At 46.3% G+C, this 71,383-nt stretch overlaps 2 protein-coding genes across 2 annotated transcripts in view; one reads left to right on the top strand and one right to left on the bottom strand.

The window, feature by feature from the left end:
- Positions 1 to 32,285: 32,285 nt before the first annotated feature.
- On the top strand, positions 32,286 to 51,166 carry LOC129329076 (C-type lectin domain family 2 member B-like). Its single transcript, XM_054978489.1, has 7 exons — positions 32,286 to 32,492; positions 35,274 to 35,715; positions 39,213 to 39,311; positions 41,283 to 41,467; positions 43,859 to 43,962; positions 47,395 to 47,564; positions 49,269 to 51,166. The coding sequence occupies exons 2-6, from the start codon at positions 35,574 to 35,576 to the stop codon at positions 47,504 to 47,506; spliced, it is 642 nt and encodes a 213-aa protein (XP_054834464.1). The 5' UTR covers positions 32,286 to 32,492; positions 35,274 to 35,573; the 3' UTR covers positions 47,507 to 47,564; positions 49,269 to 51,166.
- Positions 51,167 to 55,475: 4,309 nt separating this feature from the next.
- Positions 55,476 to 71,383, bottom strand: part of LOC129327721 (CD209 antigen-like) — a 20,374-nt gene continuing 4,466 nt past the window's right edge. Inside the window, exons 3-7 of the mRNA XM_054976476.1 lie at positions 62,737 to 62,915; positions 62,423 to 62,606; positions 61,359 to 61,552; positions 56,213 to 56,325; positions 55,476 to 55,602 (exon numbers count right to left, since the gene is read on the bottom strand). Of these exons, the coding sequence (XP_054832451.1) occupies positions 55,476 to 55,602; positions 56,213 to 56,325; positions 61,359 to 61,552; positions 62,423 to 62,606; positions 62,737 to 62,915 (797 nt within the window). The remainder of the gene's footprint in view (positions 55,603 to 56,212; positions 56,326 to 61,358; positions 61,553 to 62,422; positions 62,607 to 62,736; positions 62,916 to 71,383) is intronic.

The raw sequence follows: 71,383 nt of genomic DNA, 5'->3' as shown, positions 1-71,383 counted from the left end.
TAGAGCTGTCTTGTAAGATTTCCTGGTATTAAGCTGTATAATGATGATTAGAATTACAGAAGGCTGAATCATGGTCTGTAGTGTATCATTTCCCTATTCTCCAGAATTAAAGTTCCTCCTATCTGTTTCCTCCTTTTGTCTTCCCACAGATTCTCAAGAATAGGGCTATTTCCACACATGTCTAAAGGGACGGCCCACTCACCAAACACTGGTGCCTTTTACCCTTTTTTCAAAATGTCTTTGATTTCAAAGCGGTAGAGGGCTGTTTGGCTTCTGGGTTTTTTGGCGCCTTTTATGAGAATGCAATTTCCCACACCGAGAAAAGAGAAAAGAGAAGCAGAGGGAAGGGCAGAAACACAATGGCTAATCCCTGGCAGGCAGGATCAGTGGGACACAGCACATCGAAGGCATTTGCTGATGGGCAGCGGGGAAGTGGGATGAGGAGAAATGGCAAGTGTCCAAGATTACCACTAACATGCTAAAAGGTCACAGTATGATAATCTCTGCCATGGGTTCCCCAAGTCCTCAAAGAGCCTGTGGGGGGTGGGTCAAGAAACAAAACAAGCTTCTAGGGGGCAAGAACCCTTGCCACCAAGGATAACAAGCTGCCACCAGTTCGCTCTTACCAACCCTAAGTGTAGAGACCAAAGAAAGAAAGTCTGCAGCCTTTTGGGGTATTAATCATGTCAGTCTTGAAAGGTAGGATGCCTACGGACTGAGTTCCACACAGTTCTTTGGACGCTGAGGCCAACTGGGCCAAGATACTGGATTCAGACTGAAGCTCCAAAACCCAATAATACCACAGAGAAGTATAATCGATAACATTTATTAAGATTGTGCAAAAGATTATAAATATAGGAATTGCGCAAGATGGGAAAGAAAACATTCTCTAAATATGTGCATGTGTATGTGCCATCAAGTAGCAGTGGACTTACGGTGACCCCAGCAAGCAGCTGTCAAAGCAAGTGAGAAGCAGAGGTGGTTTACCAGAGCCTTCCTCTGCAGAGTCTTCCTTGGTGGTCACCCATCCAAGCACCCACCCCTGCTTAGAATCATAGAATCATAGAGTTGGAAGGGGCCATACAGACCATCTAGTCCAACCCCCTGCCCAGTGCAGGATCAGCCTAAAGCATCTCTGACAAGTATTCATCCAGCCTCTTCTTGAAAACTGCCAGTGAGGGGGAGCTCACCACCTCCCTAGGCAGCTGATTCCACTTTTGAACTACTCTGATCGTGAAAAAGTTTTTCCTAATATCCAGCCGGTACCTTTGTGCATGTAATTTAAGCCCATTGCTTCGCGTCCTACCCTCTGCTGCCAACTGGAACAGCTCCTTGCCCTCCTCCAAATGACAGCCTTTCAAATATTTAAAGAGAGCAATCATGTCCCCCCTCAACCTCCTCCAAACTAAACATTCCCAAGGCCCTCAGCCTTTCGTCATAGGGCTCAGTCTCCAGACCTCTGATCATTCTCGTCACTCTCCTCTGCACCCTCTCGATTTTGTCCACATCCTTTTTGAAGTGAGGCATCCAGAACTGCACACAATACTCCAGGTGTGGCCTGACAAAGGCAGTATAGAGAGGGGCTATGACCTCCTGTGATTTCGACGCTATGGCCCCTTTGATACAACCCAAGATTGAATTAGCCTTTTTTGCCACTTCATCACACTGACTGCTCATATTTAGTTTACAGTCCACTCTTACCCCAAGATCCCTTTCACATATACTACTGCCCAGAAGTGTAGCTTTCATGATCTGATGAGATCGGGCTATACTATGCCACTTTCCCTCCTAAAGTCTAAATAGCTAACCTAAAAAACTGAGCATTTGGGTTTCCTAACCCAAATGTTACCTTGTTAGGTCAAACCACAGAAGTCCAAACAGAATTCCAAAGTCTTAAGTCCTTCTTTCTGAAGGTCCAAAAGGTCAAAGAACAAAGTGGCTTAGAGCTGACTCCTAACCCAGATGCTAGACCACAAACAAAATGGCTTGGAATCAAAGAACAAACTAAAGACCCTTTCTTTAGGCCTTGTCGCCTGCAACATGGTCTCATCTTGATGGTCCAATTAGGGTGTAGCTAAGACACATGACAACAACAACAACATTGATTTATATACCGCCCTTTAGGACAACTTAATGCCCACTCAGAGCGGTTTACAAAGGATGTCATTATTATCCCCACAACAAAATGCCCTGTGAGGCAGGTGGGGCTGAGAGAGCTCCAGAGAGTGACTAGCCCAAGGTCACCCAGCTGGCTTCAAGCGGAGGAGTGGGGAATCAAACCTGGCTCTCCAGATTAGAGTCCCACGCTCTTAACCACTACACTAAACTGGCTCCCCCCACACCCCCTGCAGTTGAGACGTGTTTGCAGTCAGAGCAACTAGCCCCATCTGGTGCCTAAGTGCTAAGAAGATGGAATGCAGGGATGAGCCCCCCCCCCACTTTGTTACTGGCCCTGAAGGTCTCTGATCTAAACCATCTCAACTACATCTGGGTTCGGTTAGTACCATCTCCAAGCTTATCTTCTCTGAGAACAGCTAGTTCAGATTTCCAGAAATTTCCAGAGGTTTCTTTTGTTAGCTCGACTAGGTCCAAAAGCCTGAGTCAAAGTTTTGAAAGCCAAGAAACGGACTAGAACAGACCAGTTTCTCGACCCTGCCATTAATATTGTTTCCAGCTCTCACAAGCTGTCAGTCCATGTATTAAGATTTCTCAGGCTTGAATGATGGGAAATGCAAAGTATAGATATTTGAATAGGCAAAGTCAGATGCCGTGCACCTGTTTTGGTTGTTATCTAAAATAGACAGGTAACCAAATATTCAAAACAAATTTTAAAAGAGTCCCCTCATAACCATCACTTCCACAAGAAAGTTCAGTATCAGATAATGGAAAATCTGTAATTGGATAAGATGCAGTAGATTTCCTGGTTACTTTTATTTACAAGCAACGAGGAGATGGGGATATTGGATTGGAACTGTAGTGATGAAAGAGGTTTAACCCATTCCCCTACACAATTCTTCTTTAGTTACGAACTGGATATTATACATAGGACCTCCAGCAGGGGGCCTCCATGTGGGGACTGAAGGTCACCTGGAGTTACAACTTGTCTAGACTACAAAGATCAGTTCCCCTGGAGGAAAAGACAGATTTGGAGGGTAGAGTTCCTGGCATCACATCACAGCTGAGCTCCCCTCCCCAAACTCCACCCTCTACTGGCACAGTCCCCCAAACTCCAGGAATTTCCCAGCTCAGAGGCGGCAACCTTATGATTCACTTGCTCCCTAAAATCAAAACTAGACATGGTGACGGAGGCATGTGAGTGTTTTATCTCCAGGATAATCCCACATTTAAGTGACTCAAATATACCATTTGTGGTGGTGAATTAAACTGGTGAGTGAGTCATAAAGGATTAATGGAACCGAAAATGACCTGTTTTCTGGTTTAGATCCAAAATCTTTTAAATCACTATTTTACTGCATAGTATAATTTCAGTATACCCTAATGACACTAATCTGTCATTAGGACAGACAGCTTTGTTATTTGGGTTGTATCATGTCTATTTGAGTCTGATCATGCCAGTATTCTTCAGTCCACTAAACAGCAATATGAATTGTGGCAGGGAGGGCACTCCAAGTTCTTGAAAAAAAAGACTTACTCAAACCAGCTGCTTAGGGCTTCATATAAGCCTCAGCCCTAGAAGTTACAAAACTTGGACATGCAGATAAAAATGTCCTTACGCTTTTGCAGAGTATATTTGTGCCCCCCCGCCCCCGCCGCCACCAGTAACTACAGAATGCACTGAAACATCTGAAATTGGGGTGGGGTTGGAGGAATTTTCTTGGTAATATATGTGCTAATCTTTTTGAAACCTTTCAGAAAAATGTCCTTGGATTAGTTCTACAACTTCTGTGACTTAGGTCAAACTGGGCAGAAAAAAATTACAGTACTTTTAAGTTAATTTTTTTTAACCTTCTTTACTTCTATACCTATTTTTAAAAAAATGTTGCGTTGATCTTACAGAAGAAAACGTCTACATTTCCTGTGAAAGTCATGTAAGTTGCTCTCATAAATATTTTCAGGATGAACAGGAACCTTTTAAAACCATCAAAATTTAGCTGAAATTAGAAATCCAACTGCACTAGGTATTGAGTCAATACTATCCATATAAAAACTGCCAGCCATAAGGACTGCTCAAAATCCTATCACTTCTGACGTTGGTAATTGGTAAACTTAATATCCATGAAATTATTCAGTTATTTTCTTAGTGTAAAATATTCACAGAGCTCTCCTTTAAGCAAGTGATGGGCTTCAGACACCTGCATTTATACTGTTCTGCCTGTTCCCTTGTATCTGCTTTGACATGCCAGATTCCTCTAATTCCCTCACAGTACCATCATGCTGAAGCTTGCTTTGGTGACCTTGGGCCACTTATTCACTATCTCAACCTAATCTGATGTGAGGGTTAAATAAAGTACAAGAGACGATTTTACACTGCCCTGAGCTCCTTGGAGGAAGGATGGCATAAAAACGTAGCAAATAAATAAATGGATGTATTGTCGAAGGCTTTCACGGCCGGAGAACGATGGTTGTTGTGGGTTTTCCGGGCTGTATTGCCGTGGTCTTGGCATTGTAGTTCCTGACGTTTCGCCAGCAGCTGTGGCTGGCATCTTCAGAGGTGTAGCACCAAAAGACAGAGATCTCTCAGTGTCACAGTGTGGAAAAGATGTTGGCAGGTCATTTGTATCTACTCAGGAGGGGTGCGGTTGAGCTGAGTCATCCTGTAAGAGTTTCCCAGGGTGTGGAATGCTAATGGCGGAAGGCTTCACTGTATCCTCAGGAGTGCAGTGCGGCTCCGGTGTGGCTGAGGGGGTGGCACTCACCACTTTAAAAGAAGTAGCGGCTTGCCAGTCTTCCCTGGGGTGGGGATCCCCCACTCCCACTCTCCACCCCCCCACCCCTGCGTACCTGGCCAGCAGGGGGAAAAGGCAGGGGGAATGCATCTCCTGGGGTGTACGCGCGGGTGATGCGGCGTGCTCCTGTGTGCCACAGTGAGCTGGATCAGGCCCCTTTCGGGCTAGTTTCAGCCCAAATCAGCCAGATTCAGCCTGAATCCGGCCTGATTCTGCCCCAAATTGGCTGGATTTGGCTTGAATTGGGTCGGATTTGGGCTGGATTGAGCCACTGAGGTGCTCAACAGTGCTCCCACACTCCGCAGTGGCCTGATTCGGCCATAATACAGCCCAATTCAGCCTGAATCTAGCCCGAATAGGGCTACTGCAGAGCACAGGAGCACCCCAAGGCTCATTGCACTGCCCTGGCAGCACTGCCACGTTTTGCAGTGGCCCAATTCAGGTCAAATTGGGCCTGATTCGTCCCCCTGCAGAGCACGGGAGTGCTCCCAGATGCAGCAGTTTTAAATGGGATAAAGCTTTTCATTTCCTATGTTTTTTAATTTGGTGGCACCACACTGGACACCATCTGAAGAAGCTTTTTGTAGTCCTTAAAATAGCAGTTTAAATCATTCCAAATGTATTATTGATGACTAACCATGCCAAACAATGAGCCCTAGAAAACTGCCTCCAGAGGGCCATGCTGCCATGTGGAGCTTTCCCACCACTGTTCCAGGTCTTCCTGGGCCTCCAGAGGGCTGCGCTTGTGTGCTGTGCCTTTTTGCCACTGAGCTGGGCCTTCCTGGGCCTCTGGAGGGCCACACCACCATACCAAGCGTTCCTGCCGCTGCACCAGCCTTCCTGGGCCTCCGGAGGGTCTGAGGAGGCCATGGCAGCAGTGGGAAATCCTGGCGCAGCCCTCTAGAGGCCTGAGAAGGCTCGGCATGGTGGTGGGAAGGCCTGGCACAACAGCATGGCCCTCTGGAGGCCATTTTCTAGAGTCCATTGTTTACACAATGGACTTGGTTGCTATAATAGTAACATTCGATTTATATACGGCCCTTCAGGACAACTTAATGCCCACTCAGAGCAGTTTACAAAGTATGTCATTATTATCCTCACAACAAACACTCTGTGAGGTGGGTGGGGCTGAGAGAGTCCCAGATAACTGTGACTAGCCCAAGGTCACCCAGCTGGCTTCAAGTGCAGGAGTGGAGAATCAAACCTCCAGATTAGAGTCCTGCGGTCTTAACTACTACACCAAACTGGCTCTACAACAAACTGCTAGTTTATTATACTCCTAGATTGTAATTGATGGGTTTTTTCCTCATCCAGTCTTTTATCTCTTCCTTTGAGCTCTGTCTTGATTCTGAGTGCCAGGCCATCTGTTCCAACTGCCTGACCTCAGTAACAGAAACAGCCTGATGCAGGTGGGGCCTTATCGTTTTTTCCTTCAATTTTTAATACAGAACAAACACACAGGAAATAAAACACATCAAACTCTGTTTCACGGTTATGCCAGCTCACAATGAGCCAGCAAACATATTCTTTGGAGCTTTTCAACAGTTGTATAAATAAAAAATTTATTGGCCATGTGTGAAATCTGCTGTTTGGGTTGGGAGGGGTTGTGGCTGGGTGGATCTTGATGGATCTTGCAGTGCTATGTATAAAGGGATTAAAACAAGTTGTTGTTTATCGCTTTTTGGCTGCCTGACACCAATGTGTTCTCATCCCTGCCCTATCAGTGGCTGCTTGACCTGCTTTGATTATCAGTGTTCTAACTCATCATAAGGAAAGTATCTATAACAGAATGTGGGCAGTGACATTTCTGTGAGGGGTTTTCCCCACAGGGATTCTTCTGCAGTTCTGGCCCCATTCTACTTTGATTTAGCCCCTGATTGCCACAAACATTTTTTGCCTTTAGTTTTCTTCTCAGTTTTGTGTTTGTTTTTCCCTGGTTTTTTTTCTGGTTCTTTAGAGACCATTTCTACAATATTTTTGAAGGAGATTCTGAGTTTTGTTCCTTGTATGTAATGTTTCTTTCTGTTTGGTTTGTCCCACCCACCTTCAACCCACTTTTTGATGATTCGATGTTCATCATCACTGCCTCTCCTCTACCTTCCTCCCCCCTTGCTTTGTTGTCAATCTTATTTTAAATTGTCACTTTCATATTTCTATATTGGCATACCATTGTAATAATAGGTTCTCTAAACCCCCAGCTTTCATTTTTTAAAAAATAAGTCTCCAGCCTCCTCCATTCCAGAGATATGCTTTTTCCCTTACATCTCTGCAGAGAAAGGGACTTGCATTTTTTAAATATGAAAGGTGGGAATTCAGAGAACCTGCTTCATCTGACGGGAACAAAGCCATGGAGACTGGAATGCTGCATATAGGGCTGCTAACTCTGGTTTGGAAACTTCTTGAAAATTTGGGGGTGAAGCCTGCAGACAGTGGAGGGGACGGAGCTCAGAGGGGATGGGATGTCACTCTAGGACTTCCATTTTTCCTAGAGTCTATGGTAGATTCTACCTTCTGAAGCTGCTATTTAATCCAATAGACTTGATATTTGTTGTCTGGAGATCAGTTGTAATTTCAGGAGATTTCTCTAACACTTTACCCAAGTACCTTTCTGAAACATTTTGTTGCCACAAAAACTCTGTGTAATAAAGCTCTCTTAAATAGTTCGGTTTTGCACATTTTATGGAAAGCCAAATGATTGTGAATAGAGATGGGCACGATCCGCATTACGATTGAAAAAAACCCACGATAATGGCGATCGGGTCCCGGCGGATCATGCTCGGCCACAGCCAATGATGCAGTGATTGGGGGGGGGGGCTGGATCGGGGCTTGATCGGGTCAATCGTGCTCGGATTGGGAAGCCAGACACTCAAGCACCAGCAATCTATTCCCCTGTCAACGGAGCCAGGGGAATGCCTGAGCTGTGTTTGCCCTCCTTCTGTCACCCTGGAAACCCGAATGGAAGCCCAGCTTTCCTTGATCAGCAGGGCTTCCTTCCAACCATGGAGCAGCGAAGCAGTCACAAGTGGGGAGAAGACAGCCAGGGGAGGGAGGGGGAAGGGTGTGTTCTGTAGCCATGGGCACTCCAATCTCATCCCTGCAAACCCTGATAGGCAGCTCTGATGGCCAAACACAGGCCAGACCCCCCGCCCCCTGAGGGGAGGTGGCTCGTCGCCATCTCCCTGTGCCCGCTGGGCTCGGCGGCCGCCGCCTTCCCACATAGCTGGGAATAGCAGCATGCCCCGCTTTAGCCTCCACAATCCACGATCCATGGATCGGAAACGGGAGATGATCAGTGTGGATCATTTATTGGGGATTGTCGCCGGCACCGATCCACGATCAGCTGGATCGTTAATTTATTTTGGATCATGCCCATCTCTATTTGTGAATCTTTCCAACCTAATCAGGTAGACCATTCCATAAGGTGAAGGTACAACAGTGAGAAGAAATTGACAGTACATCTTCCATGAGTTCATGAAAGTGTCCCCTAATTTGAATGTGTAGCTGCACCTCCACTTGTCCGCTTGTTCTGCAGCACTGCATGTTTTTTTTAAAAAAATGCAGTTCACATCTCAAAAGTCATGACTGATTGAACTTGTAAAGAGCCAAAAAGGAGGGGGAGAGACCTGGGGAGGAGAGGGAAGAGGAGACATTGAGAGGGGGCTACTTGCCCCATACTCCCAGCCAAAGGAGAAAAAAGTATCCTTCCAAAATATTGCCAACTAGCAACAAAGCCCATTGTGGGAAAAAATATAATGGACTCTAGAAAGCTGGGGCTGGGGAGGGCTGGCAGGTGGGCTGGGCATTCCGGCCACCACTGCCCCCGAATCAGGGCTGAAGAGAACTGGCAGGCAGGCAAGCAGGCTGGGAAAGGGCTGGGAGGTGAGCTGGGCATGACTGCTTCTGTGCCCAGATCGGGGCTGGCGAGGGCCACTTGCTCTTCTCATCCCATCCCCAGCTGATCAGCTGCAGAGGGTAAAGGTGCCCGCCCCCTTCCCCACTGATCATCTGGGCAGGGTGAAGGCAGCAGGCTTGCCTCCCCTTGCCCACTGATCGGCTGGGCTGGGTGAAGGTGGAGGGCTCGCCACCCCCCTTTGCCTGTTGATCAATTGGGCAGGGATAAGGCGGTGGGCTTGTCATCCCCACTTACCTGCTGATCAGCTGGGCAAGGAGAAGGCTGCAGGCTCGCCGCCCCCCTTTACCCATTGATAAGCTGGGTAGAAGAAGGCTGCAGGCTCGCTGCCTCCCCTTGCCCACTGATCAGCAGGGCAGGGTGAAGGCAGAGGGCTCACCGCCCCCTTTACCTGCTGATCAGTAGGGCAGGGAGAAGGCAGCAGGCTTGCCGCCCCCCCCTTGCCCGCTGATCAGCTGGGCAGGGATAAGGTGGTGGGCTTATCATCCCCCCTTGCCCGCTGATCAGCTGGGCAGGGAGAAGGCTGCAGGCTCACTGCCCCCCTTGCCTGCTGATCAGGTGAGCAGGGATAAGGCTGCAGGCTTGCCACCCCCCTTGCCCTCTGATCAGCTGGGCAGGGAGACAGTGGAGGACTTACTGCTGCCCTTTGCCCACTGATCAGCTAAGCAGGGCAAAGATGGTGGGTTCACTACCCCCTTTGCTCACTGATCTGCTGTGCAGGGATAAGGCAGTGGGCTCATCACCCCCCTTGCCTCCTGATTAGTTGGGGAGGGCAGGCAGTGTGCTCAGCAGCCTCACTCCTTCCTGGCTGATCAGCTGGGGAGGGCGCGCCTGCACCTATGCCAAATATGAGTAGTCGGAAACATGCTTAGCCTTTTATGTAGTAAGATGTCCGGGGTCCACAGCCCAGCCCCCAGACTTACCTGGAGAAATGCAGAGATGTCATATATCACACACCTTCAGAGGTGTTTAATAAAGTGGTTTAATAAAGATGGTTTAATAAAGTCATGTGAGGTTAATATAATTGAGCCTAATGCCCCTGAATCTCCCAGATCTAGATTGCAGTGAGACCTGGCCAACAAGCCATTCACGTTGATGACGGATCACGTGTCTCTCCAATGGGTGCATCGGATGAAGGAGCACAACCCCCGCATCCTGAGATGGTACCTTTCCCTACTGCCGTACCGGTTCTCTGTCATGTACCACTGAGGGGCCAACCACCTGGATGCGGATTTCATGTCGAGGCTCTTTGAACCGGACCCCATTGAGCCGACATCCAGGCTAAGAGGGGGTATGTGTCCAGGGTCCACAGCCCAGCCCCCGGACTTACCTGGAGAAAAGGACGGGAAAACCCCGGGAGACAACCACCCAGCTGCCTCAACAGACAGTTGTCCAGGGTGGAACAGTCACAGCACACCAGCAGTAGAGTCAGGGTGCCCTGGAGCTCCAGTGAAGGCAACACAGCCAGCAGCAAGTGCGGGAGAGGAAGAGCCAGAGGGGGAAGCCAGCCAGAGAAGGGCAGCCACGCGCCAGCCCCAGTAGACAGGCAGCCCAGATGCCAGCTGGGGTGGCATCTTGTGAGCAAAGGCAGAGACAGGCAAAGCGCATCACCTGGAAAGGCCCTGCCAGCCCAGTCCTGCAGGAAAGACTGAAGGAGAAGGGGGAGGAAAGAAAGGAGGCACACCTGGAGGAAGCCTCAGCTGGGACACGTTCACATTCAGCCCCACCCTGCTAGAGAGGCAAGGAAGGCCAGGGGGAATTAGTGAAAGGGCAGGAACACCTGAGAGCAGCCACAGCTGATCAGCATCGGGAGAGGGAAGGAGCTTGGAAGGAAGGGCAGAGGCAGCGAAAGGAAACTCTATAAAAGCTGACTCAGAAGAGTGCCCTTGGTGGGTTGTGTAGGAGTGATGGAGTGGGCGAGGTGGTGAGTTGATGAAGGAGGAGATGGTGGAGATCAAGGGGGATGACTGGAGCAGGTTGAGCAGGCCAGCGAGTGGACTGAGAGGGAGTCTGGGTGAGGTATACCACCCCTCCTTCCACAGAGCAGGGTCCTGCAGTATCCCTGCCACCCCTTTGATGTCATAGCTGGGCATGCCAGTGCCCTGCCCAGCGGCATATGCAGCAAACCCTGACAGCAGGATGCCCTTTTCTGAGAGTGAAAGATCTGTCTTTACAAATGATATGGGAAAAGATTTAAATGTGAAAGGAATGGAAGAAGGGGGCAATTTCAGAAACAAGGCACTGTGAATTTTTTTTATGGTTGTTGATTTTTCTGCCAGGCAAGGTGGGTAGGGTTTTTTTGTCCCGAAGGGGGATGGGGGAGGAATTAGAGGGAGGGTAAGACACTCTTGCTGAGTAATCTCAGTCTAGCACCCATTTCTAGGCGTAGAGCTAAAAAGAGACAGAGGCAAGGATGACGGCAGGGAAATTAATTATACATACAGGGGGTGGAATTTTTTATTTGTTGTTTCTCTTACTGTGGTTGTAGATCCACAGTAGATCTCCAGGCCAATTACTCACTTGCAGAATTGAATAAACAGATTTCCTCCCCACCTATATCTCAAAAAAACAACACGAAAGAGACTCGCCTCTTCCTCAGGGAGGAGATGGATAAGCCACTGAAGCTGCAACCCCATGCATGCACAATAGCATGCTGGAGGACGCTGACTCATGTGTGTCCCAGCATGCAGTATAAGGATCCCATTCCCCCAGTGGGGGGGGGCAGGAGACCCCCTGCTCCCAGCTTCCATCCCCCGCCACCACTTACCTGGCCAGTGGGGGGTGGGGAAGTGTGGGCAATGGGCTCTGGAGGATTTCCCTCCCATGTCAGAAATGACATCATTTGTAGCATGACAAGGAAGTAAAGACCCCTGAGTGTGGCCGATTTGGTAAAAATGAGCCCCCAAACTGGGGTTGCCAGGTCCCCTTACCGTTCTGGTGGGAGGGGGGACCTGGCACTCACCTCTTTTGTTTTCTTTGCATGTGCAGTTTGTACAGAGCTGATTTTGGCCCGTTAGGGGCCCAAATTGACCCTGTGGGAAACTCAGTTATGCTCCCGGTGATGACATCACTCTTAGGAGTGACATAATTGCAGCACCCCTGGAGTGTGCCTAGCAGGCCTGTACCCTTGCCTCCCCCACCCCCGCTGGCCAGGTGAGTGATGGCAGAGGGCAGAGGGTGGGAGCAGGGGATCCCCCACCCCCACTAGAGGAACGGCAACCCTATACAGAGTTGCCAGCTGTCTCGTTTTGTCCTCTACAGCCCAGTATTTCCAGAAACTGACAAAATTCCAGACATAAATGTCCAGTATTTTAGCAGTGGCTGGCAGCAGACAGCAAAAGACAGCAAATCTGCTGGGGACCATTAGGCTCACAAAGACTGCTTATGGGCCTGCCCAGCAGAAGCAGGGAGGAGTGTGGCTTGGGCTCCACCTCTGTCCCTCCTGTCTCCCCCTTGTGCTTGCAAAAGCTGCCAGTTGCTGGGGAGCATGTGAAGATGCACACATGTGCCATCGACACCATCACCTCATGCAGTTCAGGTGGCTGCTATGACGCTTGCCTCCCTCCATCATGACCATCATGAGGTAACAGCATGCTTGAGGCAAGTGGAGGCAGGCAGGGAGAATCACCCCTGCCAGGGCCACGAAGAACTGTCCTGTCCCTGTTGCCACTTTGTCGGTGCTCTGGCAGCTTTTGCAGCGCTGCATCCCTGTGAGGGGGATGAGCTGGGCTGAACTGAGGCTGGGCAGCACCATGGCTGCTGCGCTCCCTGGAGTGGCTGATGTAATAGTGGAGGACAAGAGAATCAGCGTGGCCCAGGCAGTGTCCTCGGCAGGCCAGGCAGAAGTGCCCCACCTGGAGCAGCAGGTGAGGCAGGGGGAACCGAGGACTTGCTCCTTGGCCTCCTTCTGCCACCCCCTTTTCTTTGCTTGCTCGCTTGGGGAGCACAGCTCCTGGCTTGTCAATGCATGCTCACACTCTCGCTCACTCTCACTCTCCTATGTTGTAGTCATAGGGGACATTCAGGAGTAACACCCCGCCCCCAACATACCCTGCCCCACCATTTGCGTTATTTTAGCAGCAGCATGTCTGCAGGGGCTCAAAAACTGGGTGGCAGAAGCAGAGGGGAGCAGGGCTCTGGAACCCCTTCCACCCTCCCTTCCCCCTCACTGTACTTGCAAGTGAAAGCAGACAGCCTGGCTGCAGCCTACTCTTCCTTCTGCACTCAGGTTGTCAGGTCCCCCAGGTTGCTCACACAAGGAAATGAAGGTCCCGCACACGGCTGATTTGATAAAAATCAGCCTCCAACATTGCTGCCTGAGCCCTGCCTCCCTTCTGAGGTATGCACTGGCCTTCAAGGCTTTGAGGCTGCTGGTGCACCTCCCAGTGTGGCCTCACCCTTGCTTCTTTCCCCCACACCCCCTGATCGAGCTGCCTGCTTCAGTGGTGCCTTCTGGGCTAGACTGAGTTGGGAGGAAGCATTTTTTGATGCTGCATTAACTTGCTTCTTCGGCAGTAATGTTGGATGCCGTGTAACCCCAAGGCTTTTAACTGATTCAGCAAGGGTCACATGAACCCTATCAAAAGCAGGGAGTGCAATGTCCTGTGATTTCTGGCTTCCCAAAGCACATTACTTCTGCTTTCTATGCAATTTCCTTGTGCAAATCACTATGATTCCCTTGTGCAGGTAGATAGAGACATGGGGCAAATCCACCCATCCCGGCATAGTACTTAAACTTCCTGGTGTGATTTTTGACTCATTGCGCCACAAGAGCGGAATCATGGGAAGATGACATCAGAAATTGCACCAGGAAGATACTATCGTTCCGACAGTTTAGCGCAATGCCGGGACATGTGGATTCAGCCATGATCTCAGAAGCCATCAATAGAATAGGCAAAAATGTATAATCTATTTAGAAACAAATGGTACATTCTAAAACTGAAATATCTGATGAAGTACATAAGCCATCATAAAGCAGCTGTGCAGACAACTAAGATGCATTAGTCTGTAACCTATACATGCACTTGCTGTTTGGAACAGGGCCACACCAGGGGGCGGAGGAATTAACCTTTCAAAACCTGCTCAGTTTTGCTCATAAAAACCAAACTTCTTGCACTGTAATTACCATTTTAAAAAGGGGAAGTGTGTGTGTGGGGGGGGGTCATCAAAACACTACTCAAAGAGTCGGGGGGGCAGTTTCTACTCCCGCTTCCTTTCCTCTGTGGGCCTGTTCTGAAATGTGTGTGCAGTTTATCCTTTTATCTTTCAGCAAAAAGATTCATGATCTTAGTCTCATCTGTCCTTAGACAGTTTTAAGCAGTCAAGATTAGACATGGGCATGAATGAAAACAAATTAACGAATCTGCGGTTCATGGTTTGGTGCCACCGATGAACCTGAAGTCACAAACTTCTCCCGCTGATGAACTGGTTTCAGGTTCGTGGTTCATGGGCATCAGAAAGGCCCCCGTTGGACTTAGAGAGCCCATATTCCCAGGGAGTGTTTAGCAGGCTCTCCTCCAACAAGCATCCAAGTTTGGTCAAGATTGCAAGAGGGATCATGGAGTTATACCCTCTCCAATCCGAGGCCCCCAGGAAACTCCCACTCAATACAATTAGAGCCACCAGTTGACATTGGCTCAGTGTACAAGGGGTGTACTCAAAGGTGGGCTGTCTCCCCTCTAGCGGGTGGGGGGTAGGGACACTCGCTGGTGGCAGGCCCCATTTGCCTGCCCTCCAGGCCTCCGAGGAGCACGTGTTCATTCCCAGTGCAGGCCGGAAGGTGGGTGATGACGGGAACCACCGAGCCTGGCAGGCACAGGGAGGCGGCAGTGTGCCACCTCCCCTCAGGGGGTCTAGCTGCTCGCCAGCAGCACCTCCACATGCCTGCCTGCCAGGCCTCAGTGGAATGCGCACTTAATCCCAGTGCAGGCCAGAAGGAGGGTGATGATGGTGGCCACCGTGCCTGGTGGGCACGGGGAGGCAGTGACGAGCCACCTCCCCTTTATGGGGCAGGGGGTCTGGCAGCTCGCTGGTGGCCCCCCCAATGTGACGGCCCGCCAGGCCTCAGAGGAGTGTGCTCTTATTCCCAGTGCAGGCCGGAAAGTTGGTGATGATGGCAGCCACCGTGCCTGGCGGGCACTGGGAGGCAGTGACATCCTGCCTCCCCTCAGTGCAGAGGGTCTGGTCACTCACTGGCAGTACCCCCCGTGTGCCGGGCCAACAGGCCTCAGAGGAGTGTGCATTTATTCCCGCCGCAGGCCGGAAGGTGGGTGATGATGGTGGCCGCCAGGCCTTATTGGTGCGGGGAGACAGTGCCGTGCCGCCTTCCCTCAGGGGGCAGGGGGTCTGGCTGCTCGCTGACAGCACCCCCCATGTACCTGCCCATCAGGCCTCAGAGGAGCGCACGCTTATTCCCGGTGCAGGCCGGAAGATGGGTGATGACGTCGACCGCCAGGCCTGGCGGGCACAGGGAGGTGGCAGTGTGCCACCTCCCCTCAGGGGGTGGGGGGGTCTAGCTGCTCGCCAGCAGCACCCCCCACATGCCTGCCCGCCAGCCCTCAGTGGAGTGCGTGCTTATTCCGGGTGCAGGCCAGAAGGAGGAGGATGACGGTGGCCGCCGTGCCTGGCAGGCACGGGGAGGAGGCAGTGTGCCGCCTCCCCTCAGGGGGGTCTGGTAGCTCACCAGTGGAACCCCCGGACAGAATATGTTTCTGTTCTGCATTTAGCCCCTGAAATCTCTGGCCTCAGCATGGAGTGAATTAAGTTCACACGCACAAAATCTCAGGAGGTAAAGGATTTATTTTAGAACTATACTTTAAGCATTGACATAAGGAAAAGAGACTCATCATGTCTAATAACACTTGCTGTGGCTTTCATACAGACAGACCTGATTTGTTGGACCAACACAAAGAATACAATTCTGCCAGCTAATCCATATCTGAACACATCTATTAACGTCTTTTTCTGTTTCTATAATAATTCCCTATCTGCCTAAAGACATCCATTATCACCTTTAACATTTGAGCCTGCTTACTGCCATCTCTCCCCTCGGCCCAACTGCACATTTCTAGGTGTCCACTTCCCTCGTAGAATTCTAATCATACTAGTTCTCTGGCATTATGGTTTTAGTAGCAACTAGAAAATGGCCTTGGGACAGTCAGTGTGGCCTTCCTGGGCCTCCGGGGGGCCATGCCAGCACGTTGGACGTGCCAAGGCCCCGCAATGACAGAGAAGCCTGCTACACTAGCGTGACAATTGCGCCACCTTACCAGGACTTCTCGCTAGCACGCCAGGCCTCCCCATCACCTCTCTGGGCACCCCTCCCAAAGCCCTGCAGCGACAGAGAAGGCCACCACGCTGGTGTGGCCCTCACACCACCTTACTGGGCCTATTCACCACCTCTGTCACTCTGGAGGCCTCCTTGGGTTTTCCTGCACACTTGACTTATTGCTGATTTTCTTAGTAGTTGATCTACAACACTGGAATCAGTTTTGGTAGTTTTTTGCACATCTGCCCTCCTGCATTTTTACAGATGTGAAACTGTTTTATTTTATTCCTGACATAATCCAGATTTTCAAGCAAGGGTGCTGTTGTCATTGGTGATGTCATCAGTCGCATCACAACACACACATCCCTTTTTATTTTTTGTGCATGTTTATTGCTACTGGAGTGTTCTGCTTGGGCCAATCCAAAGTGAGGAGGCAGAGGGTGGAACCAGTGGAGCAAACTGACCTCTGGTGGGACAGAGCTTGGTACTGCAGCAACTGTGTCCATTTCAAACTGCTTTTTCTGTTGCCGGAAGTGACCACCACCTCCTCCCCTTGGCTACCAGGGCTCTTGCATTTTTTGAAAATCTTCATTTTCATATTGCTATATTAACCTAGGTAAAAAGGTAAAGGTAGTCAGTCCCCTGTGCAAGCCCTGAGTCATGGGAGATGTCTCATCACAATGTTTTCTTGGCAGACTTTTTACAGGGTGGTTTGCCATTGCCTTCCCCAGTCATCTACACTTTACCCCCAGGAACCTGGGTACTCATTTTATCAACCTTGGAAGGATGGAAGGCTGAGTCAACCTTGAACCAACACAGTGGGCTCTCTGAATTCCCAGCTGTCATCACTCACCATCCAGCCTGTGCCAGGAATAAGTGTGTGCTTCTCTGAGGCCTGGTGGGCAGGCACATGGGGGGTGCCGCTGGCAAGCTGCCAGACCCTCCTGAGGGGAGGCAGCACACCGCCGTCTCCCCGTGCCTGCCAGGCCCAGTGGTTGCCGTCATCACCTTCCTTCTGGCTTGCGCCAGGAATAAGCACGTGCTCCTTTGAGGCCTGACAAGCGGGCACATGGAGGGTGCCGCCAGCAAGTGGCCAGACCCCCCACTCCCTGAAGGATGGTGGCATGCCACCGCCTCCCTGTGCCCGCCAGGCCTGGCGGCCGCTGTCTTCACCCACCTTCTGGCCTGTACCGGGGATAAACGTGTGCTCCTCTGAGGCCTGGCGAGCGGGCACATGGGGGGTGCCACCAGTGAATGGCTAGACTACCCCACCCCCTGGGGGGAGGCAGCATGCTACCATCTCCCCGTGCCTGCCAGGCCCGGCGGCCGTCTTCATCACCTACCTTCCGGCCTGTGCCGGGAATAAGCGCATGTTCCTCTGAGGCCTGGAGGGTGGGCACATGGGGGGTGCTGCTGGCGAGTGGCCAGATCCCCTGACCCCTAAAGGTGAGACAGCCCACCTTCGAGTACACCCCTTGTACACTGGGCCAACATCAACCGATGGCTCTAGTTGTATCGAGTGGGAGTTTCCTGGGGGCCTCGGATTGGAGAGGGTATAACTCCAAGATCCCTATTGCAATCTTGGCTAAACCTGGGTGCTGGCTGGAGGAGAGCTTGCTAAACGCTCCCCAGGAATTTGGGCTCTCTAAGTCCAATGGGGGCCATTCTGACGCCCACGAGCCTCAAACTGGTTCGGCAACAGGAAAAGTTCGTTGCAGTTTGTGACTTCGGGTTCATCGGCAGCACCAAACCACGAACCACTGGTTTGTTAAATTTTTTTGATTCATGCACATGTCTACTGGCAACCCTAGTTTAGGGAGGTATTTGTTATCAATTTCAGTTCTGATAGGGACTCTCACAGAGTAGGTCCCCGCTAGCCCTCTTCATTGTTCTTGGCCTGCTAGAGACATTGACATAACTAAAGAATATGTACTGGCTACTTGAAAGCATTGAAATAGCTGGGGGAGCAATTGATTCCTTTGCACTTCCTTGCTGTTTGTCAACAGGAAAACTTTTTAAAATTATTTTGCGGCTCAAAAATGTGTAAATATTGGGGTGAACATTTCAGTCGAGGGCAATTTTCCACATTTTCCCACAAGGACAATATGGCAATTCTCATTCATGTGCAAGCCAAACCCCTCTTCTAACAGGAAGGGGCGGTGGCACTTGACACCACCAGTGACAATACTGTCACTCAAAAAACATGATTTTCAAGGCATGTCCGTGAGAAAATAAATTGACATAGTAATTGGAAAAATGCAGAGGGAGGGAAGACATGAGGAACCCTTATGCTCAACACAGTTCTGAGGCTAGGGGAATGACTGCTAGAAAAGCAGAAATAAGTCGCATGAAAAAACCCCAAATTTGCTACAGCAAACCTAGTTTAACCTCAAAATGAAACACTTCTCAGGCCATCGTCACACGGGCTTTTATTTAGCGCTAAAATGGTGCTCTTTCCCGGCAAACACCCACCTTATTCCAACACTGTAGCGATCTTCTCTCTTCTGCTTTGTGCTTGATAGTCGCGCTATTTTGTGCCTCAGTGTGAATGCCTCACATCGATGTATTTCGCCTCGCAACGTCCTATGCCCTCCCTTCAATTCCAGAATCCATTTCTTCCTGCGACTCCCCTTTTTTAAATTTTATTATGTCCTTATAACGCCATAACGCCATAAAACAATGCAAACTTTCTGCTGAAATAAAAATGACTCAATCGCCATGGCAGAGTCTTCAGCGATGGGGATCACGTCAGACACGGAGTTTTTGGCGGGTAAAGGACTATTTATATAATTTCAAAGTTGGAAAAACAAAAGGGTCGTAATGTTTTGCTCCAACGGAATGTTTATATGCTGTTATTCCGTTATAGCGGAATTAAATGCCAGAATAATAAAAAAAGAGGGAGGAGCTGCTTCTGCGCGGTTAGAGAGAACAGAACAGAGTGCTTTGGTGTGAACAGCTGGTGGCGTGAAGAGCCGTTAGGTGACCCAAAGAAACGTTACTGTGCCGATAACAGGTAGGACGCTATATGCTGTAAATTTAACGGAAGAGATGCCCGTGTGACGACGGCCTCAGTTGCGCTTTCAAAATGTTCAGTCCTAAATAACACAAATTGAAACCCCAGTTTCATGCTAACCACAATGCTGAGCAGATGTTGTTCTTACTGCAGCACAGCCGGTAGTTCAACCAGTTTGAGGCAGAATTTTTAAAAAAGTAATAAAACAAAGTCTGGGAACCTACCATAGGAGGGCTACTAATAAACAAGTCCCATTCTATTGCCTGCCAGTTGTGCTGGCAGGAGGAAGCATGCCACCTAAAGATTGCCCGCCATTAGCAGGCAGGCCAAGGGGATGGGTGAAACAGCCCACATGATGAAACAGCCAATGATGTCACTTCCAAGTGCAACCCAGAAATGACAGCACTGCAGACCTAGCAAAAATGCTCTTGACCCCAAACATAGCAAAAATGCTTCTGGATCATGCTTGAAGTGATTTCATCAGTTGGCACCACGGATGCTGGCATGTGTGTGCAAACAGAAGAGCAGTATGTTCCCACCCCTGATACCTGCTAATTGGTAGGGGCGACCTGGGAACACTAATGGGGGGGGAGGTGCTGGCCAGTTGGGTAGGCTACTGCCATCTCCTGTCCCTACTTTAGGGAGGGAGTGTGGGGGGCCTTTTTCCAGGGCCATTTTCCCCTTTCATTCAACCTCTGGTATTGGGAGCCTACCACCTGCAGATATCAGAAGCCCAAGTTATCTGCAACTCTCCCAGTGCATATGGTTGCCATGTCTTATGAACAGGCACATACAACCTTGGTTCTCCCCACCACTGCACTTTGTTAATTGGTTTTATTGTTTGTATATTGATTTTAGTTCTTGTTTTTATCGATTTTAACTGTTTACCGCCCAGAGCCCCTGGAGATGGGCGGTATATAAATTGAAATATAAATAAATTAAATAAATACATTGTGGTTCTTACTGCACTGGTTCTTGGTATGCATGAATGTGAACCCTGAAAAATCTACTCACCAGTTTGTAGGTACTGGTGCTTTACATGCGTGTGTGTGTGTTATGTGCTGTCAAGTCACCTCTGACTTATGAGACCCTATGAAGGAAAGGCCTTCAAACCGTCCTACCATTAACAGACTTGCTCAGATCCTGCAAACTGGAGGACGTGGCTTCTTTTATTGAGTCAAGCCACTTCGTTTGGGGTCTTCCTCTTTTCCTACTGCCTTCCTCTTTTCCTAGCACTATTGACTTTCCCAGAGAATCTTGTCTTCTCATAATGTGACCAAAGTACAATAGCTTCAGTTTTGTCATTTTAGCTTCTAGGGGGTATTCAGGCTTGGTTTCAGCCTGTTTGGGGCCCAAATTGGGCCTGAAGTAAAGCCCAGGAGCAATCCTGGGGCCTGCATGATGGCATCACAACCAAAAGTGACATCATCATGTCACCCCAGAAGCTCCAAGGAGTTAAGTGTTGGGTCCCCTCCTCCCATTGGGAGTGTGAGGGGACCTGGCAACCCTACTTCCACCACAAAGTTTCTTCTCCATCTTGGATTCCAAACTAGAATGCTCTTTTTCAGCATCCTTTCATGGATATAGCTAGGACTGTAGGAGAACAGTTGCTGTATATGACCAAGAAAGTTATTCAAAATACCTTTGCATACAGAAATTGGGCTAGCCCAGTCTCATTAGATAGGCCACAAAGGGAGTCTTGACTCGGCCAAAAATAGAACAACCTTGGAAGAGGGGCATGAAACAATAGAGTTACACAGTAGTATTGCCATGTGTAGATTTATGTAACTCATATCAATATTTACCATGTATCAAGGCCCAAGTACAGGGAGTATCTAAGAATGGAAGGAATGTCTAACTTCATAGACGCTGCCAAGATTATTCAAGGATAGATGCAGGGCTTTTTTTCTGGGAAAAGAGGTGGTGGAACTCAGTGGGTTGCCATCGGAGAAAATGGTCACATAGCTGGTGGCCCCGCCCCCTGATCTCCAGACAGAGGGGAGTCTAGATTGCCCTCCGCGCTGCTGAGTGGTATGGAGGGCAATCTAAATTCCCCTCTGTCTGGAGATCAGGGGGCGGGGGCCCCAGCCATGTGACCATTTTCAAGAGGTTCCGGAACTCCGTTCCACTGTGTTCCTGCTGAAAAAAAGCCCTGGATAGATGAATTGGGGGAGGGCCAAAAGATATTCAAATCTATGAGAAACTTGTAATAGCTATTTTTACAAAGACTTTGTTAAGGTAAGTAGCAAGAATGAACTAATATGTTTCAAATATGAATAACTTTGTTTGGTGTATAAAGTCATAGGATAATAAGCTAGCCAAGAATTTGAGTCTTTGAAGCAGGATATTGTTAAGAGAAGATTCCGAAACTGTATAAATATGACATGCTGAACTGACAGAGAGCTTTTTCTTAGAAAGGGCTCATTGCCTGTGACCATCATATCTTTGCGTATGATACTTTTTGGGACTCGTGCAATTGCTCTCCTTGAATGATCTATGTTATAATGGATGGTATGATTTTCTGTTGATTTAGTTGATATTAAGATTGCAAAATAACTATGTTTTGTTAGTAAAGATTTAGAATGGAAGCAGATTTCATAATTGTATTACTTGTGTACAATACCTGGTAACAAACTTAGAATGTTATTTGTGATGTATCTCTTGCCAGGAGTTAAATGATTTGATATAGGAAAGCTAACTAGGTGCTCTGGGCTTCTTAAGTGCATGCCTATATCTGAATCAGTGGCCGTTTCCAGACGGCTTACCTGCAGCCGCTCCATGCCGCAACGTCGCGGATCGTGCCGGGGAAAACGCGAAACATCGCGTTTTCTCGCGCGAGTTTTGCGCGACGTCGCGCAAAACTCGCGCGAGAAAACGCGATATTTCGCGTTTTCCCCGGCACGATCCGCGACGTTGCGGCATGGAGCGGCTGCAGGTAAGCCGTCTGGAAACAGCCAGTGTATGAAGGAAACTCTTGCCCAGGACACAGAAACTACAAGGAACAGGAAAGCCTCCCAGGAACCAAACCAATCATCATCGATACATATATCTCAATTCATCCATGTCAATAAAGTGCTAAAGGGCTCAAAATGAACAATGGCTGGAACTACTCAAATTTCATACATTCAATCTATAAACGCCATAAATATGTCAATAAATAATGCAACAATATAAATATATGCAAAAAGCAGGAATACAATATTTCTCCCTCAAGATACAATACAGAAGTCTTCCAGACCAACTGGTATGTATAAAACAATATGATAATTATCCACCACTTGGAACCTCAATAAATATAGAGTCCAGAGGCTCTATATTTAGTAAGTAAGTATTCATTATGTTTTAAATGTAAACCGTTGTCTTCTTGATGTTATTGCAGGAGAATAAGAGCGGAACTACAAGTGACAAAAGGCACAGGTTGGACACTTGTCAGCTTCCCTCAAGTTTTGATGGGAAATGTAGGCATCCTGGTCTTGCAGCTTGGCTCTCTGTCTGCTGTCCAATGGACTTTTCAACTGTCACTTGTCCAACATTCCGCCAAGCTGCCTACATTTCCCATCAAAACTTGAGAGAAGCTGACAAGTGTCCAACCTGTGCCTTTTATCACTTGTAGTTCCGCTCTTAGTAAGCCTATTATAGTAAGTCTATTGAGTCATATTATATTGATTTAGAACTACACATACCCATGCCCGGCTGCCACATTGGAGAATCACTGATATAATATATTGCCCATCCATCTTGACCGAAGTGATAAACCATCTTTTTTTTGCTCCATGTGGAGCCGCAAAAATAACTCCCCCACCCTGCACAGTTTTCACGAGAGGAGCCCTTTCTCCTCCTGCAGCACCATTCAATATGGCTGTTTCTCTTTTTTTTAGAAGCAGTTCCCTGCTGATGCTTTGTGGCTGCGGGGAAGATATGAAAACACGTGCTTTCATGCAAAGCATGCAAAGCAAACGTACCTTAATGTTTTCAAATGTGCTTTCATGCAAAGCAAAGCAATATCTAGTTTGGCCCTCTGTCAAGAAGAGTGTGTCTACAGATAAGAAGGTAGCAACCATATCCAAGCAGCCATTATGCAGATAGAGGGTGTTTGAAAAAACTAAAAAGGATGGGGGGCGGGAATTGTAAAGACTGTTCTTATTTTCTGTGCCCCACTTTTATTTATTATTTATTTATTTATTGGATTTTTAGCCCGCCATCCCTGCAAGCAGGCTCAGGGCGGGTCACAATCATAAATAGGGGTGTGCAAGCCAAAAATTTTCGGCTATAGCCGAAAGTAGAAAGCCGAAAGAAGATTCTCTATCGTTAAAGCCGAAAGCCGAAACAAGAATCTCTTTCGGCTTTCGACTTTCGGGATTCTTTCGGCATTATTTCGGCATTCTTTCGGCTTTTTTCTATGGGAAAATGCCTCCGTCTTCCAGGACGCCTGGAGGAGGCATTTTCCCACCGAATAAGCCCAAAATTGGTGGGGACCTTCCTCTAACCCTTCTCTAACAACCACCCAAGTTTCAGACAGATTGGACTTTGGGGGGCCATGTTATGGCCCCCCAAAGCAGGTCCCCCATCCTCCCATAAGAAAGCGAAGGAGCAGCATATTGTTAGCATGCTGCTGCTGATCTTTCTTCATTATTTCCTATGGGGGAAAAATGAAGAGGCAGGCTTCCTTTGCCAGGGGTGGCATTTTGCATGCAAAATGCCCCCTCACCCTCAGGGGCCCTTCTCCCACCCCTCCTCCCACCCCCCACCAAGGCTCAGCCTGCTCCCACTTGGGGGGGGGGCATTTCATGGCCTCCCCAAGTAGGTGCTCTAATCTCTACCACTGACAGCTGGGGGAGGCTTGTGTTGCCAGGGGTGGCATTTTGCATGCAAAATGCCCCCCAACCCTCTGGGGCCCTTCTCCCACCCCTCCTCCCACCCCCCACCAAGGCTCAGCCTGCTCCCACTTGGGGGGGCATTTCATGGCCTCCCCAAGTAGGTGCTCTGCTCTCCTCTCTACCACTGACAGCTGGGGGAGGCTTGTGTTGCCAGGGGTGGCATTTTGCATGCAAAATGCCCCCCAGCCCTCTGGGGCCCTTCTCCCACCCTTCCTCCCACCCCCCACCAAGGCTCAGACTGCTCCCACTTGGGGGGGGGCATTTCATGGCCTCCCCAAGTAGGTCCTCTCAGCCCCTAAAGTCCACCCCTTACAGCCCCACACAAACCCAATTCCCCCCCAGCTGCCACACACAGACCCAAATCCCCACATTAGCCCCTCACAGACCCAAATCCACCCCCACCTGCCTCACACCCATAACCCCAGGAACAGGCTGGCAAAGGCCAGCCCTCTCCCTTTGTTCCCTATGCTGGGAACTTCTAAACTCTCTTTCCCTGGGCAATTCTGCACAGCCCAGGGGTGCCACAATGGTGGGCACACTTCTGAGTGCCAGCTGGTCCCTGTGAAAGAGCACCTGAACCACAGACACCCTCCCTCAAATTCCCCCACCACCTACAGAGATGGCTGGCCAGCCAGCCCCATTGTTCCCTATGATGGGAACCAACTGCACAACAAAGAATAAAACAAGAACAACACAAAATAAAGTTTTAAAAAAATTATATTCTCCCTTCCAAAGTACAAGTAGGCAAAGCATTACGACACATTACACCAGCAGTCCCCCACACAGAAAAATAACACAACTCACTTAACATCAGAGAATCACAAAGCACGATTCCTGTCAAAAACACTTTATTTCTTGAACAGCTTTAGGTTACACAGCAGGGGGGAACACCAAAGGGCATGGCAGCACTATCTTACACAAAAATAACACAACTCACTTAACATCAGAGAATCACAAAGCATGATTCCTGTCAAAAACACTTTATTTCTTGAACAGCTTTAGGTTACACAGCAGGGGGGAACACCAAAGGGCATGGCAGCACTATCTTACACAAAAATAACACAACTCACTTAACATCAGAGAATCACAAAAACACAATTCCTGTCAAAAACACTTTATTTCTTGAACAGCTTTAGGTTACACAGCAGGGGGGAACACCAAAGGGCATGGCAGCACTATCTTACACAAAAATAACACAACTCACTTAACATCAGAGAATCACAAAAGCACAATTCCTGTCAAAAACACTTTATTTCTTGAACAGCTTTAGGCTACACAGCAGGGGGGGGGACACCAAAGGGCATGGAAGCAGTATCTTACACAAAAATAACACAACTCACTTCACATTAAAGAATCACCCCAAAAAATAGCTGTCAAAAGCACTTTATTTCTGTAACTGCTTTAGGTTACACAGTAGGAAGGCACCGCAGAGCAGGAAAGCAGTGTACTACGCAAAAATAACACAACTCACTTCACATCAGAGAATCACACAAACACAATTGCTGTCAAAAACGGTGAAGTGGGTTGTATTATTTTTTGTAGTACATTGCTATCATGCCCTGTTGTGCCCTCCTACTGTGTAACCTAACGCTGTTCAAGAAATAAAGTGTTTTTGCCAGGAATTGTGTTTTTGTGATTCTCTGATGTTAAGTGAGTTGTGTTATTTTTGTGTAAGATAGTGCTGCCATGCCCTTTGGTGTTCCCCCCTGCTGTGTAACCTAAAGCTGTTCAAGAAATAAAGTGTTTTTGACAGGAATTGTGTTTTGTGATTCTCTGATGTTAAGTGAGTTGTGTTATTTTTGTGTAAGATAGTGCTGCCATGCCCTTTGGTGTTCCCCCCTGCTGTGTAACCTAAAGCTGTTCAAGAAATAAAGTGTTTTTGACAAGAATCATGCTTTGTGATTCTCTGATGTTAAGTGAGTTGTGTTATTTTTGTGTAAGATAGTGCTGTCATGCCCTTTGGTGTTCCCCCCTGCTGTGTAACCTAAAGCTGTTCAAGAAATAAAGTGTTTTTGACAGGAATCATGCTTTGTGATTCTCTGATGTTAAGTGAGTTTTGTTTTAATTTTTCTGTGTGGGGGACTGCTGGTGTAATGTGTCATAATGCTTTGCCTACTTGTACTTTGGAAGGGAGAAAATAAGTTTTTTAAAACTTTATTTTGTGTTGTTCTTGTTTTATTCTTTGTTGTGCAGTTGGTTCCCATCATAGGGAACAATGGGGCTGGCTGGCCAGCCATCTCTGTAGGTGGTGGGGGAATTTGAGGGAGGGTGTCTGTGGTTCAGGTGCTCTTTCACAGGGACCAGCTGGCACTCAGAAGTGTGCCCACCATTGTGGCACCCCTGGGCTGTGCAGAATTGCCCAGGGAAAGAGAGTTTAGAAGTTCCCAGCATAGGGAACAAAGGGAGAGGGCTGGCCTTTGCCAGCCTGTTCCTGGGGTTATGGGTGTAGGGCAGGTGGGGGTGGATTTGGGTCTGTGAGGGGCTAATGTGGGGATTTGGGTCTGTGTGTGGCAGCTGGGGGGGAATTGGGTTTGTGTGGGGCTGTAAGGGGTGGACTTTAGGGGCTGAGAGGACCTACTTGGGGATGCCATGAAATGGCCCCCCCAAGTGGGAGCAGTCTGAGCCTTGGTGGGGGGTGGGAGGAAGGGTGGGAGAAGGGCCCCAGAGGGCTGGGGGGCATTTTGCATGCAAAATGCCACCCCTGGCAACACAAGCCTCCCCCAGCTGTCAGTGGTAGAGAGGAGAGCAGAGCACCTACTTGGGGAGGCCATGAAATGCCCCCCCAAGTGGGAGCAGGCTGAGCCTTGGTGGGGGGTGGGAGGAGGGGTGGGAGGAGGGCCCCAGAGGGTTGGGGGGCATTTTGCATGCAAAATGCCACCCCTGGCAACACAAGCCTCCCCCAGCTGTCAGTGGTAGAGATTAGAGCACCTACTTGGGGAGGCCATGAAATGGCCCCCCCAAGTGGGAGTAGGCTGAGCCTTGGTGGGGGGTGGGAGGAGGGGTGGGAGAAGGGCCCCTGAGGGCTGGGGGGCATTTTGCATGCAAAATGCCACCCCTGGCAAAGGAAGCCTGCCTCTTCATTTTTCCCCCATAGGAAATAATGAAGAAAGATCAGCAGCAGCATGCTAACAATATGCTGCTCCTTCGCTTTCTTATGGGAGGATGGGGGGACCTGCTTTGGGGGGCCATAACATGGCCCCCCAAAGTCCAATCTGTCTGAAACTTGGGTGGTTGTTAGAGAAGGGTTAGAGGAAGGTCCCCACCAATTTTGGGCTTATTCGGTGGGAAAATGCCTCCTCCAGGCGTCCTGGAAGACGGAGGCATTTTCCCATAGAAAAGCCGAAAGAAAGCCGAAAGAATCCCGAAACGTTTCGGCTTTTTTCTTTCGGCTACCCGAAACGTTTCGGCATTCCCCGAAACGTTTCGGCATTCCCCGAAAGAAGCCGAAACACTTTTGTTTCGGCATTCTTTCGGCATTCTGAATGCCGAAACGCACATCCCTAATCATAAATAAGATACAAGAAGAAAAACCAGTAAAATAACATCTCATGGATATCCGCATTCCAAATAGGACACCCTTCCTGCTTTAAAATTAATAATGGTAAAATAATTTTTACATTTGTTTTGTGAATTCTTAAAATGAGTTTCAGTTAAAAAGAAGCACCTGTACAAGAAACAGTTGCAGCAGAAAGGACCCTCAAGGCATGTCTTTCCGAGACACTGTCAACAGAATGAATCCATAGATAAGAATACAATACGTAGCTATGCAGCCTCTATGTAGATGCACAAAAGATAGTAACAAACTAAGAATTTTCATTCTATATAACAAATTTCATCTTGCATTTATTTGAGTTTTCCTTATCAATTTCCCCCAGTTATCAAGATACTTTATTTTATTTATTAAAATAATTTTATTCTCAGCCTTCTATTTGCCTCATGGAGGCTTCCCAAACATGCCTTGCCAAACACATACATGTCAATAAACTCCATAGAGGCACACATAGAATAACATTAAAACAGAAAACACACATGCATACACACAACTAAAATACAGATAGGGATACCTCTTTCAAGAAAGGAGAGGGAAGAGAAAAGTTGCCCCATATGTCTCTTAAAATCTTGAGTCATTTATTTATACCCAGCTTTCTAATGGGGACCCATGTCAGTTTACAACAGCGTTCTCCCCTCCTCCACTTTATCCTCATAACAACAACCCTGTAAGGTGGGTCAGTAAAAGAGAGAGTGGCTTGACTTAAGTTTTCATTTTCGGTAAATCAGCTCCCTTCTTGAAGCTTTCATGGGTGTAGACCACAAACTTCTCCTGATAAAAAACATGTGGACTCTGCTGATAAATCTTCCACAAGAAAAAGCAGTGTATGTACCACTGGAGAAAGGTACCACTGGAGAAAGACATTGCTGTAAGTAAGAAAGGGTGTTGTTGTTTTTAACTAGCCACGGACATACTGGCCACCAACGTTGGGTCTAGTGAGTGTTTGTCTTTCTTGATAGTTTAACTTGATTTCTTATTTTTCTGTTGTTCTACAAATATTGTTACTTTGGGCTCTGTTTCTCCTGGGATCCAGATCTTTGTAAAACACATGAGCGTATGAGAGCCAAGCCACAAGTGACACCTGACACAGGTTGGACACTTGTCAGCTTCCCTCAAGTTTTGATGGGAAATGTAGGCATCCTGGTCTTGCAGCTGTAATGGAGAGCCAAGCTGCAAAACCAGGACGCCTACATTTCCCATCAAAACTTGAGGTAAGCTGACAAGTGACCAATCTGTGTCAGGCATCACTTGGGGCTTGGCTCTAAGATGTCAAATAGTTTGCCTGTTTTGTGACAATGTGATAAAAATGAATAATTGACATAATGCACTCAAAAATATAGGCTATGCAAGATCAATCCTTCCTAGTAAGACTGTAATATATAGTTGACAACCCCAGCTTGAGAAATTTGTGGACATTTGGGGTATATTGCTTGGGGTACATTGGAGCTGAGATGGAGAAGATGCTGCTGAGCCGTGATGTGATACCATGGAATGTATCCTCTGAAACTGCCATTTTGTCCAAAGGAACTGATCTATGTAATCTGGGGATCAGTTATAATTCTGGGAGAACTCCAGTCTCCACTAAAGGTTGGCAACACTACTGCAATGCCTGTGTTCCCATGGGATGCCAGGATGCCATTAAGCTCTACAGGCACCCTTTTCTGCTATCTTAAATGTATAATTAGTATTTGAATGTATATAAGTTACATTTACTTTGATATATATGATTTATATTTACTTAATTGTTGAGAGTTTGGGAAATGCATTTGCTGGCATATTCAATGGTTTTGCCAACATACTGCAAAGTAAATTTGGGACATCAAGAGGAAATGGTCCTCCTGGCGGATGATGTATCAGAGAGCACCTTATCTACCATGAGGATCTGTAGCTTTTCATCCATGATACTGACCTATGTCGCAGGACTCAAGAAGAATGTTAAGAAGAATGGCATCAACCTTTAAAAAGTTAATGACAAGAGGAGAGAATAGGTCAACTAACTGGGTGAAGAAAGCTTTCTTAGATCTGAAGAACAGGCAGGGAAGAAAACTGCCAACCCAAAGAGAAAGCTTTTAAAAAATTGTAGGATTGGTATATTTATCTGGGGGCAGCTGGAGGAAATGGCAGTATCTGTCAGAATAGGGAAGGAAGAAAAAAGAGCTATTGTTAAGAAAATTGAAGAATTTTGCCAACAAGCAACTTCTTTTGATTTGATGTATTGTCGAAGGCTTTCACGGCCGGAGAACGATGGTTGTTGTGGGTTTTCCGGGCTGTATTGCCGTGGTCTTGGCATTGTAGTTCCTGACGTTTCGCCAGCAGCTGTGGCTGGCATCTTCAGAGGTGTAGCACCAAAAGACAGAGATCTCTCAGTGTCACAGTGTGGAAAAGATGTAGGTCATTTGTATCTACTCAGGAGGGGTGGGGTTGAGCTGAGTCATCCTGTAAGAGTTTCCCAGGGTGTGGAATGCTAATGGCGGGAGGCTTCCCGCCATTAGCATTCCACACCCTGGGAAACTCTTACAGGATGACTCAGCTCAACCCCACCCCTCCTGAGTAGATACAAATGACCTACATCTTTTCCACACTGTGACACTGAGAGATCTCTGTCTTTTGGTGCTACACCTCTGAAGATGCCAGCCACAGCTGCTGGCGAAACGTCAGGAACTACAATGCCAAGACCACGGCAATACAGCCCGGAAAACCCACAACAACCATTCTTTTGATTTCTACAGCAGAGGCATCCTTAGAGCCCCTGCCTTTATACCAAAACCACCCAATGTGGCTAATTGTCAGAAAGAATCAACAGAAGGGTCTAGGGATGTGTGCACTCAAAAAAGATTTGGACCAATCTGGAAAAACCTGAAACAATCCAGAATAACCCAAATTCCAAAGCTTGAAAGCAACACTTTTTCTTGCTCTTTGCAAATGGCAAGAAAAGTGTTGCTTTCAAACTTCCCACCCGCTGCCTTTTTTACCTGATGGGAGGGGAGAGGAAGGGGTTGTAATGAGTCACTATGACCCCTGCTCCGCCTCCCATTGGGTAAAAACAGGTAGGAACTCAAAGCAGCACTTTTCTTGCCATTTGCAAATGGCAAGAAAAGTGCTGCGCCAAAGAAGCGGATGGCTCTTTTTATCATATGTGGTGAACGTACAAAAAAGTAAAAAAATTTGGAAAGACATACATGCTGAGATGCAAAAAATCTTAAAACTAGATTTTGCCTTAAAACCCCAGTTACATCATTCTAAGCCTTTTGACATCTATGAATTTAGAAACTGTTAACTCTGTTTAGGATTGCACTGTCAAATCATTAACTCAGCATGCCATGGTATTGTAAGAGGTAAAGTCCATGTATGGAATTATTAGGGAAAGTATCAAAAACAAATCAGCCATTATATAAATCTATGATGTGACCACATTTTATAAGTGGCCTACTATGAAAAAAACAATGAATTGGAAGGACAGTATGATATCTGAGGATAAGTTTCTTTTTATGATTTCCAGAACCTTGTCCCCAGAGCTTTTTTTCAGCGGGAACACAGAGGAATGGAGTTCTGGCACCTCTTGAAAATACTCAGCAATAGTCTGTGAAAATAATATTATTTCAAAGAATTTTGTGTCTCTTCCTCATTTCCCTCTTGAGAGTTCCACCACCTCTTTTCCCAGGAAAAAAAACCCTGCTTGTTCCTATGCAAAATTACCCCTTTAACTTTAAAACATTATCATTTAAAAATTAGCAAGTTAAAATTAATGCCCTGGGATAGATATCATATATTAGTGGCTTAATGCAGTTACAAATAAACCGTTATGAACTTGATGTCTTTAATTTTAAGAGGCTAATAACCTGCAGTGGGTGATGATAATATAAATACAGGAACTGACACCTCAGCAAAGAAGCTGGTCAAAACAGTATTTTAAACGTAAATGTTGATTTTTTCCCCCTTCTGAAAACCTCACTTTAGTTTTGTTAAATGCAAATTAAAAGCTTTTACTAGTTCTCCTTATTTTTCCAGTCTGAGAAAACAGAATGACATATAGACGGTAGTTGAAGAAAATGAAATCCCATAGCTAGCTAGTTCTTTTTCTGCTTCCTATTTCTCAGAATTCAGAAAGTTCTGACCTGCTTCATAACTGTGAACTATCACTTTCTTTAACATATTCCATTGTTTTTGTTCTATAAAATGAACCTCGTAAGCCTGTCTCATTCTTTTCAGATTTTATACCCTTGCACACCCAACGCATTACCTCATCCTCATTCTTCTATTATTCTCAGATTAGACTTGTTCAGGCAATGCATTAGGAATATAAACACACCCTGTTTATATTATACTATCAATTATTGTGTACTCATTTCTATTTTATCTGTGCATTGCTGAAGGTTGCTATATTGTCTGTAGCAAAAATAAAGATGATCTTAAAGCGTAAAGTATTTCACAAGCATTAGGTGAGGCAGGTCCAATTCTACAAAAGGTTATGTTAAAATAAAAACTTGTTAGTTTTTGAAGTGCCAGAAAACCCTCGTACACCATTTCCATTTTTTTTAATGAAACTTTTGAAGAATGTTTTTCTTAACACTGAGCCACTCTGTGCATTCAGAAAAGGTTTATACTGCTGCAGGCAATCATTAAGGGATTTCATGCTGATCTGAGCTCAGAGACCGACAAGGTTTTCAGGATATAAGATTCGAGAATCAAAGCTCCCAAGGGCTTTGTCTCTCAAAAGCTTATACCCTGAAAACCTTGTTGGTCTTTAAAGTGCCACTGAACTCAAATTCTGCTGTACTATTGAAGAGCAACAGTAACCTCCTACTGGTAGAGAGAATCCTCCCCATTCTACGCCTAAAGCTTAGAGACGTTCCTGTTCCTCCCCTAACAGTTCAGCTGAAGCAAATGAGAAGCAGCTGGTTCTTTCAGTGCTTGCAGAGATATCCAGGAATTTTGGCGTCTTATCTGCTGGGTCTCTTTGCTGAACAGGTAAACAAAATGGGGCCTTGTAGTGGTTGGGTGGGTGTTCTTCTTATCCTAAAGAAGAACAGAGAGAAAATTCAAGGGGAAAGAAGCAGAAGAGGCATGTGTGGAGGATAGCTCTGTTGCCTTGCTGGGCCCATCTGGTCCAGAATTTATGTAGACTGCTAGATGTCTCTGAGAAGCTCAAAAGCAGGTACCTTTACCAGCAGTTCTGGTGAGCTCAAAAGCAAGGGCAATGTTTTGAGTCAATTTGATTGGTCCTAATAAAAAGTATTGCACAAGTTTCGTTTCTGTTTTTGAAAGCTTCATGCAGTTTATTTGCTTTTGCCTTGCAATGGGTTACTCTATAAAGCTACTCCATAAATGTAGCATTATTTGGGAATTATTTGCCCCTTCATGAAGTATGATGTATACTGGAAGGTGGATGGAGGAGACACTGCGTATCTGTTCTGATAGGGCAGAATGTACCAAGTTGCTGATGTTGTTTTAGCCTGTTGTAGCTTATTTGTTTGGAGTTATATAGTTCCTGTTAATTTTATTAAGTTCCCTTGTTCTTTGGGGTGTGTGTGGGGGGGGGCTGTTTTCCTCTGTTGTTGGGATTTATTTACAGAAGTTTGGTTGGTGTATTTTGCTAGATTCTGTTTTCTGTTGATATAGAAGTTTGGTTTGGTCATCTGTTCAGTTGTTGGCTGTTCTTCTGAGGGAGGGGAGTGTTTGTTGGGGTGCTTGGTTGTTTGTTAAATTAACTGAGTGGTGTTTGGATGTACTTTTTGGGTATCCTGAGAGAATTATGAACTTTTAAAAAGCGTTTTAAGATAGGCTAGTTGTAGATTTTCTCCATATGGAATAATGGAGATTGGAGGTAGTTGGGGGCACTTTCTTTGGGGGGGCATAAAATGGCCTCCTGTGGTCCAATCTTCATGAAACTTGGGGGGAGTCATTGGAGAACAAGTAGGTCCACTGCAAATTTGGTGGATTGTCTTGCAAAATGCCTCCCCCAGATCCCTGGATAGCCTCCATAGTTTTCCCCATAGAGAATAATAGAGGTTGGAAGTGACTGCAGGCACCTCCTGGGGGGGGGCCTAAAATGTCTCCTCATGGTCCAATTTTCATGAAACTTGGGGGGGGGTGTTAGAGGACAGGGAAGAGTAGGTCTCCTGAAAATGCGGTGAAGTTTTGACCAAAAATGACCTCCCCCCCCAACTCAGTCTACATTCCAGTCCAAAAAAAGGGGATGCCAAAGTCTGCATCAGCTATCAGACTATCGTGTTAATTACTCATGCAAGCAACGTGATGCTCAGAACTCTACAGCAAAGACTCTTACTATATATATAGAACAAGAAATGACAGATGTTCAAGCTGGATTCAGAAAAGGGAGAGGCACCAGAGATCACATTACAAATTTATGATGGCTAATGGAACATACCAGGGAATTTCAGAAGAAAATCAGCCTGTGTTTTATAGATTACAGCAAAGCCTTTGACTGTGTGGATCATGGAAAGCTATTGAGAGTGTTAAAAGAAATGGGGGTGCCAGAATATCTGATTGTTTTGATGTGCAACTTGTACTCTGGACAAGCGTACTGGCAGGACAGAATATGGGGAAACAGAATGGTTTCCAATTGCCAAAGGTGTCAGACAGGGATGCATATTATCTCCCTACCTGTTCAACCTCTATGCAGAGCACATCATAAGGAAAGCTGGATTAGATCTAGAAGCAGGTGGAGTGAACTGGTGGAAAGAACATTAACAATTTGAGATATGCAGATGACACCACATTACTAACAGAAAATAGTGAAGACTTGAAACAACTACTGATGAAAGTGAAAGGAGAAAGCACCAAAACAGGATTACAGCTGAACATCAAGAAGGCAAAAGTAATAACTACTGAGGAATTACATGATTTTAAAATTGACAATGAGGACATTGTTCAAGATTTTCTGTACCTTGGCTCAATCGCCCACCAAAAGAGAGACTGCAATGAAGAAATCAGAAGAAGATTGAGACTTGGAAGAGCAGCGGTAAGGGAGCTAGAAAAGATTCTTAAAAATAAAGATGTCTCTCTGGGGACCAAGATCAAGATAATCCAAACTATGATATTCCCCATTACTATGTATGGATGCAAAAGTTGGACAGTGAAGAAAGCTGACAAGATGAAAATTGATTCATTTGAAATGTGGTGCTGGAGAAGAGTTTTGTGGATACCATGGAAGGCCAAAAAGACAAGTAAGTGGGTTCTACATCAAATCAAACCCGAATTCTCCCTAGAAGCTAATATGACAATACTGAGGCTATCATACAAGATTCTCTGGAAAAGTCAATAATGCCAGGAAAAGTGGAAGGCAGTAGAAAAAGAGGGAAACTAAAATGAGATGGCTTGACTCAAGAAAAGAAGTCACACCTACCAGTTTGCAGGATCTGAGCAAGTCTGTTAATGATAGGATATTTTGGAGGTCTTTCGTTCATAAGGTTGAGTTTCCCTTTGGAAAAAATGGTCAAATTTTATCATATATGAACTGTATCACCGAACCAAACTGGAGAATGACTTGGGTATTCCCTGAATTTTTCCAGTTCGGTTTTAGCAAAATGAATTAACTGAATTTTTTTTGTGCACACTGCTAGGTAGGCATAGTGATATAATTTCCAATAATGTAGCTTTTTCTAACAGAATAGCAAGAAAGCTCAGTAAAACAGTACATTTAAGATTGTACATGGAAGGTATAGGAAATATACATTATAAAGGCCTGAAAAGAACAAATTATTTCCATTGTGAACCTTCTCTCCACAGGGACTTTTGAGACATTGAACAGAGACTTCAAATTCTGTGAAGAAGGAACAGATGTTTTTGTGGCCATTCTCTTTTGTTTAACTTTAAACATACTTACCACAATTATTTTAAATCACAACAGTGGAAGATGCATAACATTGAGTCTGGCTGGACAAGGAATCAGAGAAAAACACACCATTAAGTGGTATTTATACTGTTTTCTCTGATCATATCACATGACCAAACTGTACTTTGGGCTGTAATCCACTTACCTGCTTTGAAGAAAAAAGGTTTCTGGAGCCTTCTGTGAACAGAGAAAAGATGACTGCAGTTCAAAGTGAGAAAGCAGAGATGCATCGTCTTGCCAATTCCCATATAAAAGAGAATGGGGAAAGTAACGGAAGCATCAGGATGTACCCAAGCACGCACAAAATATACAATTTGAAACTTTGTGCTCCAGATGGTAAGTAAAGCATAGGCAGGACTTCTATTTCCACCTGCCATCAGAGAAATTAACAATTTGTGACTAGGCCTAGAAATGCCAATAATGGGAAACATATTTGGGGGTTATGATTTTTACTTGATCAATTCAGTTGGGAAACAATTTTTAGCAATTGTATAAGAAATCCTTCCTGTCAAATTGCAGATAGTTACAGGAAAGTGTCTGTGTTCTATAGCCAATTACATTTCTAGGATGCGGGGCAGGATGTTGTTTGTCAATGCAAAAAAGGCAGAACGGTAGTGAGACAGAGTGGACATGGAGGCATGCATCTGTCAATCCAAGCATTTGTTACTTGTGTTAATTACAAATAGTCACAGTAATGCACACAACAATAAAAATATATGGAAGACTAACAAGCAGTAAACAAAATTTGTTAAATTAGTTATTAAAATATTGACACCTTACTTTTCTTGAGTGCTTTCAGTAGCATATATTTCTGCGTGTCCCTTTCTTTCTGTCTCTCACACAGCTCAGTATAGCAGCAAAGAATTGCTCACAGTAAAGTAAACTATAGAATAGGAAACTGTAATCTCATATGGGCAGAGAAATGGTACCACTCTACTAGCTTATATACCCGCAGTCTGAGACAGTGTAATGGATTTGCAGAGCTATAATTTCAGTTTTCTGTGGCAGGAACATACGTTAACTCTTTTGGTTGGATAAAGCACCTATCATTTAAAGCACTCACATCTAAAAATTTTCATTATTTTTAGCAATTATACATATTATCTTAATGAGAATCAATGAAATTACCTTTTCACTTAAGTATTTCATTAGTATCTGGCTATACATTAGGGATGCATATGGTCTCAATCCTGTGAAGTAGACTAGGTTGAGAGAGTGTAACTAGTCCCAGGTCACCCAGTAAGCTCACTGGGGCTGTAGTCCTAAGGACACTTCCCTGGGAGGAAGCTTCTCTGAATAACATGAGACTTACTTCCAGGTAACTTGCTTTGGATTGCTCCCTAGGATTTGAATTTGGGTCTTTCCAAACTAAATCCTGCATGGTGAGCACTGTATTTCCCTGGCCTGTCCAGAGATGAGTAATTCAGTAAGTTGCAGGGAATTTAACATAGGAATCACTGCTTGTGTTGTGTGTGCTCAGCTTACTTTTCCAGCTTCAAAAACTAGCCGAAGCTCTTTAAGCAATGGCAGCACTGAATTAGAAGAATTCCAGATGTTACCAACGTGATGTGGGAAATATCCACAACTAAATAGCTAAAAGCCATGTATGATTTGGGTTTGTGTAGCCATATAAACAGGATGCTTGTGGAAACATCATGAGAGGGCTGCTTTCCCAGGAACATCAGGCTGGCTGTGGGAATCAGGATGCTGAATTAGCCCTGTTAAAGGGTTAGCCAAACAATGTCAACTACCATTGTCCTAGTACAATGACATTTTGTTTTGCTTTCCTGCAGTAGATTGGTAGGTTCGAGTACGATATAAAGCCATGCTTTCTTTTTGTGACTTTAGATGCAGAGGAGTTAGCCGTGTTAGTCTGTGGTAGCAAAATCAAAAAGAGTCCAGTAGCACCTTTAAGACTAACCAATTTTATTGTAGCATAAGCTTTCGAGATCAAGTTCTCTTCGTCAGATGCATGATACAGAGACTGGTCAAATATAGAAGAGGAGGGAGGAGAAGGGGAGGGGAGAGAAGAGGCAATTAGGGGGGGATGGTGCAACCAAAACATCCCTTTGCTAGTATATGTAAACATCTCCTTTTGGTGTGTGGATCAGTTGGCTTCAAAGGAGTTTCCCTGTTAGTTTGTAGCAGCAAACTATCCCTGGATCCGGCTGTATTAGCAAACTATCGTCCAGTCTCCAACCTTCGTTTTGTGGTGAAGGTTGTTGAGAGTGTGGTGGCGCAACAACTTCCCCAGCACCTGGAGGAAGATGTCTACCTGGATCCGTATCAGTCGGGCTTCAGGCCTGGGCACAGTACGTAAACGGCATTGGTCGGATTGGTTGATGATCTCTGGAGGGCTTGGGACAGGGGTTGCTCCTCTGTCCAGGTCCTATTAGACCTCTCAGCGGCTTTTGACACCATTGACCATGGTATCATGCTGCGGCGGTTGGAGGGATTGGGAGTGGGGGGCACTGTGTTGCGATGGTTCTCCTCCTTCCTCTCCGACCGCTCGCAGTTTGTGCTGATAGGGGGGCAGAGGTCGACCCGGAGGCACCTCACTTGTGGGGTGCCACAGGGGTCGGTCCTCTCGCCCCTTCTGTTTAACATCTATGGAAGCCGCTGGGTGAGATCATCCGTGGTTTTGGGGTAAAGTACCATCAGTATGCTGATGATACTCAATTGTACATCTCTACCCTGGATCACCCCAATGATGCCCTTAATGTGATGTCCCGGTGCCTGGAGGCCGTGCGGATCTGGATGGGGAAAAGCAGGCTCAGACTCAACTCTTCCAAGACTGAGTGGTTGTGGTTTCTGGCGCCCCGTTATAGCCAGCTGGTTCCATCGCTGACTATCGGGGGTGAGATTTTGGCCCCCACAGAGAGGGTTCGCAACTTGGGTGTCCTCCTGGATGCACGGCTGTTGTTAGAAGATCATGTGTCGGCCGTGGCCAGAGGGGCTTTTTATCAGGTTCACCTGGTTCACCAGTTGCGTCCTTTTCTGGATCGGGACGCCTTGCGCACAGTCACCCATGCCCTCATTTCCTCCCGTCTGGACTACTGTAACGCTCTCTATATGGGGCTCCCCTTGAGGACCTCCCGGAGGCTGCAATTAGTGCAGAATGCGGCCGCGCGGGTGATTATGGAAGCGACACGGCGCGCCCATGTAACACCTCTCCTGTGCGAGCTACACTGGCTTCCGGTGGTCTTCCGGGTGCGCTTCAAGGTGCTGGTTACCAAATTCAGAGCGTTCCATGGCTTAGAGCCTAGGTATTTACGAGACCGCCTGCTGCTACCGATAGCCTCCCACAGGCTGGTACGCTTCCACAGAGAGGGCCTCCTCAGGGTGCTGTCGGTCAAACAATGTCGGCTGGTGACCCCCAGGGGGAAAGCCTTCTCTGTCGTGGCACCTGCCCTCTGGAATGAGTTGCCCCCAGAGATACGTATGGTCCCTGACCTACACACCTTTCGCCGTGCCCTTAAGACGTTATTATTCCAACAAGTGGGGCTGGCCTAAATGTGTTTTAATTGAATTGTCCTGTTTTGAGTTAAATTATTTAATATGTTTATATTTTATATTCTTACTGTTTTATATTTGTATGTTTTATCTTTGCTGTACACTGCCCTGAGTCCTTCGGGAGATGGGCAGTATAAAAATTCAATTAAAGTAAAGTAAAGTAAAGTCAGAAATCCTGTCCTACCAGAAAAGGAGGTAGAGCTGTCAGGAGTATCATACTTTGGACAAATTGTTTGATGTAGCTTCTTTCAGTTACTTGAAAGTCCAGCATAGAACTATACTGAAACCTGGGAAGCATTAACACTTATTTCTCTCTGCAGGCTTACAAGTTTGCATCAATCGCAGGACAGTTTTTTACATTGCATTTGGGAGTCTGATGCTTAATCTTGTTCTGGCCATTCTCATCCTCAGGTTATCAGGTATGGGAAGAGTAGCCCTGGCCCCATTATGCTGTTTTCTGTCAATTTAGTTACAAACAGGTTTAATTATATTACAGGAAGCAGTGACTATAGACCAGCCTGCTGTTTCAGACATCTTAGAGTCAAGCTACAAGTGACGAATTACACTTGTATGCAGGGCTTTTTTTCTGGGAAAAGAGGTGGTGGAACTCAGTGGGTTGCCCTCAGAGAAAATGGTCACATGGCTGGTCCCCCCCGCCCGATCTCTAGACAGAGGAGAGTTTAGATTGCTTGGCGGCACGGAGGTCAATCTAAACTCCCCTCTGTCTGGAGATCAGGGGCGGGGCCATCAACCATGTGACCATTTTCAAGAGGTTCCAGAACTCCGTTCCCCCGCGTTCCCCCTGAAAAAAAGCCCTGCTTGAATGGCAAGTGAACAGACTCACGTGTATTCCTCCCTCTTCACTTGCCATTCACTTGTGCTCCACTTGACCACATAGTGATCAAGTGGAGCGCAAGTGAACAGGGAGGAATACATGTGACATGAGTCTGTTCACTTGCCATTCAAGTGTAATTCGTCCCTTGTAGCTTGGCTCTTAGTCACTTCCCCAGAGGTCACTTATCTGTCTTATTTGTGCTCACTTTGTTAGCCCAGGAACTCAGGCATCTTTTTTATAAAGTAACATAGGCTAATGAAGCCACATGGAAGATCTTGTGTGGCGTGGATATTTGGTTGCATTTGTGTAGGTGGTGCACTGGAATCAGCAGCAGGCTTTTTTACCCCTCTTTTTTGTGAGGAAAGGGTTAACATGAAAGCCCGACAGCTTCCTTGGTTGCCTGTTACCTGGGTGGGTGTCAGTTGGGTGGCCATTTGCCATTCCCAGAGCAGCCCAAGTTTCCTAGGAGCAGCTTCTCTGCCCTCACATTGCAAGTGGACAATGGTAAGCTAGTTGGTGATACAGGGAGGCTTTTCCACCAGTTGAGTGCCATACAGCAGGCTTGGATAGCAGCCAGGTCTCTGATGGGGAGCTGGGGGAGAGAACGGTTGGCTTTTTTTTCACAGATTCCAGATGCCTCCGATTTCAAAGCGGAAGCAGGCAGTTTAGCTTTCGTTTCTTTTGTGTCTTTTCTGAGAACGGGATTTCCCACTCTTTCCTGTGCCGGGTAAAAGACACTGAAGAAACAGAAGCCAAACTGCCTGCTTCTGCTTTGAAATCGGCAGTGTCTGGAATCTGTGAGAAAAAAATGCCAGCATTCAGTAAGTAGCCCGTCTCTTTAACAGCATGTGGAAACAACCAACATCAGGACTGAAACCAGAATTTGCCAAGATAAGCCAGGATCCAATCATTGTGAGCAGACCAAATCCCAGTTTCACTAATAAGCCACAGCTAAAATACACCATGGTTTTGTGTTATATTTGAACTGTACCTTAGTCTTAATTTAGCATAATTTGTACCTGAACTATAAAAAGTGCTTTAAAAATTGACCTTAAAAAGCAATATGTAGCAGCTGAACCTTGTGGAAACTTTAGTTAAAACTGTCGACCACAAAAAACTCAATCTGACTAGATCAGAACTAAGATCACATTTCCCCTTCCTTAACGGCTCTCCCCCACACCACATCCCCTCAACGGTAACAATATTCTCAGAACTACGAGAACTATTTGTGGTTTACAGAGCCCTGCAGTCACGGAAGGTCACCACCAGTAAAAAAAAATGCACAGTGAAACTTCCCAAAAGTTCTGCTGCTCATGGACATACGCCTCTGTGCATGATCTGCAGAGCAGCTCCTTCCTTGCTGTAAAGCATTTCAACGTCCAGAGGCTGATACATTATTCCATAGCAGAAGTGGCATTCTAGCTACCGATTTTTCAAGTTTCCTTGCAAAATCTGAAATTCTGATTTGATAAGGTGCAAATTGAATGCATCCAATTGCAGGTAAAATTTCAGTAACTATAGCAGGATCATTACAGCAACTCACTTTCATTTCCAGTAAGGAGAAGGGAGCCCTCTCCAGCTCTTCCTACTTGCCCAGCCGTCTCCTGTCCAAGCGGTTGGGTTGGATACCAAGAGAAATGCTACTATTTTGCTGTGGCTGAAGGGAACTGGGCATTTAGCAAGACGAATTGTTCATCTCTCAATGCTTCTTTGGCTGGGGTTGATTCCCAAGAAGAGATGGTGAGTATTCATTTCTTTAAGAGTACAGTGATACAGAGCCAGAGATGGAAGCCTCAAGTTTCTGCACATCATTCCTAAGTACCTGGGAAGAGGGGGGTTGTTTTGCTTCAGTAGCCCATGTTATGATTCTAATCATTGTATGTAATTTTGGGTTTCAAAGCTGAAATCCAGAACCTCTTCGTTTGCCTTTATTGTGATAGTACCATGCTGCCCAGACCCCATTGATATTTAGCCTCTCTGAAACTGATGCTCACCTGGAACAGTTGCCTCCCTCCAAGCTGTGCAGGCTGGCTGGAATGCATGTTTTTCAGCGTATGTGCTGATAGTGGGAGCAGTGATGCAAAAACATGCCCAGTTCTCATTCTAGCAGAGCATATGTTTAAAATTCAAGCACCTGCAAGGGAAGTATAGCGTCTTCAGTTTCAGAAATCTTTGTTCTCAAAACAAGTTCCCTTCTTTTTATAGAGCGAAACCTAACTGCTTAAATTAGAGATGCTTTTTCACAACGAAGTGCTAAGTTTTATGATGGCGACCCCTGCTGGTGGTTCAGCATCCCGGTCCCTGTAGGGACCTGCTAAATAATTCCAGAAGGTTCATAAACAGGCTATGAAAGGAACAGCAACCCTCTCCTGTTTTTTGTTTCTTAGCATAATTGCCTCCAAATTTGAAAATCCCATTTAGCTTTACAAAATTATACATGCAACTTATCAAGAATTTGATAAATCAAGAATTTCAGGAGAAAGCAAGTAAAGGGGCACCACAGTATCAAGGGCATGATGTTTCTCTTAGGAACGCAAGGCAATAACCATCAGTTATGTGACAACAATGTCTGGCCATCTCTCTCAGTGACATTTGTTACTGTAAAGATGGTCTCAATTATGGGAAGAGAAGGTCATTCTGTAATGCTTGGTTCAGTTCCAAGAGGAATTTGTTATGCAATAGATTTGTCTGGAGGAAAGGTATTCTGTCTTTGGTTAAAGTCTGATGCCTCTGTACACGATATAAGTGGTCAAAGGAAATTCTGTCACAGAGCGGACTACATGTACATAAAAGTCTTCCTTGTCTATTTTTTGTTAACAAATAGCCAAGTTAATGTTAACAAAACATTCTATCCCCGACAATAGCCCTGCAGAGAAGATTAGCACATCAAGTGCCAATCCATATGCAAAAGAACCTCCTCAGGATACAGTGAAGCCTCCCGCCATTAGCATTCCACACCCTGGGAAACTCTTACAGGATGACTCAGCTCAACCCCACCCCTCCTGAGTAGATACAAATGACCTACATCTTTTCCACACTGTGACACTGAGAGATCTCTGTCTTTTGGTGCTACACCTCTGAAGACGCCAGCCACAGCTGCTGGCGAAACGTCAGGAACTACAATGCCAAGACCACGGCAATACAGCCCGGAAAACCCACAACAACCATCGTTCTCCGGCCGTGAAAGCCTTCGACAATACAAACAGCCAAGTGCTAGGTCAGAGGATCAGGAAATGGGGAGGAGGTGCTTAAAGCTTCTCTTGGCTGCTTTTCTGCTCAGAAACTCTCGACCTACTTGGGAAAGATATTAATATCTGTATTTCTACACGTTTGGGTGGAAAGTCAGGTTGTGGGTGTGCTTGGAATCTGGTTTTGAGCAGAATTAAGGAGACGGAAAGAATTAGGTACCCCCTGCCTCTGATCATGTTTATGACCTCCCACATATCTGTTTATTTTTATGTATGTGGAAACTCTATGTAATGTGTAGTTCGGCTTCTAATCAGACAAATAACTGCTGCATAATTTTTGTACAGCATGGGATGCAGTGAAATTCCTTTACACGATGTCCTACCTGAGCAGGATCATGTGGAGAAAATAAGTGACTGCCTCACATATGTGTACCACCACAAAATCTGATTCAGTTTACGAAACTACCTGCCCTGCCCAGCTTTAAAACCAAACTTCTGATCATGACTTTTATGAGCTATTACATTCGCTAAAATGCCTCCTTAATGGGGAAACAAGCCTATTTGGACTTATTTCTTCATCAAGTTTTCCAGACCCAGGAGCGGGGGGAGGCAGGTCTTGAAAAGTCGTCATAAAAATAACGGATAATTTTTATTTTCCAGCTTGAAATTGTTCTGTATCTTTCTGCCTTGATAAGGCATTAGTCTTATAGATGATCTATATGAGCTTTATTCAGGGCTTTTTTTCAGCTGGAACATGGTGGAACGGAGTTCCAGAACCTCTTGAAAATGGTCACATGGCTGGTGGCCCCGCCCCCTGATCTCACTGAGTTCCACCACCTCTTTTCCCAGAAAAAAATCCCTGGCTTTATTTAATTTCTGTACAGAATCAAATAGAAGCCACTCAAAGTGGGATGGATAATGCATACATGCTTTTCTGTTTCAGGATTTTATGATGCGCTACAAAGGTAATGCAGACCACTGGATTGGTCTTCAAAGGAACCAAAGTCAGCCCTGGAAATGGATCAATGGTACCATTTTCAATGGTTGGTGAGTTTCTCTTCTTTATGTTTCAAGCAGGCTGAGCCCAGAAACCAGAAGTTCTGCTACATTATTCAGCAGTACTGGCCATGGAATATTTGAGGCCGTTCAGAATGTTTCTGAGGATATCTCGTCATTCTGTATACTTAATGCATTTTTAAAAGAGGAGAAAAATTGGAGTGCAATCTTATAAAGTACATGTTGGCATATGAACCTGGAGAACTGAACAGAGGGCAAAAACTGTTGTGTATTGATTGACCCAAGCTTTAATAAAAGTTAGGCTCCTCCAACTCTGATTCTCATTGGATGTTTCAGTTGGCTGCAGCCAATGGCCCTCTCTAAATAAAGGCCAATCATCTTCATGTAAATGTTATATTGTGTATAGTTCATGCAAATGATGATATTCTAGGGTGCTTGTTGTTATTGGTTGATGGTTAATACAGGGGCAGGGTTTATCTTACTATATAATTGAGTAAGCGTATTTCAGACAACTCACTTTATACCCTGGTGCACCACCAGAGGGTGCTGCCATGGTGGGAAGCCTAGGCAAGGCATCATGTCCCTCCAGAAAATGTGCCATGGTGGGAAAACCAGTCCGGGAGCAGGATGGGAGCAGGTGGCAATGCCCGCCTCCTGCCTTCATCCAGCTGGTATTAGGAGCAGAGCAGGTGGCAATGCTTACCCCCCCCCCCTTAACACTGCTGGTATTAGAAGAGGAACAAGTGGCAGTATTGGGAGTGGAGCAGGTGTCAATGCTCTCCCTCTTCCTTAACCCAGTTGGTATTAGGAATGGAGCACGTGGCAATACCCTCTCCCCACCTTAACCCAGCTGATATTCGGAGTGGAGCAGGTGGCAATGCCTAATCCCCACGTTAATCCAACTGGTATCAGCAGCGGAGGAGGTGGCAATGCCCACCCCCTCTTTGAACCTGTTGGGATCACAAGCAGAGCAGCTGGCAATGCCCCTCACCTTAACCTAGCTGGTATTAGGAGTGGAGCAGGTGGCAATGCCCACCCCCGCCTTAACCCAGCAGGTATTAGGAGCAGAACAGATGGCAATGTCCATCACTGCCTTAACCAAGCTGGTATTAGGAGTGGAGCAGAGTAGGTAGCAATGCCACCCCCTCCTTCATCAGCTGGAATCAGTGGTGGAGGAGGAGCAAATGCCTGTCTGCCCTCCCCTTTCTAAAGCCCGTTGTATTTTTTCCTACAATGGGCTTTGTTGCTAGTGTGTATATATTGGGGTCCATTCTGGCTTGCAACAAAGCATGTTGTTTGAGCTGAAATCACTCTGGGCTGAAATTACTATGAGCTCCAGTCTCAGTATTTAATAAAATCATTAAGAGATCAGTAAGTGGAACTCATTCAGCCCACCTCAAAGGTCCAGTATTGGCTAAAAGTTAGTAACTAGGTGATAAGATTTTTGTCTGTACCCACAGAGCACTTTCCAGATTGTCTTGACAGTTTTCTTTGAAGTTTAAATCAAATGCCATGTTAAACAGTTTTTCACACACTCAATAGCTACTCTCACAGCAGATACTCCTACTGCTTTGTATGCTATAAAATGGTGATCCCCAATGCAGTGCCCAGTGATGCATTTCCAGATGCCACCTGCTTCTACTCCAAAGCATCTTTTCTTCAAAGCAAAGGGACAATCCTGGCTTTCCTTCACCCCACTGTAACAGGAATTGCTTAAGAACATCCCAGATCTTTGGTTGCACACATTATGAAATAGCTTCCTCCATCATAGAAGGATGTTTGGCTTTGGAATCCTGACTTTTACTAATTGCATCCCTGGGCAACCATTCTGTGATTGGTCCTACCTCCCATGGCAGCCATTTTGTGGTGATGCCCATTGTATCTTCTCAAAAATGCCCACAAGATTGGGGACTCCTGCTATAGGACCATAATCACATGAAGGCAGCCAGTTAGAGCCAGAGATGCTCTGAGACATGTGTGATTGCCAGATGAGCTTATCTTGACTGAACACTTTGCTTACATACAAGTCAAGCCTTCTCCTTCAATCACCTCAATTATGCCTTTAGACACATGACTCGGCTGCCTCGTCGAGCAGCTTTGTGCCTGTACATAGCTGCTTGTGCTTCAGGGCCAGGCCCTCCCCTGATGCCACCTCCCAATGCTGGTGTTCATAGACTTGCTGCCTCTCGATATGGATGCTCCCTTCAGCCACCATGACTAGTAGTCATAGATGGACCTCTCTTCCATGAATCTGTCTAATCCCCTCTTAAAGTCATCTGTGACCATGTCCGTATCTCCACTTGCAGTGAATTACTTGTTGAGTAAAGACTTGTTTAGCATTGCTTTTCAGTGTTCAAACTTTCCATAACAGAACTAGTCATTTACATGTGAGTTTGTCAGCTATGAGTAGCAGTCAGACATTCAACAAACTGTTCCCTCATGTTCAAACAGTTGGAACATGTTCACTTATGCTAAATGCACACTTTCATATTGCTTTCTTGCACATTTCCCCCAGTTTCTACCACCTCCCACTTGCAATCTATTACACTGTTAAAAGTAAAAAGCAAAAATAAATTCAGTGTTCTTACATACAGCTGTGAGGTGTCTCTTATATCTGTGTTCTTTTATATCAAAGTCAATCACATTCTTATTGTTAAATGTAGTTCAACTAATAGATGTCCTGCAGTGTAATAGGCATAGAACTCAAACTGCACGTTCTCAGGACATCTGTTAGTAGAACTACCTTTAACAATAAGAATGTGGTTGACTTTGAGATTCCTGAACATAGAGCCAAAACTTAACATATAGGCTCTTGCCTACAAAAGTTAGTGCCAAAAGAAGTTTCTTAAGGTATGGAGAAAAGAAAAAAATGCATATCTCATATCTACCATGTCTAGTTTCACTCAATGAAAACTAGGTTTTATTTATAAAAATATATAAGGTGAAAAACAGCCAGTTCCATTCTTAAGGCTCTTCAATACCACATTTCTTGATTAAGTCAATTAGGCCGTCTAACTTATAGGTACTTAGTGCAAAATACAATTGAAAGGGAATGGCCCCCTTTTTAAAAAGTATGAGGCATATTACCATTTATTAATATCATTCCCCTTGAGACCTGTGCAGAACTACTCATCACATATATGTGTCTTTTATACAAGAGGATAGTTTACCCCTTCTGAAACACACAACCAACCTTGTAAACCAGGCAATAGAAGGAGCAATGTAGAGTCAGATACCCTAAAGAATGTTAAAGATCCATGATAAATCACAATAGGAAACGATTTCTATCCATGGAACAAACTTCCTCACCTCCCCCCTCCCACTGAAATGCTGCTCTTGGGGAGAGAAGGGACTCCCAGGAATAGCATGATGGGGGAATTGGAGATCTGCTGCTGAGGAAGGGTGAAACTTGCCCTCTGTTCCCTTAGCAGAATTTTACAACCCCATTTTCTTACATTTCAGGTTTCCAATTCGTGGAGGAGGGAGCTGTGCATATGTGAACCAGCAAGGTATTGCCAGCTCCAGCTGCTCAAGGGAGGAACCTTGGATCTGCAGTAAAGCAGTTGGGAGGTGACAAAGAGTATTACGTGCAACTGATAAGCTTCTGATCCATATGAAACATGCTCGTGAAGGTATTCATAATGCTCTGCTTTGCCTTTGTATTGCCTAAACACCCTTCACTGCCTTCTTCAAGGAAGAGTGCAGTAGTCTTACTATGTATTTCTAATGTTGTATAAATATTGGTTGAGCAGAACAGTAAACAAACAGACGTGTTTATTCACATAGATGTCCATCATGTCCCCCTTGAATCTTAAAATCTCAGTCAAACCCAAAATTGTTGCCATTCCATTCTCCTTGCACAGGCTGTCCAAACTCAGAAAATACTAATTCAGATCCACCCCAGCAGCTAGCTATGATAGGAAGTCCACATACTTGAAAAATAGGGCAGTAGCAAAGGACATCATGCTAAAGTTTAAAGGGAGAACTAGTTTGCAGAACCAAATAGCACAATTCACAATGTTATTAAATGCTGAACTAAGAGCATGGGAAATCCAGGGTGGATGGTTAGGGTCGCCAGCCCCAACTGGTAACCTGCAGGGAGGAACTAGTGGGTGGGGACAGGCAGACCAATGTTGCACCAGTAAGTAATGGCATTTCTGGTGCAAAACCAACAGTGACATCCCACTAGGGCAATGCTCTAGGATTTGCTCCAACTCTGTAGTTTTGTGCTAGATGTGACATTTGCATGTCAGCACTGTATCAACACACATGCCATTCCTGCCACACATACCCCCCACCACTGGCCTGCAAACTGCCCATGAGGAGCAAGGGTAAGTTCCAGAAGTCTCACACTATAGCGGGAGAGCTGGTTCTCTATGGATGGGTGGTTTTTAAGGGCTTTTTGTGTGGGAAGCTAGACATTCTGGGACATGGGGAAACCAGCAATATTCCTTGCGTTCTGGAAGAGAAAATAGCTTCCAAATATCAAACTACTAACATTTTGGGACTACTCAAGGATTCTCACAGTGGCTTTTGAAAGAGCTGTTGCCCCCCAAAAATGTCACAGAATAAGAATGGATAATTTATTCTGCATCAGAAAACATAACAGGGCAATAATTCATGTTTCAGTGTGTGTCCGTCCGTGTGCACGTACATGATATATAAAATCCATGTATGCAGTGATGATTCAATTACACATTCTTATTTTTTTCGAAAAGTTTACTGATTGAATTATAGGAAACTACTATATACTCATCACTCGGAGTGTCCATTTTGTACCTGAATCCAGCATTCAGTCACTTTGCCATCTTACACTTAATATAAAATGAGCCTTATGTTGAGGGTACAAATGGGTTTTGCAGATGGCAGCACAGCATTCAGAGTTACACTAGGCAGTGTTGGGGGTTACACTATCGGGTTACTCCCCCATCTTGGTTGGAAATAAAAGGTTTGGGGAGAAGGGAGCTAGCACAGTGGGTATATGCCCGTGTGCAGCAGTCATCTCATGAAGCACTTGAAAATGTCCATCGAGCATTGCTGGATTTGGATGATTGCAAAGAAATGCTAGTTGTTTCAGAATGAGCACCAGGTGTCAGTTTCCACGTGTACATGGAATCAAACATCCCCAATAAGGTGTTTATGATTGAGGAATCTGGAATGGTTGTCCACAGGCTGGCACTCCAGAAAGCGATGCTGACATAAAAGTGACTGAGGAAAAATGCCTCTCTCGCCACTCAGCCCTGGTCCCTTGCCCCATGCAAAAAACAAGCTAGGTAACCAGCCGAGACAGCTGGGTATAAATATGTGTTACTGACTTTTCCTTTCCTTCTCCGTAGATGAGATGGACCATTTTCAGAGCCCCCTTGTGGTGAAGAGGAAAAGGGAAGAGGAAAAGGGCTGGGGTCAGGAAAGCCGGTGAACGTGAAATAAGTTTAAGCCGTTGTTATTACTCACATGGTATGGAAGCTGAGGCTGGAAGCTTAACTTAGAACATCAGACATACATTGAATCAACTCTTCTTTTTAAACCAATGCTTTTCATTTTGGAACTTGGAAACCTAACTAACTGATTTACATGAACTTACTGTATCGGCGGGACGAGGCTGGCGTCTGCATGAATCATGGCTTTATAATAGTTAAAGGACTGCACAATAAAAACAATGCAATAGGAAGAGTATACCTACAACAAACACTACAGTAAGATAGTGTTGTAATCTGGCAGTTCCAGTGATTCCAAACTGTAATATGATAAAGCAAAATTACAGTTTTACTTAATGTATATACATTGGAATATATTATAGTAACATCACAAAAGTTGAATGATACCACTTCACATCCCTATAATTATATACACAATCTTATATATGGTGAAGCTTTCATTTTTTTACATTTTTCTCTGGTTTAATCTTATTACATTACAACAACCAGTTTTCTATAAAATTATCTTTGGCGAACTGTTTACTTTCTTGGTCTGTATACTGTTAGCCCACCTCCCCACACACCCACCCCCCACTCACATTAAAAACCCTACATCTTAAACACTTTATATTATGAATCCAGAACCCTTTTCTGGGTAGTTTTCTTATTTCCCTTGTTGCTGTTGTCAAACTTTTGATATGCTATTTAGATTTTACCTTGTTCATAAAATATCCCTGAAGAGGAATTTTACCTTTTACCACCTCCTCCATAGTTATAAAAATGTCATACCAAAGAAATAGTGAATATTATAGCTTACTCTTTTAAGTTGTCTCCAATGACTTACTTGCTGGGTAAATTACCGCATAGAATAAAGAACCATGTGGTTTTAGTAAAACACTTAACATTTGCAGCTAGAATGGTATTGGCACAAGTGTGAAAACAGCCCAAAATCCCAGTGAAATGACAATGGGCAACGTCAGTTTACAATGATAAAAAACAAAATACCAACACATAAATATACAAGAGGGAACTGACAAAATTCATGAGAGGAGGGATTTGGCTGGCTGGCTTCCCTACCCCTTCCCCACCACTATAGCTTCCTGCTTGTCTACCTCCCTCTCTGTGGCTCTGACTGCTCAGCTGTATGTCCATTGCCACTCTACTTCCCCACCCAGCCATTTGGCTCACTCATCCCCTGAGCCTGCAATGGAGGTATGTAGTTAAGTGGTAGGTGGAAGATAGGAGGGTTAGAAGAGCCCCCCCCCCAGTTTTCCATGCCAAGCCATGTACCTCTAGTGCCTCTACCTCAGATGGAGGTGGTTGGGTGGCAGGTGTGGGAGGTGGGTGGGTTGGAGAAAGAGGTTTCAGGTTCTCTTCCCAATGTACCTACAGCATTCATTTTGGGGTCTCCCCCTCTTTTTTAATGGATTGAGATTTTTCTGCAAACCTGAGGGTCGCTTCTCTCAGTGTGGCCCCAGTCTGCAGATGGGGTTATGTTGATTATTTGATATATTGGTGAGTATTTGGAAAGCTTGGACTTTTGATACATTTGTATCCTTTACAAAATATCAGAGCCAGTATAACCCATTTTATGGAGCAAAGGAGGAGGAGATAATGGAATGTATTTTACTATTGATGCATATGTTTGTATTTTGGTGATTTCTTATTCTTATATACGGCAAGCTTGATATGTTTTCAGGTAAAATTGTAAGACTAATGATTCTAGTTCATATGACTTGAAGAGGTGCACAAATGTTCTAGACATTTTCCATGTATTCTTTTTTATAATAACCAATAAATGTTTTTAATAAACTTCACATGAAAATAATCACTGGGCATTGCCACCACAAAAAGGAAAGATCAAGCCAGTTTGGTTCTTACACCTCTAACAATCGTTCAAAGCTGTCAGTGTCATTTTACCAACTCTCTCTGAGGTATAATACCATCTGTACATTATTTTGAGTGCATTTCCCCCAATACCAATATTTAACAATGACTTCAGCATATTCATTTACAATCTAACCCATCTGTCAGCTCGGTCAACAAATCTGTTCCAGATCTTGTCTTAAAAACACAAGTTCTTTTTTCTCCCTGTTTCTGCGTACATCTGGGCAACGAGGCCACAGCCTGTTTGGTTAGCTGACCTAAGAATTATACATTCAGACTTGGATGGAAAATATCTGTCTGGTGTGGCTCTTAATATGCAAATAGATACTGAACAGAAGCTGACCCTCCTCTTTGTTTTAATGCAGAGAAAGGCAAGATTGTGTGTTCTTTTATCTAAAATCATGCAGCCTTATAAATCACATGTTTCTCCACAGCTTGAAATTACTATGATCATATACATCTGCAAACTCCATATTCCAAATCATGGGCATGCATAGGAAAGCTGAGCTGTCCATTTTTCCCATGAGAGTGTTAAGGCTGGCAATGTAAGATTCTCTTTCAGATCTAGACAAATGTTGTTGTTGTTGTTGTTGTTATTGGTGGTGGTGGTAATAGTAGTAGTAGTAGTAGTAGTAGTAGTTTTTCTTACTGAGACCCAAGGTGTATTACACAGTGCAAGTGAAATACAATATAATCAACAGATAGGACATTTGCAAAGCAAAATAGAATAAAGAACAACAGGACATTCCATGAGCAGATACGTTTAGGAATGGTAGCAAAAAATTCGAATGATAGCATAAAGCCAAGCACAGAGATGAAATCTTTCCAAAACAAAGTATAACTAATTTACATGCTATGATTGACAATCTGAAAACTCCCCAGTAGCCCCATAGCCACATCAGCGGACAGTACCCAATAGCAGTCTATTGTTCCTGTCTCTACCAACACATCTCTTTGAGCTATTTCTTATGACATAGCCCTATAATCTGAGTAGAAAGCCCTGAATAATTCAATCACGTACAATTTGCAGAAAGCCAGGAGACAAGGAGCTTTCCTGACTTTAGGTAGGCCATTCCATAAGGTGAGGCTACCACAGAGAAAGCATTTGTACAGGTAGCTATTGATTTTGCCCAATGGCAAAATCTGTAGAAAACCCAGTTCAAATGAGCAGAGCTGTCAGGGTGGAACATAAAGGGATAGGCAATTGCACAGATATGAGGGGCCTAGGCCATGAAGGACTTTGAATGTTATAGTCATGACTAGAGGTGGGCATGAACCAAAATACAAACCAAAATTAAGCACGAACCAGGCCGGTTCAGGTTTGTGAACCAGCGGTTCGTCAGATCCCATTTCTGACGAACTGCCACGAACTTTCAGCTGGTTCATTTGGTTCGTTTTTTGGTTTGTCACTGCAGACAGCCTGGTGCCAATCAATCAGTTTCCTAGGTAACAGGGGACAGACTTCCTACAGACCTTCTGCTGACCCGGAAGTGACCTGCTGACCCGGAAGTGATTATTTTCTGACCTGGATGTGACATTTTCATGAACCAAACAAACCGGTTCATGAACCAGGGGCAGGTTCATGAAAATTCGTGGTTTGTGGTTCATGAAATCTGACAAACCACATGGTTCGGGGGGGGGGGTTGGGTCGTGCCCACCTCTAGTCATGACCTCGAATTGAGTGCACTAACTGATGGAAAGCCAATGGAGTGACTGCAGAATGGAAATGATATGCATGTTCCATCTAACGCCTAAGCGTTTTGTACTGCCTGGAGTCTCCAAGTCAATGTTGAGGGGAGATCTATGTAGAGGGAATTATAGTAGCCTAGTCTCAGTGTTACTGTGGCATGAATCCAGGTGAACAAATCAGCCATGTCAAAGTAGGGGGCCATTTTCCAGGCTAGTCTGTGAGAAGGCCCTTTTTGCCACTGCATTTACTTGCTTCTCTAGCATCAGTGCTGAGTCCAGTTTAATCCCTAGACTTTTAACTGAGTCAGCCATGGTCCCCATCAAAGGGGACCCTTTGACTGTATGTTTTTGAACCAAAAAAGATTCAGATTTGGGGGTCAAAAGATGTAGAAATACCTTAAACAGTTGGGATGGACATGATTTAGCCGATGCAATGATTGCAGAAAAGTTTCTTTGCTGATATAATTGCTCCTTCATAAGTCTTCCAATGGGCTCTGTAGAATGCTCGATTAGATTCAGCATAAGATTCTGCCAGACATCTTCAGCATAAGTTTCTGCCAGCATCTTTCTAGACATCTTCCAGCCCTCTTTAGGTCACCTAGCTCTGTGGTGAACCACAGAGCTGGTTTCCAATGTAAGAGAGGAAGAGGTTGGCAAGGAACAATCTTGTCAAGAACTTAGAGGAGCTTCAGATTCCATGCTTCCATCAACCTCAATAGACCATGTGTTTGGAATTCTAAAATTCCTCTGTGCATTTTGGAATTCAGAAGGATCCATGAGCCTTCATGGGTAGCCATTTGAACTGGGGCCCCCAATTTGAGGGATATCAGGGCTATATTCACCCTTGATATCACCAGGTAGTGGTTAGTCTATGGTTCAGACCCAGTCTCCAATTCTGAAAGAAGACCTGCCCTCAAAGGCTCAGAGCAAAGGATTAAGCCCAAGGTGTGGCCCTTTCATGCATGGGCCCAGTCACTGTTTGAGAGAGGTCTAGGGCTGCCAAGGAAGCTAAAAAGTCCTGGGCTGGCCCTGGCATGGAGCATTCAGCATGGATGTTGAAGTCACAGTCTTGGTGTCTCCAGCACCATGTCTGAGAGCACCTCTGCCAACTCAGAAAGGATGCTTACTAGATACTTGGTAGACTAGCAGCATACCCAATCTTTCTTTAGTTTCCAGTGTAAGGAGCATACAGTCCATGCCCACTATAGCTTATACTAGGAGTCTGTGGAAGTTGAAAGTCTCACAGTATACAATGTCATGTTGCTCCAACTCCCAACATACTCATCTGTCATCTTTCCCAAGACACTGAACATTCTCTGTTAATCTCGTTACAAAATAATACCTTTCTATATCTGGAACTGCAAAACCACTTTTCCTCCAAAGTTTCTGCAACATGGCATTCTGTATTATAGATTTCTTATTGTGGAAAAGAAATCTATTACAAATTCACTTTGTTGTATGTTTTTAAAGGGATGACAAGGAGTTGCAAAAATAATAATAATAATTGGATCCAGCTTCCAGAAACATTTGAACAGGGCCTTCTGCAGATGCCACCCTGTATCAACAACTGCCCATACATGCACTTCCTCTGTGGTAGCCCTCACTTTGTGGAATAGCCTGCTTGAGGAGGTTAGGAAAGGTTCCACTCTCCTGGATTTCTGCTGAATTATTCAGAAGGACTTTCTACTCAGATTATAGGGCTGTGTTATAAGAAATAGCTCAAAGAGATACCTTGGTAAAGGACAGAGAGTGTAGATTGGGCTATTGGTACTCTGCTGATGTAGATACATTTCTGTTGGCTAGTTGGACATTGCTAAAGATGTCATGTAAATTATTTAAGCTTTAATTCAGAAAGGTTTCAGCTCTTGTGTTCAGCTTCCATACCCCATTGTATCTGTTTTTATTGACTGTTCCAACTGTTGATCATGTTCTATTTTTACTTTGTGAATGTCCTAGCTATTAATTATATTGTATTCACTTACAATATGTAATCAACTTTGGATTTTAGTGGGAAAGACAGACTATAAAACAATAATAACAATGACAATTTGAAAGGAATTAGGGTGTCATGTCTGCTTACCTTCTAAAGTGAGAGGTGATGAGCTTCACAGATTCATCTGGTTGGGGACTCCATCTGGGCTCCTGTCCTAATACTGGATTTATTACTCATCCCAATGAACTGTGTGTTAGAGAAATAGTTCATTTTTTGCTGTATAGGTTTCCTGGGGGCCCTAAGAGCTCTTTCATTTCAAAATTTAATACTGTACCACTGCAAGATGGTTTGGGGCGGGGTCGGGGGAGAGAGATATCACTGGGCTCTGCCTGCTGCTTTGCCTGTGTAGGCAGCACATTGGGTCCATTGCCAGACCTTTTATCAGAGACAGGACAAGGCAGGTAGGCAGGTAAGACATCATCAGTTCAACATGACAAAATAGAAACAAAATTTCAAAACAAGGTATTTTAGTGAAAATAGAGGTGCATTTTTCTCATGGGATTTTCTGTTCCCAACAAATAATGAAATTACAAATAATAATTATATCAATCAAAATATCATAACAAAATGGGATCCTTCTGGCAAACCCAACGATGTATAGCAGTGCAGGTGTCAGATTGAATTTTGCCATTCTTTATTCCTGCACAGCACCCATCTCCAGCAGAGCTTGGTAGATCTTGGAACCTGCAAGAGAAAGGAGGAGATGCTTCCTCATCAGGAATCAAGGCTGTGGTAATTCTTCCTTGTCCTAATAAGAAACCACCTCTGTCTCTCCCCCAGCTCTGCCTTTGCTTCCCAGTTTTAGTTCCTGGTCCTTTTTGTAACAATCAATATGTAGAAACATAAAATCTCTAAAAATGTTGAATCTACGGGAAGAAACAAAACATTCTTTTCAGTTACGGGGAAACAAAAATATGCAATACTTATTGTTATATCAAACCTAAATGTACATTGTTTATAAATTAGAATATCAAATACTGCCATTTTGAAATTTAAAAGTATCACTGACTAATCCTAAGACCTGGACAAAAGTGCAGCACTGGCGGCATTAGACAGGATTTATGCCCCCTCTGCAGAGACAAAATACATGACAGAAAACTCCCCAACAAGATGCAGGCTTGGGGGTAAGCTTATTATAAACAATATATGGATTATGTAATGGATATTCTCATCATATCTCTGATAGTCTTCATGGCAGCCGCAAGAACTTTGTATCATGCAACCTAGATACTTCATGCTTTACTGTTTAGCTTTTTAAAAAATGGAAAGGCATCCTGAAAAAGGAGAAACTTACAGATTCTGGTCAAGGGGATGACCTGTAATCCACACCCATTTCTTCTCTGTTGAAGAGAGGGAGAGTCCAATCCAGTAACTCTGTCCATTCTCTGTAATCCGCTTTAAGAAGTCCTGTATTATAAACAGAACAAACATTTGATACACGAGGAAAGTGTGGTCAACAACTAGTGATGGGCAAACTTCTCATTACATAATTCAGAACTGGGCTAAAAAAAACCCTCTAAAATATTTTTTCCAAAAAACCATTCCCCCCCCCCTTGGGCCTCCATCTCAGTTCCAGAAAGGCAGCTGTACTTTCCAGGGCACCCAATGTCCAGACCCTATTGGAGCTTCAAACGTCAGAGAGGTAGGGATATATTCAATTGATATTTTCAATAGATAAAACATTTGAGGGAAATGCTGCTTCATTCAAAAGGCAGAAAATCTAGATTGGCTGGAATTCTAAGTCAGGCATATAAAACTTTGACAAAATTAGGTATGATGGAAGTTCTTGCTCTCAGAGTTATGACACTAGGATCTCTATTGTATATCTGCTCAGAGAGTGCTAAGTGCTTTTTACAGGCTAAAGGTATGAGGGAAAACCGGGGTAGGTACGACTAATCTCCCCACACAAAAGCCATCTAGCAAATTTACTTGGTATGGTAATGCATCCAGGGCCAACCCAAGTTTTTTTGGTGCCCTAGGCAAACTAGAATCTTGGCACCCCCATCTAGTCCAGCATTCCCTTTTCTACAGTGGCTAACCAGATGTTTTTTAGAAATCAATGTCACAAAAAACACAGCTGTCCCCACTATGAACCCCAAGCAAGTGGCATTCTGAAGTATACATATGGCTGTTATCCTCCAGTCTTTGACCACCTTCTCCAGTACTCTGTCTAATAACCCCAAAGATTCTAACTGAGAAAGAGAGCAATGCAAAAGACAGGAGCAACCACCAGCAAGGGCTGGCCTACTATTTACTTTCAGAGGCATTAGGGGTCTGTACACACAATTTGGGAGGGGCCAGCAGTGTAGCGTGGTCTACGGATGCCCGGGGCAGGTGGTAGCAATTCTCACCCTGAGATGAAGGGGCGGAAAGGTGGGCTGTCTCCCTGCTCGCCTCCCCGCCTGCTTCACTACCTAAGCGCCCAGCTTGCTGGGCTCTGAGGCAGGCAACAGAGCCGGCGAAGGGGCGGGGAGGTGGGCCGCCTGCCATGCCACCAGGGTGCCCAGCTCATTGGGTGCCGAGGCAGGTGGCAGAGATGAAGGGGTGCTCCCGGGGGGACATAGACATGGTGCCCCCTCAAAATTTTGTGCCCGGAATGGCCGCCCACCTGGCCTCCCCATGCTACACCTCTGGGAGGGGCAGCAGTCAGTGGTCAACTGTGTACAGGGATCCCATTCCCCTAGTGGGGGCAGGAGTGAAGCTTTTAATTGGCAATGCTATAAAGAGTGCTAGACTTTTAGCAAGAGATATTCTTCAAGATTAGCAGGTGCAGCATAAATACCTAAAGAGAAGTAGGTTACACAGCAGTAAGGAAGAGAGGGTCTTCACAGGGTAGAGATGGCTGTGAAATTTTCAAGCCCTGTGTGGGCAGAAATGGGACTTGTGAGTTTCCCCACATGAGATACTAGTGTTTTCATCCAATTACGCCAGATGTTTTGGGTTTACACTTTGCACCCTCAAGTCTTTTGATACAAGAGAGTCAGTGAAAACAACAACAACAACAACAGTCCCTTCCCAGTCTCCTGTTTGAGAAAGTGGCATTAAATCATTTCAGCCTCTTATCAAAATTTGTGGAATGCAGCCATTGGGTTCCATTGAATTTAGTTCTTAGAAACATTGGTACATATATACTTGAGTTCCCCTCCAGTCTCTTGCAAGCCCAGTGTCCCCTTCACCGAGTCAAGACTGTGCCTGCCTGGTGGTGTCCCCCTCCTGGTGCTCCTGCTCTGCACTCTTTCCAGGCTTGGAGGGAGGCGAGACCATCTCCTTTGGCCCTGCCCTCACATGTAGTGGCTCCTCATGCTCCTGGCTGTCTTCTGTCTCAGCCTCTCTTCCTGCTGGCCTCTTGCCACTTTCGTGCTATGGAACTTGCCTCAGCACTTCAAGCAACCATTTCTTTGCAGCTCATGCCACTGCTGTCTCACTGCTGCTCTGCCTCTGCTGCTTACTTTTTGCCATGAGGGCCATGGATTTCTGGCTCCAGCTCTGAGCTCCAAAAGAGCCCTTCAAGTCATCCACCTTTTAAACTCTTTGGCTTGCCTGGCAAGGCTCCAATTGCAGCATCCCATCATCCCCTCCAGTAGGCAGTGTTTACATCTTAGGAAGGGTGGAGGCTCAGGGATGCCACACAGATCTCAGGGGCTCATGGGTTCACTGTGGGCATCTGCATTGCCACACTGAGTTCTGATCACTTCCCAGCTGAGCATGAACTTTGAAAAAGGCTCACATTTTCAAGGATACAGGATTTGTTTTCGTTTTCCCGGCCATGTCGGACGCTCCTCTCTGCAGGTCCAGGAGGAAGCGTCTGAGCACCCTGACCGGGCAGTTAACCTGCGAAGGCTAACCCCCAGGATCCTCAGTCAGAGGGTCAGGGTCCAGAGCGCCGCGGGAAGAGCCCCCTGAAAACGATGCAGGGGGTAAATTGCCTGTTTGCTCCTACGGAGGCCGGCAGACGTGCACAGTACATTCCGTGCTGCTGGGCCATGGAGAACGGCAACAAGCAGATTTAAGGTGAAAGCCTGTAAGTAAGCAAATCCCTTCTGTTATTTCAAGCAGAGGGAAGGATTGGAGGAATCTGAAGCTTAATAGGGTTTGGATAAGTTCCCCTTCAGTGAGTTTTGGAACTTAATTGGTGATTCCCCCCCCCCAAGATGGCGACGAAAAAGCAGAGTCCCGCTGTGGGAAAGTCGGTTTTGGCTGTGCTGCAGGGGAAGGGAGAAAATCTTGAAGAGGTTGTCAAACAGTCTGTTGCTGAAGCTATGAAGCCCTTTATTGATATGTTAAGTGAAATCGGAAAAAGGGTTGGCTCAGCTGAAAGCGAGGTGAAAACCATTAAAGATGCAGCGCTCGAGGCGGAGAAATCTGCTCGGGAGATGCAACGCTCATGAGAACCGCAACTAAAGAAATAAAGCTTTTGGAAAATCAACTAATCGGGTTGCAGGTGGGCCGTGCTCAGATGACATTGCGTTTACAAAATGTTAAAGAGGAAGAAAGTGAAAATTTAAAGGATCTGGTGTCGGAGCTTTTGGCGGCATTCACAGAGGCAATTAAAGAAGAGCTGAGAAGCGATATTGCAGAGGTCTGTCGGACATCTTCAAAATATAAAACGAAGCGTCAGCTGCCTCGCGAGATTTTTATCGTCTTTTCATCTAAGAAGTTTCGGGACACCATCCTATATAATTCGATTAATGTGGACTTGGACTTTCTGGGTAATAAGGTAAAGATCTTGAAGGATATTCCATTTTTGGCTCGGAGAAGAAGATTTAAATATAAAAGGTTTGCGGCTCTTCTGAGAAAATGTGATATAAAATATAAATGGTTATTTCCGGAAGGCATCTGGTTTAGATACAAAGACCAAACCTATAAGATAATATCTGAAGCACAATTGAGGAACTTTATACTTGATCATCAGGAGTTTGACCAAGAAGAAGATCCGAAGCCTGAAGGGGGGAGGGGGGAGGAGGGAGCAAGCACAGCTATTGTAGCTGCGCAAAGAGTACTGAGACCGAGACGCAAGGGGGGGAAGGAGACCTGAGCCTGATTGTACTTTGTGTTTTATAAGCTCTACCAATCTAATAATATACTAGAAAGTTTAACTTTGAATAATTGTAGCCTGAAGGGATGTCATAAATTGTAGTGTGTAGTATGTGATTATGTTGTTTTTATTCTTTCCCCCTTTGTTCCCTCTTTCCTTGTTTTAATGTAGTGTCTTTTAGTAATTAAAAAAAAAATAAAAATTTACTAAAAAAAGAAAACATTTTCAAGGATACATATATGGATACTGCAGTCCTGACAATGTAACACGTAAAATGCATTTAGAAATAATCAAATAGTTCCCTAAATCAATTGCATTAATAATGATGCTTTGAGTCAGAAAGCTTTTGGCCTCACTTTAAACTCAAAAGATCTTCTTGTAGGGGACGGTCTCTGGGGTTGTGGGGCTATGTGATTCGGGGTGATCCAAAGATTGCTTGAGGGTCCAGTTTCCCCCCTTCCTGCTTGTACATTTCTTGTGGGGCAGCATAGGTCCACCTGGAGGGCAGAGTGCCATTCCAGTTCCTTATTTGCATCTCTTCCCAATACAAGCTTCTGGGAGGCAGCCCAAAGGAGCTCTTTGTTTCGGAACCAGTCTTTAGATTGGCACCAGCACGTCTTTTTGTAGGGGACAGTCTCTGGAGTATGGGGCTGGGTGATTCGGGATGATCCAAAGATTGTTTTGGGGTGCAGCTTTCCCCCACTTTCTGCCTGCGTATCTGTCCTGATGGCAGCCAACAGATAGCACAAGAACTGGGCTTTGGGAGAGGACCCAACATAGGTCCACTTGGAGGACAGAGTCCTCTGAACATGGAAGTGCATGATATGTGCTCCTCCAAACTTTATTTTGGGGAGCTGAGCTTTTCAATTTTCTTAAATATTTGTGTTTGAATTTGCAAATAAGGAACTAGGAACTGTGAATAAGGAACAGAGATCCAGTAACCAACTTCATCTTTGTCTCTTTCGCTCAAACAAAACATGCACACGCTCACGCATATGCGCATGCACACATCAAAAATCTCCTGTTTGAGAAAGCGGCATTAAATCATTTCAGTCTCTTCTCATATTTTGTGGAGTGCAACCGCTTTGTCCCACTGAACTTGATTCTTAGAAACATTGGTAGATAAGTAGATTCCCTTCCAGTCTCTTCCAAGCTGGCTCTTGGTCCTGAACTTTGCTCACTTTCCAACTGAGCATTAACTTTGAAAAGGCTCATATTTTCAAGGATTCATTTGGCTACTACAGTATCACAGACCTGACAATATAACACTTTATTAAATTAATTTTAAAATAATGAATTAAGTAGTTCCCTGAATCAGTTGCGTTAACAAAAATGCTTTGGGTCAGAAAGTTTTGGCCTCATGTTAACTCAAAACATCATGAAAATGTAAAGTTTTTTCTCTTACCTTCTCTTCCTTGTTGTGGATTATCACCAGCTGAGCCCCCTTTGCTGAGCAGTCGCTTCGGCTTTCATGCCAGGATTTTAAATCCGTTGATACCCAGTAACATTTGTCCTGGTGGAAGTGCCAGTGTGGAGGGCAGATTTGACAAATGGAATTTACTGGGGAGGAAGCGGCAGACATGCTATTAACATTTCTAACTAATCTCCCATTTATAATGAGCGAAGATTCTGGACTACAAGTGCAGGAATCTCTCCTTGCTTCTCAGCTAATGATCTGCCTGCAGAGGCTGAGTAGTATTCCAGCTGGTGGCTGGGGATCAGGTTCTGGTTAGAGCTGGGTGGTGCGGGCTCAGCACCTAGGCAAACCTAGGCAACTGGGCAGGCAGCAGCAGCAGCTTCAAGTCAGTCAGTCAGGTGGTATTGCTAGCTACCCATCCTGTTCTGTGTCAGTATCCATAACCTCCAGGTTGCTCATCCTAGGCCATGCCACATAGGACATGAGCATACCACACTGGCCATTTCCTCACTTCCTTAAAATAGCAGCACACTCCCGGAATGCTGGCGGCTTCTGGGTACTTATTTTACTGACCTTGGAAGGTTGGAAGGCTGAGTCAACCTTGAGCCGGCTATGTGAACCCAGCTTCCGCCAGGATTGAACTCAGAGCTTGGGCTGCAGTACTGCAACTTACCACTCTGTGCCACGGGGCTCTTTGTATTTGCATATACATTTTAAATGTTACTTTAATGTTTTTAAAAGGTTTATATCAGTTGTTCCCCAGCTTGGGGGCACTATTTGGGTGGGAAAGCAGCATATCCTGTAACATAATCATGTTAGCGGGTTTCAGATGACTCATATTTATCCTGGTGCGCCTGCACGGGTGCACCAGGATAAAAAGGGCACCATCAAACACCGCCTCCGGAGGGCGCCACTGGCAGTGGATAGCCAGGCGAGTCTGCCCAGATTTCTGCCGCTGGGCTACATAGCCCAGCTGGAGGACGACGGCAGCGCAGGAAGAGCAATGTGCCTACAAGCCCCGGTGGAGCTAGGGTGATAGGGGAAGCACCCACCGCCCTCTGAGCCCTGCCAGGCCATGCCAGACGGAGCTGGGGCGATGAGGCAGAGGTGAAGTGCCTGCTGCCGTCTCAGCCCCACTGGAGCTGGGCCACACCGAGCTTGGTGGAGTCGGGGTGACAGGGCGAGGATGAAGTGCCCGCCACCTTCTGAACCCTGCAGGAGCCGGGCCACACCAGGCTAGACGGAAATGGGGCGACAGGGCAAGGGTAAAGTGCCTGCCACCATCTTAGTCCCACCAGAGCTGAGTCGCTCCATGCTGGATGGATCTGGGGTGAAGGCAAAGCGCCTGCCGGCCTCTGAGCCCAACCAGAGCCAGGCCATGCTGAGCTTGGCGGAGTAGGGGCGACGGGGTGAGGATGAAGTTCCCACCACCCTCTGAGGCCCACCAGAGCTGGGCCATGCCACGCTTGGCAGAGTTGGGGGACGGTGAAGCACCCACTACCCTCTGAGCCCCGCTGGAGCCGGGCCACACTGTGCTTGATGGAGCTGGGGCGACAGGGTGGAAGCGAAGCATGTGCCACCCTCAGAGCCCCACTGGAGCCAGGCTGTGCTGCATTCGATGGAGCCGGGGTGACAGAGCAGAGGTGATACGCCCACAGCCCTCTGAGCCCCGCTGGAGCTGGGCCATGCCGAGCTCGGCGGAGTCGGGGCGACCAGGTGAGGATGAATCACCCGCTACCCTCTGAGCCTCACTGGAGCCTAGGCCATGCCACACTCAGTGGAGCTATGGTGAGGGGGAAACACCTGCCACCCTCTGAGCCCCACTGGAGCCGCGCCATGCTTGGCGGAGCTGGGGCGAGGGTGAAGCACCCACTGCCCTCGGAGCCCCGCTGGAGCTGGGTCATGCTGAGCTTGGTGGAGCCAGGGCGAGGGCAAAGCACCTGCTGCCCTCTGAGCACTGCTAATAATAATAATCAGTGTGAGCCTTCAGCCGAGGTGCCCACTGAGCTTGGCCCCAGGGCCTGGCAGCAGCCCTGGAACCAGAGGGGATAGATCCCTATCCCACTACACAGAAAAAATCCCAGCTCCAATCCACTCTCCCTGTCTCTCTCCCAAAAGGCTAGCAACAGCTCTCTCCCACTCCACTGCCTGCTGAAACTGAAAGCCAGCCTGGGAGCACAGTGCCTTTTATAACCAGGAATCCCATAGAGCAATACAGGAGGTCTGTGGTTGGCAGTCAGAAGAACTGCCTAACAGGGTTTGCAGGGATGAGATTGGAGTTCCCATGGCCACAGAACACCCCCTCCCCCGCCCTCCCCCCTTGTGTCTTCTCCCATGTAACCAATTGTAACCAATTTGGAGCTCCACACTTGGAAGGAAGACCTGCCCATCAAGCTAAGTTGGGCTTAGACCCTGAGAAAGTGTGCATTTATGTGGAAGAGAACTTGGGCTTCTATGTACGCTAGGTGAAGAGAAGAGGAGGAGCATCTGAGGCAGAGCCACCACCACCAGAATTCATGTAAACATTGATATTTGTTTTGGGAGGAGCGGAAGAGCAGCAAAGAACCTGCTATGTGAGGCCATTTGCTTTCATCCTGGGCAACAGACTTGGCAAAGCAAGCATTGTGCGAACGTGGGTGTTACAGTAATACTCTCAAACAGCTGTAGCGAGGTGCTATTTTCTGCACTGTCAACTCAGTTTCTTTTTCACTGAGGTAGCAGTGTGGACATTATTAAAGTGAAATACTTTATTGCTGAAGTTACTGCAGTAGTAAACTGTTCTACAACTGTGGACACAATTATAAGGTAATTGGGAGTTTAGTAGGCAGCTATACTGCTTGCTTGCCAGTTTAAGATAATAGAGAAACAGACTGGACCCCTCCAGAGGTCTGGCATTGAATATACACAACATGAAAGGTGACAATTCAGAGCAAGTTGGCAGGGTAAACAATACAAAAATAAAGTATTTTCCTGCTGAAGTTACTGCTGGAATAAACCACTGACATTTATTAACACTTATATAAATACATCTACAGTGTTTAAAGAAGATGAAATGCCTTTAAAAAGATCTCAAATGCAATACATCTGTGAAGCAAAGAGGTTTGCTATTTTTTCCTTGTCTAAGGAGTCAGCAAAATAAAGGTACAGTATATTAATTTTAACTGAAGACTTGCCTTGGATTTGGTTGCAAATTTGGCTTCGTAGAAGAGACTGGAAATGGTCTGATGAGCAATTGCATTTCGGTGGGCAACAGGCATCCCCAGGTTTATTTTTCTCAGCTTTCAACTGCAACACTTCAAAAGGGGAGAGAGAGATTTAAAAAGGGATTTCCCTTTAAGTCTTTTACTTTTTCATAATAGCAGTATCATCCCTATTTACACACCAGCTATGCCTTGGATAAGAGGAAGATATTTTGATGAATGGGTCTTACTGGAACCACTTAATGGAACTGGATTTACTATAGGGTTTCCTGCTTTCAGAACTCTTGACAACCACTGCAGAGCACCTCAGAACCATAGAGAATCATTTCATTTGTGTGATCTTGAGAAAGATAAACCTGCAAAACTCCTTATCTAGAGCTCAGATGCTGCTGCCCCTATTGTCCCTTTAAAATCTGCATTTCGATATTAATGAACATTGCCTGAAAAATCCATCTTGAGACAGGACGAGAAAGGTATTTATATAAATAAAATTCATAATAATTTAAATACAATGCCCTACACATAATGTAGAAGGCTAAACATCTTGAAAGCATAACCAATATGTATGTTGCATGATTGTTCTTGCTGCTAAAACAAGACAAGGAGCTTATTGTGATACAGATCACAAATGGCTAATATTAGAAACTAGAAACAAAGCCCGTTGTGCAAATAAATACAACAGGCTCCAGAAAGGTGGGGCTGGGGAGGGCTGGCATAGGGTGTGTGTGGGGAGAGTTGGCAGGTGGAGGGGCAAGGGGGTCTGGGGAGGATTGGCAGGTAGAGGGGCAAGGGGGATCTGGGGAGGATTGGCAGGTAGAGGGGCAAGGGGGGTCTGGGGAGGGCTGAGAGGCAGGAGGGGTCTGGGGAGAATTGGCAGGTAGAGGGGCAAGGGCGGGTTTGGGGAGGATTGGCAGGTAGAGCTGCAAGGGGTGTCTGGGGAGGGCTGAGAGGCAGGAGGGGTCTGGGGAGGATTGGCAGGTAGAGGGGCAAGGGGGGCCTGTGGAGGGCTGAGAGGCAGGAGGGGTCTGGGAAGGATTGGCAGGTAGAGGGGCAAGGGGGGCCTGGGGAGGGCTGAGAGGCAGGAGGGGTCTGGGGAGAATTGGCAGGTAGAGAGGCAAGGGGGGGTCTGGGGAGAGGCAGGAGGGGTCTGGGGAGGATTGGCAGGTAGAGGGGCAAGGGGGGCCTGGGGAGGGCTGAGAGGCAGGAGGGGTTTGGGGAGGATTGGCAGGTAGAGGGGCAAGGGGGGTCTGGGGAGGGCTGAGAGGCAGGAGCGGTCTGGGGAGGACTGGCAGGTAGAGGGGCAAGGGGAGGTCTGGAGAGGAATGGCAGGTAGAGCTGCAAGGGGTGTCTGGGGAGGGCTGAGAGGCAGGAGGGGTTTGGGGAGGATTGGCAGGTAGAGGGGCAAGGGGGGCCTGGGGAGGGCTGAGAGGCAGGAGGGGTCTGGGGAGAATTGGCAGGTAGAGGGGCAAGGGGTGTCTGGGGAGGGATGAGAGGCAGGAGGGCTCTGGGGAGGATTGGCAGGTGGGAAAGGGCGGGTTTGGAGAGGATTGGTAGGTAGATGGGCAAGGGGGGTCTAGGGAGGGATGAGAGGCAGGAGGGATCTGTGGAGAATTCGCAGGTAGAGGGGCAAGGGGGGCCTGGGGAGGGCTGAGAGGCAGGAGGGATCTGGGGAGGATTGGCAGTAGAGGGGCAAGGGGTGTCTGGGGAAGGATGAGAGGCAGGAGGGATCTGGGGAGGATTGGCAGGTAGAGCTGCAAGGGGTGTCTGGGGAGGGCTGAGAGGCAGGAGGGGTCTGGGGAGGATTGGCAGGTAGAGGGGCAAGGGGGGCCTGGGGAGGGCTGAGAGGCAGGAGGGGTCTGGGGAGAATTGACAGGTAGAGGGGCAAGGGGGGTCTGGGGAGGGCTGAGAGGCAGGAGCGGTCTGGGGAGGACTGGCAGGTAGAGGGGCAAGGGGAGGTCTGGAGAGGAATGGCAGGTAGAGCTGCAAGGGGTGTCTGGGGAGGGCTGAGAGGCAGGAGGGGTTTGGGGAGGATTGGCAGGTAGAGGGGCAAGGGGGGCCTGGGGAGGGCTGAGAGGCAGGAGGGGTCTGGGGAGAATTGGCAGGTAGAGGGGCAAGGGGTGTCTGGGGAGGGATGAGAGGCAGGAGGGTTCTGGGGAGGATTGGCAGGTGGGAAAGGGCGGGTTTGGAGAGGATTGGTAGGTAGATGGGCAAGGGGGGTCTAGGGAGGGATGAGAGGCAGGAGGGATCTGTGGAGAATTCGCAGGTAGAGGGGCAAGGGGGGCCTGGGGAGGGCTGAGAGGCAGGAGGGATCTGGGGAGGATTGGCAGTAGAGGGGCAAGGGGTGTCTGGGGAAGGATGAGAGGCAGGAGGGATCTGGGGAGGATTGGCAGGTAGAGCTGCAAGGGGTGTCTGGGGAGGGCTGAGAGGCAGGAGGGGTCTGGGGAGGATTGGCAGGTAGAGGGGCAAGGGGGGCCTGGGGAGGGCTGAGAGGCAGGAGGGGTCTGGGGAGAATTGGCAGGTAGAGGGGCAAGGGGTGTCTGGGGAGGGATGAGAGGCAGGAGGGGTCTGGGGAGGACTGGCAGGTAGAGGGGCAAGGGCGGGTTTGGGGAGGATTGGCAGGTAGAGGGGCAAGGGGAGGTCAGGAGAGGAATGGCAGGTAGAGCTGCAAGGGGTGTCTGGGGAGGGCTGAGAGGCAGGAGGGGTTTGGGGAGGATTGGCAGGTAGAGGGGCAAGGGGGGCCTGGGAAGGGCTGAGAGGCAGGAGGGGTCTGGGGAGAATTGGCAGGTAGAGGGGCAAGGGGGGTCTGGGGAGGGCTGAGAGGCAGGAGGGGTCTGGGGAGGACTGGCAGGTAGAGGGGCAAGGGGGGTCTGGGGAGGGCTGAGAGGCAGGAGGGGTCTGGGGAGGACTGGCAGGTAGAGGGGCAAGGGCGGGTTTGGGGAGGATTGGCAGGTAGAGGGGCAAGGGGAGGTCTGGAGAGGAATGGCAGGTACAGCTGCAAGGGGTGTCTGGGGAGGGATGAGAGGCAGGAGGGGTCTGGGGCGGATTGGCAGGTAGAGGGGCAAGGGGGGCCTGGGAAGGGCTGAGAGGCAGGAGGGGTCTGGGGAGGATTGGCAGGTAGAGGGGCAAGGGTGGGTTTGGGGAGGATTGGTAGGTAGATGGGCAAGGGGGGTCTAGGGAGGGCTGAGAGGCAGGAGGGGTCTGGGGAGGATTGGCAGATAGAGGGGCAAAGGGGGTCTGTGGAGGGTTGAGATGCACGGGAGTGAACCTCCTGGAGCTGGGGCACAACGCATCCAGGCTCCACCGAGAGCATTGGGCCTGAGAAGGCACCAGGCACTTCACCTCTGCACCACCACCTCGGCCCCACCAAGAGCGGCATGGCTCCGGTGGGGCTGAAAGGGCCCTCGGCGTTTCACCTCTGTCCTGTCGCCCCGGCCCCGCTGAGAGCATCATGGCGTCGCTCCAGTGGGGCTGAGGGTGCACGGGGCACTTTGCCTCCACCCCGTCACCCTGGCCCCGCTGAGAGCAGAGTGGCTCCGGTGGGGCTGAGAGGGCGCCAGGTGCTTCACCTCGTTGCCTGGACTACACCAGGGCTTGCAGGCACGGCAGTTTTCCTGCACCGCCCTCCTCCAGGTGGTCTAAGTAGCCCGGCTGCAGAGGGCTGGGCAGTCGCCGGCCATCCACTGCCAGTGGCGCCCTCCAGAGGCGGTGTTCCACAGCACATTTTTATCCTGGTGCGCCCCACGTAGGCGCACCAGGATCAATGTGTGTTGTCGGAAAGACGCTAAGGGAATTATATAGTAGGATTAGAATAAAGCTCAAGAGAAATACTAAAAGAACCATAGTACCAAAATATAATCTAAACAAAATGCCTGAACAATTTAAAGACCATGAAAAGAACAGATTTGCATTACTATGTCAAATATATTGGGAACTGGAAGAACTATGGTCTGAAACCAGGGTTATCATCAAGGAAGAATGTGCAAAGAGCTATCCCTGTAACCAAAAGAAAGGAGAAGTCAAGATGAATGATAGATGAAAGTCTTAAAGTTGCCAAAGACAGACAAGAAGCAAAAGCAAAAAGGTGACAGAAATAGAATCAGAATTCTAAATGCAGTTTTCCCGCTATTTGCATAGAGACAGGCAAATAGAACTATGATAATCATCTGTGCAAAAAAAAGATGAGAACAACAAAAAGGGAAGAACAAGAGATCTGTTCAGCAAGATCCAGGAAATCAAAGGAATCAGATCAGTCAAAGGCGAAACTGTTTTTGCCTTCAGCCATCTCTTACTAATGCCGGACATCTCCCTGCCCTTGGTTCTCCTTTGAAAAAATGCTGCTCTCCCCTCCCCAACCTGTACTCCCAGGGCATCTAAATGATACATATAATGTGAGATATGTCAGGGTCCCCTGACCTGTCTCACAGTCACACTAGGGGACTCACCTTTAAAAACTACTTGGTCACTTGGCATGTCTTGAAGTGCCGTGAGGAGAGAGGAGGGACTTCCGCCTTCCCCGTTGTGCCTTTTACCCTAGTGGAAATGGCCACAAGGGAGCCTGTTTGCCTCTTCCTTGGGCTCCACATATTCGGGGACACCAGCAGCTCAAGAAAGGGGCCAACTGGATCATGTTGTAGCTGTTTGTTCTAGGAAAAATGGTGCAGGGGGGAAAGCAGGAACATTTCCTCCCTCCTTGCAGCATCTGCAGTCATGCCCACCAACAAACAAGTTTTTAAGGTGAATCTCCAAGAGCTCATGTGACTGTGAGATGGGTCTGGGGTACCCCCTAACATCATATGTATCATTTCAATGCAGCCATTATGTTGAGACAATGAACTTAAGTAGGAGGATAGATGGAAGGAAAGCAAACTCCCTATCCAAGTGTTTTCTAACAAAGCCTTTATATCCAACCTATCTAAGCTAGCATTCATTAGCAGACTTTACTGTTTGGGACTTGCTTTCTTTGTCTACTTAAGTGCATTTAATACAATTCACTTTGATCTTTTTCACAGTGCACTGTGGCTGCTACTGAAGTGCAGCAGCAATGGGGTGAATGTCCTTACATTTTCTCTGCTCAGTCCCTCATAACTGACATCTACTGACCCACAGCTTCAGGGGAGCTTTTCACATTTGTTTTAAAGAAATGGTAATTGACATAACAATATACTGTTATAGCAATACGTCAACTACCATTTAAAAAATTAAAAATCCCTTTGATGGTGTGCAAGAAGAGACATGGCGGCTGGCTAGGAGGGTATATTTGGTTTCATTTATGTATGTGTGTGGGTTTTTTTTGTCACGAATGCATGCCTGCATCCCTGCCATCAATGTATTCCTGTGTTTTGCTTTCTAGGTTGAATTATTAGTGTGAACTGTGCTGAACTAAGGAGGGATGGTTTGCCTGTTAAATTGTTATCAGTTGCAAATATGTACTTTCATTTCTGTAGCAAGTGGCCTTGGAGGCCAGATGTGCAAAGCAACTCATGTATCCGTTCTCATAGATGAATACTTAACATTGTGCTGTGTCTAGAATAACCTTATCAGTTCCCACATCACTCTGCGGGGGGTGGGGGAGGTCATGCCAGAATGCAACGGACCCCAGGGTGGGAAGTTGTCCTATATCTAACTTAATCCCTGGCCATTTCTACATGACTTACCTTCCTCCAGAATGTTGCGGAACATTGAAAAAACACGCAGAAGATAGCATCTTCTCGCATGAAATCACGACAGGAAGACGCGATGTTGCACAAAACTTCTGGATGATTGCATCTTCCTGGCGCGATTTTGCGCAAGAAGACGCTGTCTTCCACATGTTTTTTGTGAAGTCCCACGATGTTCTGGAGGAAGGTAGGTCGTGTGGAAATGACCTGTTTGAATAATCACTTCTGCCAATGACCACCATAGGGTGAACACCTTGTACTGTATAGATCTCCAATAAAGTTACCTTAACCAAGACACTGGAGTGCTTGCTTGTGAGGGACTTTGGGATCTACCTGCCAAGGACTGACAATTTCCCCCAGTTTTTGTGAAGAAACAGTTAATGTGAAAGTCTGGCAGCTTCCTTGCTAGCCTCCAGACAGTGGAGGAAAGAGGAATAGCTTAGTGGCTGATTGCCTTCTGAGAGTGGTTAAACTTCCCAAGGAAAGCTTCTTTACTGTCACATGGTCAGCAGCCTGTGGTAAGTGGACTGATGATGTCCACAGATTTTCCTAACTGCCTGCACACATGATCTCAGTAATAAATCTTACAACAACTTTATGTGGCAGGATAGTATTGATACAGTATAGTTTCCCAGCATTATGTTGAAAGCAATGCATTTTATTAAAGAAAGTTTATTTATTTACATTATTTAGAGTCCACCTTCCTCACTGAGACTCAAGGCGGATTATACAGTGTGAGTCGGTACAGTCAACTTCAAAGACATTTTAATAAACAATGTAACAGGTTATATAAATGCAAATTTGCAAAGCTTTAAAACTAGCAGGTACCTAATACAGAGTTGAAGGCAAGGTAAACAGAGCGTAAGCAATTCTAAGACTGACATATTAAACAACATATAAACTATCCAGTAGGATCATACTTACAGCGACAGACAGTACAGAGAAGCAAAATGTGTGGTCGCTACTATCCCTTTACTCATGCATCTCTTTAGCACTACCTCCCAAATTTTGTATCCCACCAAATAATTTTCTACTCCTTTCTTAATACATTCAGGTTTGAATATTAGCAGAACAAACTTGTTACTGCGTTTATATACCGAAGTTGAGACTAGTGTTCCAGAGTCAGAAATACCTACCCTTAAATTGATTTTTGCCA

Source organism: Eublepharis macularius, chromosome 4, assembly GCF_028583425.1.
Source record: "Eublepharis macularius isolate TG4126 chromosome 4, MPM_Emac_v1.0, whole genome shotgun sequence".
Taxonomy (NCBI): domain Eukaryota; kingdom Metazoa; phylum Chordata; class Lepidosauria; order Squamata; family Eublepharidae; genus Eublepharis; species Eublepharis macularius.
Note: the sequence above shows the minus strand (reverse complement) of the source record. Positions and strands in the feature narration are given on the sequence as shown.

What these genes read in the sequence shown, in the direction of transcription:
- LOC129329076 (XM_054978489.1), top strand. Translation starts at nt 35,574, where the DNA reads ATGACTGCAGTTCAAAGTGAGAAAGCAGAGATGCATCGTCTTGCCAAT. An exon ending in TCTCATCCTCAGGTTATCAG is followed by an intron (nt 39,312 to 41,282) that starts GTATGGGAAGAG and finishes TTTCATTTCCAG; the next exon opens with TAAGGAGAAGGGAGCCCTCT. An exon ending in GGTACCATTTTCAATGGTTG is followed by an intron (nt 43,963 to 47,394) that starts GTGAGTTTCTCT and finishes CTTACATTTCAG; the next exon opens with GTTTCCAATTCGTGGAGGAG.